Genomic DNA, 71,837 nt, shown 5'->3' with positions numbered 1-71,837 from the left:
TAAAACTACTGTTGTTGTTTTACATACAGTGAGAATTTGAAGGTGCAGTCCATGTGTTTGTGAAAATGCTGCACAGGCGAACTCGGCTCGATCTTGGCTCGAACTGGCCCAAGCCAAGTTCGAGCTGGGGTCAGCTAGTAGCCGAGCCGAGTCGAGCTGTGCCAAGCTTGACTAGTTTACACCTCTAAATACAATTATGATGTCCAGCTGGTAACCCCATCTGGTAACCAATTCAAAACAGTGGTTTGGATAGGCCTCTAAAGCTATTCCCGGGAACTTTCCAAACTAGACTTTAATTGGTATGTGGGAAATTAATATCTTTATGAATTTTATAATTGGAGTTTTAGTGCGTTGAAAATATAATGCCACAATTACCATATAAAACATTTATATTGAAACTTGTTGAGCTCAAATGAGGTCCACCTGTTTGTCACTGCAGGTGTAAGTCTGGCAATAGCACCTTGGGAATTGATTAGTGAAGGAAAAACACTTCCCATGGCACAAAAAGCAAACCGATATTCTAAAGGCGAACCATGAAAGGTAATCATTTATCCAATTGAATAAGATGTAAGAAAGATACCATAGAAAACCAGTTCTCAATGAAATAACAACGTGCATAAACAGCTGAGGCCAAGTCATGAAAATTTCCAAGCCGATAGATAATTGCACTGCTCTCCATCATCAACTAGATGAAAAAGAAGAAGCAAAAAACAAAAACAAAAGGCACCCTACGAGTGACCTACTCGAGAAATGTCTGAATTGGAGGGATGAAGATTACGAGCTCAAGACGGAGATCTGCAGATTATACGTGGCAACAAGCAGACCTAATAATGATCAAAAAGAGTTGCGCCGTGGCCTCTCCTCAGCTATATTAACTCTGATAGACCGTCCATCCAAGCTCTGATCAGCACAAGAAACAATGTTGGTAAAATTCACAATGATTAAGATCATGGGTCTATTGGTGAGAAACAAAAAGCGAAATAAGGGCGAGTTTAGACAATTTCCACGAAAGGCTTTTCCCCATCAAGACATTTTTTGTCAACTAATCAGATTGGTTTTGGGGAGCTGGCTTTTTAGAAACTATTTGGTCAGCCAAATTTGAAACCGACATTTCGGGTGGCAATCCAAACAGGCCGCAAAACCAGGTATTGGATTCCAACAAGGGTTTCGCTTCCAAACCCTGGTTTCGGCAGTGTGTCCAAATGGACCTTAATCGTTAGAATGAAAAAAAAAGAAGAAGCTGTTAATAGCCAACCACAAATAATTGGGGAAGGGTTTTGATGATGATGGATGCAAAAGTACAAGTATTTAATAGAATGTTCTATAAAGAAAGCATAGCATTCTGATCTCTGACGACATGCATTACATAAGGGTATGTTTGGACACTCAATTGAATTGACTAGCAATAACTCAATTCAGTAAAGAGAAAAACAGCAATGTGGGTATGGCACTGAAGTCATTGCATTGTTAGTTTTGAATTTAGATGTCCATTTCCACTTTATCGACTGAGATACTGAAATTCAATTGAGCATCCAAATGCTCCAATTTTATAGGTTGTTCTTTGTATCTTGGATTTCTCTTCCCTTTTCAAAATCATAGTTGAATAAATAATGCTGCATTAGCATGAGGATTATAAGAACTAAACCCACAATAAATCAAATTTCATGAGAAAATCTAACTGATGGATGCCTAAATTGATAACCCGCTATTGATTTCATAGTGCACGCACGCACACACACAGTACTGATTTCTTAGTGCGCACACACACACATTACTGATTTCTTAGTGCGCACGCACACACACACACGCACGCACACAAAAACATCCAAACAAAGACATCCAAGCCCTACCTGTGACTTTCACCAAGTATGTTCCACAAAACTCTGTATGTGACTATGAGTTCCAGTATTGAATTCACTTTCAATTGAGCATTGTTTGCATGTGTAAGGACCCCTTTGACAATGAAGGGCAAGGGCTGTTCATAGCAAGGATTGAGATTGGTTTAGGTGTACCGTATCATTCACCACCAAAAAAGGGCCAACACAGCCATATCGTTTCTTGCCGAAACTGGTTCATATTGGGTGGAATTTACCAATTTTGGATGATACTTTAGACCTTGGTTCGTATATCACCAGAAGGATTAGAAACCAATAGGCTAAAGATGGTTGGGAGATTGAGGAATTGCATGAATTCTGATTTCAGGAAGCGAATGCCTTGGTTTTAAATAAGCATGTGAACAGGACTCACCTGGCCATCTAAAGCTGCTACTGCGTCGTCCAGCTCGTTTTTCGTTGACATCCTCACGAAACCAAAGCCACGTGATCGTCCGGTCTCCCTATCGTAAACAACTCTGGCGTCAACCACCTTGCCATGCTCACTGAAAATCTGCTCCAGGCGGGCATTGTCTACTTGCCATGGCAAATTCCCCACATAGATTCGGTGATCTGGCCCGAGATCAGCTCTCACTTGAGTAAGCTGGGAACCTTGAGGGGAACCTCGAGGGGATGCTTTATTCACGGTCAGAAGCCGGCCATTGAGGTCCTGATTGGGATTGAAACTAAATATCAGTACACGTCTACAGATATTGGAAAGATATAACTCCAGACATTGATATTAGAATACCTAAAGAAAGCTAAGAAATGTGAGAATGGTGGATGACCAATGAAATAAGGATATTCTCACAAAATCCTTGCCAGAGAAGCTATCCCCACCACAGGAAGATCCAGACGGCTCTTTCATTCAGAAAGCCCCACTGGATATGGCCCACATGGAAAAATCTTACAGATCAGATGTAGTCAATACCTATAGGAAGGTGGATTATATAGCACTTCGGTTATCTAGTGAGAGATTTTTCCCATGTGGGCCATAAGTGGCGGGACCTTATAATTTAAAAATGAAAAGTCTGGATCATTATGTGGTTGGGCAGAAGGAGCGGCTTGGATGAGCCTCATTAGCATCTCTCTTCCTGCAAACAAAAGTCAATTTGAGAAAAGAAGTAGATGAAACAAAGCATGGGCATGTTTGGAAGTAACTCAAACCACGATTACAGTGGTATATGGCGATGAGGGCCAGATTAGGCAGGCTATCAGCCTTCTGCCTGAAATCGATTATCTGCTCATTTCAAGTAAAATCCAAGACAAGCATAACTTTAAATTTTGGGTGGAAGTCAGTTCCACCCAAGTGCAGCCAAACATACCCCAAGCCTGCGTTTGGATGCAGAATTGAATTGAATTGCGATAATTAGCTCAGTAAAGTGGAACTAACCAAGTTACAATCACTTAGTATACCAAACTGTAATTACACTATACTTTCAAGCTGAATTGGAAAAGAATCTAACTACAATTCGAGGGCTACTTCCCCATTATGTATAGTATGGAATGCAATTCTGATTTCATCTTTTTATCCTCATCGAACTAATCATTTCAATCCATTACGATAGGGCATCCAAACACACCTGAGCTTCGATTTTCAGTTCTGAGATAATAAACCCATCCAGTATCAAGCATTCGAGGCATCCAAACTACTAATTGTTTTGTCCTAATGCTTCTACCACTGTCATATGAAAAGTATCTCTACTAAAACAAATCAATAAATAAATAAAAAGGAAAAATGAATGCAACAACAACAACAACTGATGATTTAAAAGCTTACATAGCAGTTGAACATTTCAACAACTTTCTCTGCTTCTTGGACGGTACTCATTGTCACAAACCCAAATCCACGACTTTGGTCCGTCTCCCTGTTGTAAATTACCTGAACAAAAGAAATAATGGCAAAAATTATAATGAATTTCAGCGCGGATTGATGCTATTTAACAGATTATAGAGGAAAAATCTTAAGTGTTTATTGTAATTCTGTCACTCACGTGCAATCAAAAGGAAAAACTGCAGACATTACCATCAAACTGAAAAATGCCAGGAATAAGAACAAGCAATGCAACATCTGCATATTACTCTAACAATATCTGGAATGCAGCTCATTCGTGCATGATCGAAGTCGTTCATCTGGTGGGCCACTACCATGTATGCACGGTGGCCCAAAAATTAGCCTATTCTAATCACAGCTGAGAATGAATTGTTTAAAAAAAAAAAAATCAATGAATAGTCCATATGCATCCAAGATCCAGACCAGTTATCCAATGCGACCGGTTACAAAATCAAACCAATGGTCCACATTCAGTGTGCACGGGTGGCCCACATTATCAAAACCCGCCGACCGGATTTTGGGAACCAAACAACAAATGACAATTGGGGCTGATGAGCGGCTCGGATGTCACATACATGTGCTACATTGCCATGTGCGGCGAGAGTGGGATGCAGACAATGCCCAATTTCATCTCCTTGTTTGTTTACACACTCACCTCAGCAACTTCCACAACTCCAGCTTTTTCGAAGAGCTGCGCCAGCTTCTCGCTGTCGACGTCGAAAGGCAGATTACCCACGAAGATCTTCGCGTCTTCGGGCGGGTTGGGATAGTAATCTCCAACATCACTCTCTGCTCCTCGAACCCCGCCTGCTTCTTCTCCTTCAGAGACCACTTCTTCTTCTTCTTCTTCCTCTTGCTGTCCCCAATCAAACCCCTTATTTTCGACATCCTCAATTGAATCCCAATCTGAAGTGGGGGCCACAAGGACATCACCAGCCTGAGAAGTATAACAGCTTGCTCTTCTTGAGTTTTCTAAGGGAGGAGGGAGAATGCGGGTGGTGGTCAGGGAGAGGAGAGAGGTGGGATTTTTTGAAAAGGGAAGGGTAAGGAGAGGTTTTGGGAGATGGGTCTTTTGAGAGAACGTAGGGAGAAAAGAGAGAGATTGGAAATTGGGTTTGTAAGCTGAGATTGTAGACATGTTTGGATGGCCTCTTTTTTGGTTTTGAAAATGGTGGGAGTAATGGTTTCTCTGAGGAAGATAGAGAAGAAGATATGAAGATGGGAGCATATGGGTTGCTAGTAGTAGGGCTCTCTCCATGGAGGCTCGCCCCTTGCGCCCCACTATGTGATGATCCAGGCCGTTCATCTAAAATAGAAAACTGTTAATGGATCATTTAGAAAATACGTCACTCAAAAATCCGTACATTCATTAAAAGTGAAATTGAAGAAACGGTACATAAAAGGAGTTTCTGAATCGTCTTGAATCGAACGGTGATGATGATCTCAGATCAGCAGGATTTTTCTTGGGTTATCCTGATTCTCTAGGAAATTCCATATGAACGGTTGGGATCATCATTTACTGAGGCTGAAAGGGCGAGTCTCCATGGGAAGCCATTGCCACAACCTCGTTGCAGTACGTGTGGACCGTTGTATTTATCCTTTGAGGTTTGCTCGAATACATTATACATCCTCCGCACTGGAATGAGATAGTTTTTTTTTTTTTTTTTTTTCAACGATCCAACCCGTTTATTTGGTAAGGCTTTCAATGGATAGGATTTTTACAAAAAAGAAAAAAGCTCTCGGATTGAATATTTCAACCGTTTGATCATAGAAAGGCTACGGTTACCGTTCATCTTCGAAGCAAAGGAGGCAAACTATCAGATGGTTGAAATAATCAAATGGAGGGATTTTTTTCGGTTGTTGATTTTCAACCATACAAAGTGAGAATCGTCGTATAGACGGTTTGGATCATTGGAAGATTACTCAAATTCAAACGCGGCGTATCAATACGTCGGGACGGATTCGATAAGACCTCTTATCTTTTGGGAAACGGGAATGTTATCTCGAATCGCCCCATCTCCAAGCGCCAAAGACCAACGCACTAAACGTGCAAAATTCTCATACGTATGAAGTATATATGGCGTTCGTGGAATGGCCATCAGATCACGGTTCTATCCTAACATAAATCTGGGCCACTCATAAACTGAATGTTTAATTCTTGGTTATCAATTTTGTAACCGTCCATTTCCTCCTACATGAGTGGCCCACCTGATAGATGGACCATCCATATATATCTAACGAGCATTGACAGAGGGACTACTCTATGAACGTTAGGGATCACACGCATGTAACTCACTTCCACACGTATATGGAGTGTGTCTTTTGCGGTTGAAGTTGAGGCGTTATTCCTGTTTCCAAATCGAGAAAGGTGGCGGTCGAAGCTGATGATGGAGTGGGGAGCGGATTAGATGTTACCCGACTAACACCTTAGTGGGTGTTACTCTTACCATGTGTGGCTTTCATTGATGTATATATTGTATATCTACACCGTCCATTCGTCTTTAAATATCATTTTAGTACACTATACAAAATTTTAAGGAGATCCAATTCACAAGTAGACCACACCACTGGAAAAAGTGGTGAATGAACATTAAAAACTTTTTGTAGCCCACGAAAGTTTTGGGTCAAGCTGATATTTGTATTTTCCCTTCGTCACAAGTCTGATTGACTTTATCAACAGGTTGGATGGCAGATAAAAATTATAATGGGCCTTAGGAAGCTTTTTATTGGCGGGTGTTCAATCACCATTGTTTCCTGTAACGTGGTCCATCAGAGACTTGGATTTGCTTAATTTTTGTATCAACATTTCAAAATGGGCTGGAAAGTCCGATGGACGGCTTGGATAAACGGGAAATACACAATGTGGGCCCACAATAAATGTAATACCCCTATCAAATCTGGTGGGCCTTACATTTATTTGCCAGGTCCAAGGAGAATCAAGATGGTTTGTCATGAGTCGGTCCACATATACATGAAAAGTTGGACGGCTGAAAAAAAAAAAAAACCAATGATTCACAATGCATATACATGTGTGGGCCACCTTACGAAAAAATCAGCCGGTTAAAAACTTCACGGGGGCCACAGGAATCTTTATTATAAGAAAGCCTAGATGAATCGACCAGACAAATACCAGGTTGATGCAAACCTTTTAATTTACCCTGGAAAGTTTTAATGGCTAATTGCCACTATTTCCTACGTGTGTTCTACTTGAGATTTGGATATACTGCATTCTCGGGCTCATACTCTAAAAATGGACGGCCAAAACGGATGTACGACGTGGATATGGGAGGCAGACATCATGGTGGACTGGTGTAGAGCGGGTCACGGACAGTTTCATGGCCAAGATGGATCAGAAAAGGCCCAATCGACGACAGAAGTGATCCGGACCATCGGACCTTAGATCGAGCGTATCTCGCAATCCGGAATGAGTTATCTGATGTAAAATATATGATTTTGGGGTAGAACGAGCTACTTTAGCCAACCAACCCTGCTATGCCGGGTTGCGCAGCTCAAAATTGTGAAAAACTCCTTGATCAACGGTCGTTTTCCTGTTTTAATTTCATTTTTACTATAAATAGTAAGTTTTAGTTTGATTATAACTCTTCATCCGTTGGGCTTTAGGAGTTGCGCCCAACGTGAAAAGAGCTTAGAATAATTAAGAGAACGGTTTGGTGAAGCCAAATAGGACACTTACTATTTTTGGCCGAAAACCTCGCGCACTAGTAGACATCACGACCATCTATAAATAGTAAGTTTACTATTTATAGTAAGTCACGAAGGAGTTTTAGTTGTAGTTTGATTCTGATTTCTTTCTCATTGGTTGGTACCCTTATTTAAAGGGTTGTGAACTCATTTTTACTCATTCATTAATCAATTTCGAATTTATTAGAATTTATTTTTATTTTCTGCTTTCTTTCCTCGTGGATTCGAGAAGTCTCTGTGAGGAGTCCAAAGAAGTTCCATGGATTGGGAATCGTTATCCTCTTGAGGAAGACGGTGCTCTACCTCACGTCCTCCCCTGCGTCATGGACTCCACGGTTAAATTGTATTGTTCTGATCATTCAAAATGAGTAAAAATTGTCCAGCAAACTTTTACCTAAATTTTCTATCGACTGACTTCAATTGATTCGTTCAGCCTACTTGATTGACTTTAATGGATCGAACTATGCTGAAATTTTATTGATTTTTCTTTGGTCTTCTTTTGGTCCATTTATGATAGGAACGTACTTGCTCCACATCGTACATTAAATTCCCTCCACTTGAAAAAACTTATACTCTGGTCATCCTCTAGTTTATGATACTAGTACATGTCGGGCACATTGAACATGCATTAGATCTCCATATTTTCATAAAGATCAATAACATATGCATTGTCATTGATCTTATGGACTATAGCCATCAATCTGATCTTCTTATTCTTCAACTTGTTGTACGTATAGATTAGAAATCTCGTCTTGCATAGGTGAACCATAACATTATCGCCTACATTGAATACCTAGAGGTGCCGATGTATGTGTCAACCATTTCCTTATACTTGTTATCGGATGCTTGCAACTTGGCTTGAACAATAGCGTGTATATTTATGATTTGATTTGTCATATGTTTTGCAACAATGCTCACGCTTAGTATCTTGGGTAATGGAACCAAATCAAGAGTATGTTTAGGTACTCGTCAATATACAACTCCAAACATGGACTTGTCAGTCAAACAATTTTGTATATTATTAAACGTGACTTCCGCCTAAATTAAGGCAAAATCCCACTGTTTGGGCTATCACCCGAAATGCATTGTATAAAGGTTCCTGAGTGTATGATTCACCACCTTAGTTTACCCATTTGTTTACTGATGATATGCACTACTAAATCGTACATTGGTGTTAAATTACCTCCACAAGTTTCTCCAAAAGTAAGTATCACGATATGATATGACAGATTTTGGGATACCATGTAGTCAAATAACCTTTCGGAATAATAAATTTACGACATGTGTAGCATCAAGAGTCTTCTGATACGGTATGACATGAGTTATTTTGGAAATCAGTCGACCACAACAAACATTGAGTTCATTCCACACTGGGTCCATGGAAGACCTATGATAAAGTTCATGAATAAATCCTCTCAAGGGCCGTTAGGTACCACCAATGGAGTGTATAGGCCTGTGTTATGCGATCTCCCCTTTGAGGCATAACATGTATGACATCCCTGTATCGCTTTTCCAGTATCCCGTTTCAGCTGTGGCCAATAGTAATGCTCCTGCAAAAGAGTTATTGTCTTGTCTCACCTTAGGTAATCGTCGATGTCACCTCTATGTAGTTCTTGGATGACACGTTCTCGTAATGAACTTCGTAGAATGCACAACCGGTTTCCATTAAAAATAAAATCATCCTAAATATGGAGGTCATTCGACTAACCCTCATGGCATCTAATTCACGCATTCTTGAAGTTGTCGTCATTAGCATTAAGTCCTTAAGGTATTCGAACCTAAGAATCTCATTTCTCATGGTGACTAACAAGGCAGCATGCAGGCTAAGCGCATTAGTTACCTTATTTTACTGTTTGGCCTTATGCTTCAACACGAATGTGAATTCCTGCAAAAAAAAAAAATAAATAAATCCACCTTGTATACACACGGTTAACATTAGCCTTACTGTTAATAAACTTGAGAGCTTGGTGGTTCGTATAGAATACAAATTCTCGTTGAATTAAATAATGCCTCCTATACCTTAAAGCTTGAACCACTGCGTACAATTCTAGCTCATACATTGACCATTTTTTCTGAGCATGACTAAGTTTCTCGTTGTAGAAGGTTACCGGCCTGCCCTCTTGAGACAACGCTCCCCCAATGCTAACATACGAAGTATCACATTCAACTTAAAATAATTTATCAAAGCTGAAAAGTACGATGACCGAAATAGCTAGTGGACACCTTCCACTTATTTTCAGCAAAACTTCTGTCGACCTCGTCAGTCCACTGAAAATGTTCATTCTTTATATAGTCAGTGATCAGTGTCACGATAGTACTGAAGTTCCTCATGAACCGACGATAGAACATCGCCAACCCGTGAAAACTCCATACTTCATCAATATTGAACAGAACTGACCATTCTCTGATGGCTTTCACGTTTTCTTCGTTCACATGGATGCCCGTGGACGTCATGACAAAGTTCAAAAATAAGAGGTTCTTTGTTAAAAAGATATATTTCTTCAAATTGAGGTATAACTTATTTTTTATGAGCACTTGAAGCACTTGTCTGAGATGCCCCATATGGCCTGCCTCGTTCTAACTATATATTAAGATATTATTGAAATAAACTACCACGAATCATCTAATAAATAGGTTCAGAACATGTTTCATCAACCTCATAAACGTATTAGGCGCATTCGAGAGTCTGAAGGACATGACCAACCATTCATACATACCCTCCTTGGTCTTAAATGATGTCTTATACTCATCACCTGGTCGAACATGAATATAATGATAGTTGCTCCTCAAATCCAGTTTGAAAACAATTTCCCCCCTCTAATATGTCTAACATATCATCAAGCTGTGGTATAGAAAATATGTACTTTACGGTTATTTTATTTATTAGTTATTTATCAATATACATACACCAACTCAAATCTAGATATCAATAGAGTTAGTATGACACATTGGCTCATGCTCTCTCACACTAGACCTTTACGGATCAATTCCTCCACTTGTCAATGTAAAAGATTGCACTCTCGTACTTATCCGATAACGAGGGTGGTTAAGCAAGGCAGCCCCTGGAACAAGGTCGATATGATGTTGTATATCCCACATGGGAGGCAACCATCAGGAAGGTCATCGGGCCAGATTGCCTCAAGTTCTCACAAAACAGGTTCAATTTTTTGGGAATAATCATGGGCTCTACCTCTTTACCTTTCACAACCAATGCATAAACTTTTCTTATTTCCTTAAATTCTTTTACAAAGTCTTGTATGGGTAGGAGAGAACGCCCCTCAACTTTAGAAGCATTGGGTTGCTCATCCAATTCCATATAGGTAAGTGTGATTTTCTAACCATTCTTGACAAAAATGTATACATTATCTCGTCCTCTATAAGTGGCGTCACGATCTAATTTTTACGGACAACCGAGTAATATGTGACAAGCTTCCATGTCAACTACATCACATATTATTTAGTTCTTATAATATTTACCAATTGAGAAAGAGATAGTACATTATTCAGTTACATTCATCTCACTAACCTTCTTAATCCAACAAATTTTGTATGCGGAATGATGTCTTTTCATTTTCAGCGGTAACTTCTCCACAATGACTTTGAAGATGATATTCTCGCTGCTCTTATTATCTATGATCACATCACAGATTTTTTGATTCACTGCACACTTCGTTCAAAAGATGTTATCATGTCGTCATGGGTGTACCTCTTTCTTTGGTGTATATAATAGCTGCCTCACTATTAGAGAATAGGGGTGTACATAGAGTCGAACCGAGTCGAGCTGGCCTCAGCTCGACTCGGCTCAGCCACTGGCTGACCTTAGCTCGAACTCGGCTCGGTTCGGTCCTCGAGCCTGACTGGCCAGCTCGGCTCAGTTTGGTCAGCAGCTCGGGCCAGCTTGGGCCGAGTTCGAGCCAAGATTGAGCCAAGTTTGCCATTGAGGCATTTCCACAAACACCTGGACTGCACTTTCAAAATCCCTCTATATGTGAAACAGAAGCAATGGTTTTACAGGTATTTTATCAAACACCTTCTAAGCAACATAAAAACCTAGAAAAAAGGGTATTTATTTCATGTACATACCTTCCTTGCCACCATCCACACTTCGTTAAGTCATTTTATCAAACACTTGGTGAGCAACATCAATGGCAAAGTAACCTAGTCACTGAACTGGTTCAATCCGAGTTCGATTCGATCCGAGTCGAGTTGAGTTGGGGCCTGCTCGAACTCATTTTTGAGCTCAAAAAATCAGCTCGACTCGACTCGAACTCAGCTTTGAACCAAGTCGAATCGAGCTTTTTCGAGTCGAGTCGAGCGTGCTAACCGAGCTAACTCGGTTCGTGTACACCCCTATTAGAGAATCACCATGATCTTGTGGAACCCAATCTACTTCGTTCGCTTCATCATTCACGGTGTGTTTTGTTTCATGAATCTCCGAATCTTCCTTTATATTTTCAGTGTTTCCATCATTAATAGTGAGGTTAGCCAATTGTCGTTGAAGACACATGTTTGATAAGTAAGCCGGTTGGCCATATCGGCAATAATAATATGACTTTAGTCGATTATAAGGGTTCAGGATCCTGCTTGGACCAATAGTAGTGGTCATTGTTCTTTGGGGACTCGTTTGTCCGCTCCCCGACTCTCTGTTCGCTAGTGTAGGAAGTTGAGGACGCCCCTTACATGTTCTTTCCCCTTGGCCTGTGTTGCTCCTTGCGAAAGACCCGCAGTGGCTACCCTAGTAGCGGGATAAGCTCATGTGTTGGATTGCTTAAGCTGCGCTTTTACTCGGGTGGCCAACTTGATCACTTTGTTCATTGTTCAAACTTTTCGCATTTGAACCAAATCCTTTATCGCAACAGCCGACGGACAGCGTCCGTCCGTTTTTCGTTAGTGGGCCCCACACAGCAATTATTCGAAGGATCCAAACCGTTCATGAGACTCACACCGCCAAGCTCACTCAGGCCTAGGTGGATAAAAATTCAAAAGACTCCAAAGATCCGTTTTCTATCATTAAAACGGACGATAGACGGTGGAAGAGAAACATCGGTGGACCACACCAAAACTCGACAAAAACCAGCCCATTCTGACCGAAAAATTGAGATAAATCCGGTGGACGGCTTGGATTGATCATTTGAAGCTTACTGTGGACCCCACCATTAGACAGTGTACGTGCCTGTTTTAGCGCCGGACGCTGGCCGATTTTTGCGTGCCGTTACATGATCTCAACGGCGATCGGACGGCCGATCTGAACCGTTCATCAGGTAGTTCTGTCAAAACACCCCCAGAGGACGCTGTCCTTTTGGAAAGAAAGCAAAGAAGAAGAAGAGTGGAGACGTCGAACTCTTGATTGCGTGAGGTATCTCGCAGCAGAGGGCGTGCTTGGAGTCTCCAGCTTCCGCAGCCTAATTCTAGCAGGACTAAAAAGCAGTTCCGTGAGGAGGATCTACGGCTGGAAAGTGAGCAAGATGGTGGGGACGGAAGAAAGGAGGAAGAACCAGGAACGTGAACAAGAAGAGAGTATTGTTTTTTTTTTAGTTCTTTTTATTTTGTTTTATTATTATTATGAGATCTAGCCGCATCATGATGGGCTAACCTCTTAGCTGGGGCTAAGAGGGGAAACTTGTAGGATGATGGGAGTTTTTTTATGCCTTTTTGTTTAAACTGAACTAATATTGTTTTTTTAATTTAATTGAGGAATTGTTTTTAGTTTTTTATGGTCTGTTATGACTAAAATTACAACGGGTCTGCGATGGCTTTGAATATTTCCTTTTCTCTTTTGATGTATATGACGTCAGGAAGCCCTGTTGTTCACCATCGCCTCCTGGGCATGGTAGGATGATGGTATCCTTCCTAACCTTCATGCATTGTTGAGTGGTTGGTAATTAGTTTAATTCTTTGGTTGACTTTGTCTCCCGAGCATGGTTTAATGATGGAATCCATTCTAATTCATATACCTTCTTATCTCTTTAAAACTATATTAGAATGAATGTTCTTTTCAATTTTCATGGTAATGACATAAGATCTCCACAATACTCTACAAGATGATATCCTCGAATCCTTAGTTTCTCCTTGAATTACTAAGTTTTTAGATAATTATTCCGCACTCGTTCGAAAGATGTTATCATATCGTCGTGGGTGTACCTCTTTCTTTGGTGCTGCCTTACTATTAGAGAATAGGGGTGTACATAGAGTCGAACCCGTCTTCTCGAGTTTATTACTACATCACAACTCAGCTCGGCCACTAGTCGACCTCAGCTCGAACTCGGCTCGGTACGGTCCTCAAGCGTAACTGGCCAGCTCGGCTCGGTTCGGTCAGTAGCTCGGGCCAGCTTGGGCCGAGTTCGAGCCAAGGTCGCCATTGAGGCATTTCCACAAACACCTGGACTGCACTTTCAAAATCACTCTATATGTGAAACAGAAGCAATGGTTTTACAGGTATTTTATCAAACACCTTCTAAGCAACATAAAAACCAAGAAAAAAAGGGTATTTGTTTTATGTACATACCTTCCTTGCCACCAGCCACACTTCGTTAAGTCATTTTATCAAACACTTGGTGAGCAACATCAATGGCAAAGTAACTGAGTCACTAAACTGGTTCAATCTGAGTTCGATTTGAGCTGGATTCAATCCAAGTCGAGTCAAGTCGGGGCCTGCTCGAACTCATTTTCGAGCTCAAAAAATCAGCTCGACTCGGCTCGAACTCAGCTTTGAACCAAGTCGAATCGAGCTTTTTCGAGTCGAGTCGAGCGAGCTAACCGAGCTAGCTCGGTTCGTGTACACCCCTATTAGAGAATCACCATGATCTTATGGAACTCAATCTACTTCGTTCGCTTCATCATTCACGGTGTGTTTTGCTTCATGAATCTCCGAATCTTCCTTTATATTTTCAGTGTTTTCATCATTAATAGTGAGGTTAGCCAATTGTCGTTGAAGACATATGTTTGATAAGTAAGCCGGTTGGCCATATCGGCAATAATAATATGGCTTTAGTCGATCATAGGGGTTCAGGATCCTGCTTGGACCAATAGTAGTGGTCATTGTTCTTTGGGGACTCGTTTGTCCGCTCCCCGACTCTCTGTTCGCTAGTGTAGGAAGTTGAGGACGCCCCTTACAGGTTCTTTCCCCTTGGCCTGTGTTGCTCCTTGCGAAAGACCCGCAGTGGTTACCCTAGCAGCAAGATAAGCTCATGTGTTGGATTGCTTAAGCTGCGCTTTTACTCGGGTGGCCAACTTGATCACTTTGTTCATTGTCCAAACCTTTTGCATTTGAACCCAATCCTTTATCACAACACACAAACCATTATTGAATCAGGTGACTTGCTGCGATTCAGTCTCAACTAAATCATTTCACACTACCAAATGGTAGAATTCCTATGCATAATCTCTCACCAATTGAATACCTTGTCGACAATTTTAATATTGTTGAAACAATACTTGATCATAATTACTGGGGAGGAATCGTGCACGTATCAGTTGTTTCATCTGCTGCCACATGTATATTGGTGCCTTCACTTATCTCATCCGTTCGAGTTGAAGTTGTTCCCACTGAGCCAAAGCTCCGCCCTTCAACTTATAAGCATCAAGTTTAACTTTATTCTCTTCAAGGATGTGCATGAAGTTAAAGAAGCACTCAACTTTAAGCAACCAATTGAGGAAGTCCTTAATGTAGAGTTGGCCATTGAAGTTAGGAAAATCGACTTTCATTTTAAATTTTCAATCCATCTGATCTATCGGATTGTCACCTCGTTCGGGGTGTCAAATGATCATGTCATTGATCTCCTCATTGTTGAATCCTATATCCTCGGGTGTGATTTTACGATTCACTGTTGGCATTGCCCCACAAGCAACATAATTGATAATTTCACTACCTATCGGAGGCGGATCATCGAAATTGCCCTAAGGCCTACGTTTAGCGATCAAGAGTAGTCAGCAACTCTTGCATGACTTGCCAATTCTCTCACTGCACCACCTTGAAGGCCGCCGCTATTATAAGATAATTCCATAGAACACTGTCCATAGGATTTTTGTTTGATTCATCGTTAGAAGTCATTCATTCAAGGAAAAACCTCGCTCTGATACCAAACTAACATAGGGAAGGGCGTGATGAGGACGATCATTGTTCTTCCTCAAATGATAAACACGAGGCTCTTTTGAATCCACAAGAGAAGTTTCTCAAATCCACGAGAGAAATAAGTAAATTTTGAGAATTTTTATTAAATGTTATAAAAAATAAACGAGTTTACATGCTTAAATACTCTTAAACAAACCTTAAGATGCAATTAGAAAAAACCCAAACAAATAAGAAAACAAAAAATGAAAAACGCATAAATTTTCACATTCCATCGATCGATCAGAATGACGCAAAACGTCTAGAGACTAAAACCCATAAAATTGTATTTATTTTGATTGATCAACTCAATCGGTCGATTGATCAAATTGAGCAAAAACTATCCAACCATTAGGGCAATCCAGATTTTTGATCAATAAGGCCCACCTTACTTAATTTTTACCTACACTAGATGAAACAGTGGTGATTGAATGCTCACCATCAAAAACTTATTGAGGCACACCATAATATTTATTTGCCATCCCACCGGGAGCTTCAGAGACTCAAGTATTAGTTTGATCCAAAGCTTAAATGTTTAAAATTGCGCATTCAATCTCGACCATTTATGATGTTATGGTATACTTGAACTTTATATTAGACCCATTTTTTTTAGGAAAAAGGAAAAGAAGAAAGGCAAAAACTGAGTGTGTACAACCTTCAAATCTTGAAGAATTTTGTGTATTTTCCCTTTGCAGTGGGTACAATAAGATCAAGGGTCTGGATATATGGTATCAAGAGCCGGTTCGAGCAGCAAACCTCTTACGATTACGGAGCTTTTCAAATCCCATTGTACCATTGAGCTAATGTCCATGCCACTACATTAGCGTGGTTGACATGTGGAAAATCCAAGCCATCCATCAGGTGGGCCTTACCGTTTAAAAATTACTTCACAATGGGAGGTTGTCCATGGTATTGGAAATAATTCAGTCGGGTTAGAGAACTTTCTTTGATTTCTTTCTCAGCCACACGTTCCCTCAGTTAATTTTGGCCCACCTAGTACATAAGTTGATTCGATTCGACCTGGCTCGGCTTGGCCAGTAACTAACCCCAGCTCAAACTTGGCTCGGCTCAATCCTCGGGCCTGTTTGGCCAGCTCGGCTTGGTTTGGTCAGCAGCTCGGGCTAATTCGAACCTATGCGGCATTTTATCAAACACTTGCAATGCATCTTAAATTTCTCATAAAATGCAAAACAATTTCATCAAACACCCCGTGTGCAGCATCAAAATCAAATAAAATCAAACACCCGGTGCGTAGCATCAAAATCAAACACCCATCAAGTAGTATCAAAATCAAACACCTAGCATATCCATTCTTTCCTCACCAACACTTTCGTTTAGTCATTTCATCAAACACTCAGCAAGCAACATCCATGTCAAAATAATCGAGTCACAAATTTGACTCGATTTGAGTCGGTTCGAGTTGAGGTTTGATCCAAGTCAAGTCAAGCTCGGCTCGAAATTTTTCCGAGTTCTAAAAACCAGCTCGACTCGGTCCAAATCCAACTTTGAGCCGAGGCGAGTCGAGCTTTTTCGAGTCAAATCGAGCAAGCTGACCGAGCTAACTCGACTCGTGTACAACTCTATCTGCAGGTAGGGCCAGGCCCAGTTCTATCGAAGCCCAGCCTGTAATTCCGAACATAAGCCCAAATTCACCCCGGGCCATGACGGGCTGAAATAGTCCAGCCTGAGTCCACCCGGGATATTTACACAGAGCCCGACTCGAGCCCGAACCCTGAATATCTATGTAGATAAGTGATAATTCGGTGGGCCTCATGTGTAAGAGAGAGGGAGAGAATGAAAGATAAGGAGAAAAAAGAAAGTTTAAAAAAAAAAACCTTGTCGAGCCTGGCTGGGTTTATAGGCTTTTGGAGTGCTAAGCCCGAGTCCAGCCCGACTCCTGATTTAAGTCTGACTCCAGCCGTAGGGCCTGATACTCCAGCCCAAATCCAGCCGAAGGCCCGTTGGGACCACCCAGCCCATTGACTGCCAGGACCCGGATTAGGTGTTACCCGGCTAACAGCTCAGTGGGTGTTACCCTTACCGTAGGGCCCACCTTGATCATATGTTGTGTATCCACTGCGTCCATCCGTTTTTAAAGCCCATTTTAAGACAGGGTCCCAAAAATTAATTATATTAAAATCTCCAGTGGACCACACTATAAGAAACATTGATGAATGACTTCTCACCACTAAAAACTTCCCAAGGCCCACTTTAAGAAGATACATAATTTTTACTTTCCATCCAACCCCTTAATAAGGTCAATAAAATCTGGATGAATGGAAAACATAAAGATTAGTTCGGTACAAAACTTTTGTGGCCTACCAAAGCACCCTTTTTCCCGTGGTACGGTTCACCAGATATTTGAATCTACTTAAATGAACGTTCATAAATTAACTGAAAAAACCAATGGGTGGTGTGGATATGAAACAAATTTATCAGGGTGGGCCCACACGGTAATAGTAAGACGCATCGGAAGGGATTGCATACTACTCCCACTAGACCAAGCTAGAGACGGACGGTCCTCTCAGTGGCTCTGTGGGGCCCACCGTGATGTATGTGTTTTATCATCCGTCCATCCATTTTGACAAATCAAGCCAAAGATGGTCAGATGGGAAATAAAAATCACGGTGGATATATATATATATATATATATATATATATATATATATATATATATATATATATATATATATATATATATATATATATATATATATCATGGTGGGCCCCACAGACTCCCTGACAGGACCGTCCGTGTCTAGCCAGGTCCGGGTGGGGGTTGTACCCAATCAGCGTCGGTAACGGATTGGCTACTCCCCCTGCCACCAGCCAATGGCTGATGTTTGATGGTCTGTGGGATCCACCATGATGTATTTGTTTCATCCATGCCGTCCATCTATTTTATAGATCATTTTATGATATTACACAAAAAATGAGTTATATCCCAATCTCAAGTGGACCACATTAAAGGAAACAGTGTTGAATGAACGTCAATCATTAAAAACTTTTTGGGGGCCATAAAAGTATTAGATCAATCTGATCTTTGTTTTTTCCCTTCATCTGGGTCTTTATGACCTAATAAACATATTATATGTCATATAAACAGTACAGTGGGCCTTAGGAGGATTTAAATGATGGATATCCAATCACTATTTTTTTCCTGTGGTGTGGTCCGCTAAGATTTATATACCTCTTATTTTTAGAATTAAGCCCTAAAATGATCTTTAAAAATGGATGAACGGAATGGATGAAACACATACATCATGGTGGGGCCCAAAGACCACCGAACACCAGCCACGGGGCTGGTGTCAGGGGGAGTAGCCAATCCATTCCCATCCGCGTCAGTGACACATCGTATATAAGATACGCCGCGGATACAGCAATTGGATCTGGGGTCGTTTTTGCATGATCTAAACCGTCCATACAAGGGACTCATTGATCAACGGTTTAATCAGACCTTTTTGAATCTTGACCGTCAAACTAACTGTTATTTATATGACATTGATCAAAGGTTTATTTTAGAAATCTTAGAGGCGACTGACATCTGATTTTTATCACGTCATGTCAACGGCTTAGATCAGCGAGAGAATTCTTAGGAGAATGAATCACCACCAATAAAAATGGTGATGTACAACTGATGAATCCAACATCAAAAGGGCAGATTTTTGGCTCATGTGGTGTATTAACGCTATCCAATCCGTCAATCAGATAGGTCACCTCATATTACCTACAATTTCCAATAACCAGCCTGCTCCAACCTTCAACTGGGCCACTTAAATTTCACCGAGACAAGATGAAGGGTCTGATTTGCATGGATTTCATACAGGCAACACGATGGTTCCTCCACAAAAATCAAGGGTAGACATTTCCTCCCAACTCGTTCTCTGTGGGCCACCTGATTCAGGGATCATCCTGATTTTAGGTCACTAGACGTAACACGGGCTGAAACATATGATGGACGGTTTAGATTATAATTAATTCATCAGCTTGACTCCATATCTGACTTATACCACCGTAGCCAACGGTGGTCCGCGGTACGACTGGAGCGCTACTCAATGAAAAGGCCATAAAAGGAGTTTCCACGTATAAAAACGTAATATCTTTTAACTAAGAATCCCAAGAGTCACGCAACAGAATCTGATTTGTATTTTAATCTTTCTCCTAATATGGAACCTTTTGATTTTGATTTTTATCCCTTCCTTTAAAAAAAGATCCATGCAAACGTTTCTATTATAAGCTTAACATAGAAATCGAAGTGTGGCTGTGATGTTATAGTGACATCTAAACCGTCCATCATGTGGTCCTTGATGTTATTCTAGAAACCCAAAAGTCTGGCTGATCCAAAACTCAACTGGGCTACACTACATGGTAAATCTTCATGATTACATGTGGGGCCCACCGTATCTTTTTTACACCATCTAAGCCATTGAGAAGATGAATCCAAGTAGGATGAATGGACACTTAAAGATCAGACCATTTCAGAACTCATTTGGGTGACAAAATATGATTGTTGAGGATTTAGGCATGCTTTTATATGGTCTGACTGTTTTTTGAGATTCGAGAGGAATAAACGGTTGCACAGGTGATGGACGGATTGGATTTCATTAGAAACTCATAGAGCGTTGATTTTATTTTTATTTTTACTTAAAGCTTATTTTAGAAACGGATGTATTGGATCTCGACTTAAAATGGAAAGCTTTGAAATAAGAAAACTTTCAATTAAAGGTTGGAGAGCGAGCTTTAAAATCACAGCCATACAGCATTCTTTTGGTCTTCCATAGTAGAGAGAGAGAGAGAGAGAGAGAGAGAGAGAGAGAGAGGAGCAATGGGGATTATGAGTCCTGTTTTGCTTCTTTGTGTTTTGGTCTCTCTCTCTTTGTTACAGAAACCCACCCTTGCTGTAAAAAAGGTACACATCACACTGTTTTCTAGTATATGTTATAAAAGATCGATTTTTTTAAAGAGAAAAAGTGTTTGGAATTCTCTCTTTTTTTCTTTTTTTTTGTTAGCTTTGATGATTTGCAGTATAAATCTGATTTGGTTTTTTCTTCCTTTTGGATTCTAATGATGATTTATTGATTTTTAGAGAGAATTGCTTTAGCTTTACATTTCTCTTTAGATATGTATATATGGGTTTCTATTAGTAAACCTCATGAAAAGTGATTTTTGTTATGTGTTTTCTTGTGGTAATTCCCATTTTTGGTTATCCATGGATTAATTATAGTATGAATGTGATTTGGGTTTTTGTTCTTTTTTGTATTCTTTTGAAGTTCTAATGATTTTTAATAGTTATCTGATCTGGGGTTTTCTTATTTTTGTATTTTATATTATTATTGATGTTTTTCTTCTTCTTCTTCTTCCTCTCTCTCTCTCTCTCTCTCTCTCTCTCTCTCTCTCTTGCAGTCTTATGTGGTATACTTGGGTGGACATTCTCATGGTTCTGATCTTACATCAGACGATTATGAAAGAGTTACAAACTCTCATTATAATTTGCTGGGATCATTTTTGGGAAGGTTGAGAAATTCAGTGATCTATTCTATTAATTTTCTATTTCTTTTTATTTTAATTCCTTTTAAGAACATGTTTATCAATTCTAGTTTTTCATCTTTTGCTTTTATTTCAGTACTGAAAAGGCTCAAGAAGCTATTTTTTACTCCTACAAGAGATCTATTAATGGTTTTGCTGCCAATCTTGAAGAGGAAGAAGCAGCTGCAATCTCAAGTAAGATAAATAATCCATGCATTTTATTTTCTCTCTGCATTCAACATTTGCTTTTCAATTTACATCCTATAAATTTTTGTAGTTTTCTTTCATATTTGTCTATTTTATCTCTTCTTTTTTTTTTCTTTTTCTTTTTTCTTTGTAGAGCATCCGGAAGTCATATCAGTTTTTTTGAATAAGGGAAGGAAATTACATACCACTCGGTCGTGGAAATTTCTTGGACTTGAGAGAGATGGTAGAGTTCCTCTTGAATCTCTCTGGCATAGAGCTAGATTTGGTGAAGATACAATAATTGGCAATCTTGACACTGGTAATTCTTTTTCTACCACATGAAATTTAATGTTTTATCCTTTGCCAATTTATATGATTTTAAGTAGAAAAAAGACACTACCATTCTTGCATGTTTGAATAGATTATTTCATCAATATTAGTACATTAATTAAAGATAATTATGTATTAATTAATATAAAGTTTTTATCATGCCTGAATAGATTATTTCATCTTAGTTGTGCAACTCTGATTAAAATTTACGTCTTTTAAGCTTTTCTATGTATTTGAATGCATTATTTGTAATACATGACAATACTCCAATTTATTTTTTTATTTTTTATTTTTAAATTTTAAGTTTCTCCGTTATCTCTTGAAAGAAAATAAAAGAAGCCAGGTTCATGTTGTATCCATGTTGGTCAATATAAAATGCTTTGCCTAAAGTTGATAATTTATTTATTTTTTAATTATTATTATATACAGTTGGTTTGACCGATGCACATTCCACTTTTATCACAATCGGTAGGAAAAAGCTCCATGCTTGTTAAAAGCTGTTTTGTTTCATTTTAACATTCAGTGATTGGTTTTGGATTGTTGGGGATGTCTTCTTTATGTTAACTGTATTTCAGTTATTTTATTTTTTTAATCAAATATCTTATTCAATTAACGTTTTTATATGTTTTTGATTTGATTGAAATCTATATATATGTTTTGTTTAATTCCATGTATGCTATCCAACCTACAGATTTAGAGTGTCTGACTATGATGATGGGATGTGTCATATATCAGGTTTATAAAATCAATAAATGGGTGCCATAGAAAATTTTGGACATCCACTTAAAATTTCAAATTCATATTGTGGCCCACTTGATGGTTGGATTATCCTTATTTGGTTATGTCCCACTTTCTAAGTTTGGACAGTCATTTTTAAAGGGTTGGATTGCATACACCAACGATGATGGGTCAGTCAAGCAGGCTTTGCAATCTGAAGCCTTTCCTACAAAACTACTGTGCAAGATCCATCCACCTTTTTATGTGAAATTTCCGTGCATCTTGAAAAATATGACAGGATTAAAGTTTCACAGTAGAATGCATCCAAATCCTCACCGTCAAATCAATGACATTATTTTGGATGGTGAATAACATTAACCTCACACTGAAGAAAGATCTTAGCCGTATGTTTTCACTAGTGTTATTAGTCGAATGGTCAGAATCTTTCTATCGTACTCACTTGTTTCTACATGTTCTGGAATCACCCACATGCATTCCATGTGCACGTTTGGATGAGATGCCATGATGAAAAAAAAAAAGGATGTTGTCTAACAATAAACAAGTTTGATATTGTTGGGTGGTGGGCCAGGTGTCTGGCCAGAATCAGAAAGCTTCAACGACGAAGGACTGGGTCCCATACCTTCTAAGTGGAAAGGAATCTGTCAGAATAACAACAAAGATGGAGTGAAATGTAACAGGTCAGTTCTCTATCACTCCTTTATCCATTTTTTAAAAAACCCAAAAAAATTCCTCACGTGCCAACATTTAACGCGTGTGTATGATTGACCCAATAAATTAACGGTTTAGATTATTCCTTAGAGTTATTTTTTATAAACAATCTTTGCTATGTATTATTTAGGCTGTTGATCCACCGTTCGATATTGGTGTGATTTTTGTATGGCAATAAGAATCTGTATTCAACCATGTTTTTTTTTTCTTGGTGGGACCCACAGTTTCTTTCGGTGCTTGTGATACGTGATATGAGATCTTCTCATGCAACCAGTTGTACGTGTTCTTTTCGATGGTAGCAAAAACGTTAATATAAATCTGGTGTGTTCTTTCAACGTCTTCCAACTAAATTCCACCTACAGAGAATAAAGTTGGTGTCTCTTCAACCACTCTTAAGATTTGGGGGTTTGTTTCATGATCTGAACCGTTTATATGATGAGGCTCGTTGTGGATGATAAACCATCTAAAAATGGCCCACTTTAATATTTCAACCTTTAGATCATTGACCTTTTTTTTTTTTTTTTAATTTATTTACCCTTTGAATACGGATGGAGAGGATTTCATCTTCTACCCTTCAATTATTTTGAGTCTGCAACCGTCAGATCCGTGCCCCGACATTTATGGAATGATGCTTTTCAGAGATGCGTACGTTTCCTGACGAGGAACTCTGTAATTTCTGTTCCACTATAATCTCATTTTGGTGGGCCGTTTAATGAACTCCACTTCGTAAAGGTAGTAATTCTGGCCAGCTTCACACTGATGGTTGGATTGTACATGTGCGACCAGTTGGTTTTTTGTCATGCTCCATCACCGTCAGAATAATAATCAAACATGAAAATCCACTTAGGTGGGCCACAGCACCCTGAATAAGATCGAAATGTGCTGATTTTGGCCTGATGCAGTGCAAATGATTCGTCTGAATGGCCTGGATTATAGATACACGACACAGTGGTTCCCTATTCAAATCAGCATTAGGCTTTCAACTCTTAAATATTGTTCCCTCCTGTGTGGCTGTCTGAGTCTTGTTACATGAGCCAAGCAATCTTGAAAAGGTCGTTCCACTTAGCTTGATCTAGGTCAGTTTAACTCGATTTCAATGGCGATTTGTGGTGAGCCAAGCTTCATATTATCCCATTCGTTTAAAAGTGAGTTGATCTCGGATAGAATAAATCTTAACTTGGCTCAGTTTGAAGTTCCAAGCTCGAACTTGCTTACACACATAAAACTCTAAAGGCCAGAGCCTATCCATTTCTTTACCTTTTCTTTTACAAACCTAATCACCACTCTTGCCAAAGACTCTCTCTCTCTCTCTCTCTCTCTCTCTCTCTCTCTCTCCTTTTCCACTTGGCCACTCACCTGGGCTCTACTTAACGTTTCATCTGCACAGATCTCACCCATCAGATTCACTCTCTTTTTATCTCTCTCAACTATAAGGTATTTCTAAATTTAATATTTGATTTTTTATTTATATAATTGTTTAAAAATAAAAAATCTCAAAATCTCAAAATCAAAATTTATGATTTTAAATTCATGATTTGCAAATTAAAAGATTTGGCGGTCGGGTTGAGGTTAGGAGCTTAAATGGTAAGTTCAATGGAGGGCAAACTTGAGGTTAAGGAGAGCATGGAGGAGTCAAGCTAATTAAGCTCCATTGTTAAACTCAAGTTCAAGCTCGAGCTTAAGGTAACTACGGACGAGTCAAGCCAAGCTTAGCTCATCTCGATTTGACTTCGCTCAATGTATAGCTCTAGTTTTGCATTTGGGTGAAGTTTGAGTACAAGAGGTAGATTGAGACCATGAATACGATGGATGGGTTATATATATCTCCTGTATAGGCACACACACACACATGGGCTGCACTTTTTTTCTGGCACTATGAGCGCTCCCCTAGCTTATAAGGGTGTGTTTGGATGCACCAATTATAAAATAATTTCATGATTTTTTTTTTCCCATCAAAATGGACTGAGATTAATTTTGAAATATTATGAAATCTCATTATGTTTATTTCAACCTAACTCAATTAATTCATGATCTCTAATACATGCATATTTTCTTTTAACCATAATAAGATGAAATCTTTTGTAATTGGCATCTAAACAAGGACGTGAGGATATACCAGTTTTTTCTCTTTAATCTACCATGTTATAAACACTATACTAGTTTTATATCATTTTTATCAATGTTTTAAACCCATGTCGAATCTCCACCATTCATAAAATATTATTTCCTTATGAACGAACGTAAGGTTAAGTCTGGTGGACGACCATGGCATCAACAAAGACCATTGGATAGGTTCATCAATGACCGTTTTTATGGTGGCCCCAATATATTATCTTGGCCAAATCAAACACATGGCCTTTCTCTTTTATCCTTGGGCCCACCTTGATCATATGTGTGGCCATCCATTTGGGCCCCACACAAGATCCCATTTATGCACCTTCCTTATACTATAAAACATAACTTGAGATTTTCTCTTGCTTGTGCAATTCCTAGGAAGCTAATTGGAGCCAGGTACTTCAACAAAGGCTATGGAGCCTACATTGGTGGTGGCCCACTTAATGCCTCCTTATCCACCGTCCGTGACTCAGATGGCCATGGGACCCACACACTTTCCACCGCTGCTGGTCGCTTTGTCCCAGGAGCTAACATCTTCAGCTACGCCAATGGAACAGCTAAGGGTGGGTCCCCCAAAGCTCGTGTGGCCGCTTACAAGGTATGCTGGCCGCCTCTCAACGGCAACGAGTGCTTCGACGCTGATATAATGGCTGCTTTCGATGCTGCGATCCATGACGGTGTGGATGTCTTGTCTGTTTCACTGGGTGGCGATGCCGTTGATTATTTTGAAGATGGTTTGGCCATTGGATCTTTCCATGCTGTGAAGAATGGGATCACTGTCGTTTGTTCCGCAGGGAATTCGGGCCCCTCAGTCTCAACAGTTTCTAACGTTGCACCATGGGTTTTGACGGTTGCAGCAAGCACTCTCGACAGGGAATTTCCGTCGTATATTAAGCTTGGGAATAACAAGCAATACAAGGTTTGGTTTTCCTCTACTCATTTGAATACAAGGTTTGGTTTTCCTCTACTCTTTTGATTGGGACGTGGTTTGGCTAGTGGTCGGTGCTCTGTGGGCCCCACTATATGTTTTATCCATGCTGTCCATCCATTTTTACATATCATTTTAGGGCTTGATCCCAAAAATGAGGCGAAAATAAATCTACAGGTGGACGACAGAATAGGAAAACAGTAGTGATTGAATACACACTATTAAAATCCTCCTAAGGCTCACTGTCCTGTTTATTTTACATCCAATCTATTGATTAGGTCATGCAGACCTAGATGAATGGAAAAAAACAAAGATCAGCTTGATCCAAGACTCTTATGGCACCCAAGAAGTTTTTAATGGTGGATGTTCAATCAACACTGTTTCCTCTGATGTGGTCCAAATGAAAATGGGATATAACTCTTTTTTGGGATCATACAATAAAATGATCTATAAAAATAGATGAACAGCATGGATGAAACAAATACATCATGCTGGGGCCCACAGACACTGGATTCAAGTGGGCCCATATAAGATTCACCTTCACTTGGAGGTGTTTTTACACTCTTCCAACGTATTATCTTTGTTGGACATCCTAATCATATACATTACAAACCCGATATAAGTTTAAGGTGGGCCTCACGTTATGTGAGGATCAGATTGTTTGATATCCATTGATTTTTATGGTGTGGCCCACTTGATGAGTTTTTATTATATTCTTTATTATTATTATTATTTTTATTTTTAATATTTTGTTTACAATTCATGTTTCATAGGGACAAAGCCTTTCATCTGATTATCTACCGGAGAAGCTTTATCCACTCATCACTTCTTCAGATGCTAAGGCTGCCAATGCTTCTGATGAAACCTCGTATGGTCCCACCCTATCTCATCACTTCACATTAGAAGTAAACGGTGATCTAGTGAATTTGTTCAGTAGGCCCCACCATGTATTTGATAATCTCAACCATTGGATTTGAATAAATGAATGGCCCCTGAGGTTATCAATGGAACGACTATATATTCATGGTCCACCTTATCATGGGACCATAATCTTGGCTTGTGAAATTACAATTTTACCCTCGAGTATAGTATGTTATGATTTCAATTACATTTAAATGTCTTTTTTTTTTTTTTTTTTTTTTCTGCAGTGAGCTTTGTATGGTAGGAGATCTTGATCCCGAGAAGGTGAAAGGGAAGATTGTAGTTTGCCTACGTGGCAACAATGCACGTGCTGAGAAGGGTGAGGCAGTTCGCCAGGCTGGTGGGGTTGGGATGATCCTGGCCAATGACGTGGATAGTGGTGATGAGATCATTGCTGATGCCCATTTTCTCCCGGCCACACAGATCATTTATTCGGACGGTGTTGAAGTTTACTCCTACATCAACTCTACAAAGTAAGTTTCTAATTGAGGGTATATTCGTCATTTTATAAGAATGCTGGTTTTGTTTGATGGTTAGGATTGCAGGAAAGGTTCTAAAGGTTTGGATGGCTTGGATCTTCCAATATGGTAGAATTTTGCCTTTGTTCAGTCGATGACAGTGGTCATCAGAACATTGGTTTGGATTGGGCGCCACTTGTAATCGTTGTAGATAGATATTGGTCCCAAAATCTCCACAACTTGGAAGATTCGTGCTACCCTATTTTTGGTCCTTTTCTATTATTGCATGTGGATTGTTGGTGATTTTTCTCCATGAACGTAGTGCTAGCTGCAAGCAATTATTTATAAAAGCATGTCCCATGTACAAGATACACGTACTGGATGGAAATTCCTATATGTCAAATAGAGAGAAGTCCACCTGCAATTAGTTGTAATAGTAATAGTAATATCGTTACTACTTGATTATTTTAATTTTCCACTTTCCATTTATTTTTCCTTACAGCTACTAACTCTTTTCGTATTATAAAGCCGCTATTTCTACAACTAAATGACTATCTCTTTTCCTATCCTAAAGCTACTAGTCCTACTACTAAAGGAAGAAAATGATTTACTTTCCAATGGAATATAATTTTATTATCTTTCATATGAATTTGGATCTTCTGCTTATCACAAATAGAAAATTCTTATTTTCATGCATGGTGATTGGTCGACGTTAGTGATGACATTGTTAGTGCTGCTGCATTAAATGCAATGTATGATAATGTGGCACAATCAGATTGCCACACATAGGAATTTTCTTTATGTAGCAAGCAGAGGATCTGGATTCCTTTCATTTTCTAATGGTTGCTAATGGAAGTTATGAGCAACTATCGGTACATCGGTATTTGCAATTATAGCAAAATTATTAATACAGTAACTTGCAAACCATAACAATAGTGATAGTGAGTGAACATTATCTAAGCATTATACCAATTAATTGAGATTGGTAATTAATGGTAATGATGATTTTTTTATAGGTCTCCTATGGCTTATATCACCCGCCCGAAGACCGATTTGGACACCAAACCAGCTCCAGTCATGGCTGCATTCTCGTCCCAAGGACCTAATCCGGTCACCCGAGAAATCCTCAAGGTTTGGAAACAATTTCCAATTTTTCTCTAATCCTTTTTAAAAAATATATAGTTTATGGAGTCTTTGGTTCCACCAATTTTAAGAAATATCATGAAACTCTGCAACATGTTAGACTGATTAATCATGAAAAATCTAATGTTTGGTACAACCAAATGCACCCTACTCCATTTCTTAAATCTAGTTTAAGATTAATTAATATTTTTTGTGCAGCCTGATATAACAGCACCAGGAGTAAGTGTTCTTGCAGCCTATAGCCAAGGAACTAGCCCAACTGGCATCAGTTCGGATGAACGTCGGGTTCTCTTCAATGTCAAATCTGGGACATCCATGTCATGCCCACATGTTTCCGGCATCGTGGGCCTTCTCAAAACACTCCATCCTGACTGGAGCTCAGCTGCAATTCGATCTGCGATCATGACCACTGGTGAGATCTTTCAACTTGTTTGATCATTAGATATAATAGTGAATCATATGTTTACACCAATACCATGATATGTCAAGGTTAATAAGTCATTTTAATGAAAATGTGTGCAACTAAACACTTATTTCTTGATTAAATTTCACTAATTGTGCTTTTATTTTATTTTTATTTTTTTTTTTTAATTTTTGCGCAGCGAGAAGCCGAGACAATGCTATAGAACCAATTACTGATGCATACATGATAAAAGCCACACCTTTCAATTATGGTGCTGGTCATGTCCGCCCCAACCGTGCTATGGACCCTGGCCTAATCTATGACTTGACTATCAACGACTACCTAAATTTCCTGTGTACTCTTGGCTACAACTCGACGATGATATCGGCATTTGCCGATTACAAATGCCCATCTAAGAACATGAGCTTCTTGGACTTCAACTACCCATCGATCACCCACCCATCATTAACAAGCCCAACGACCATCGCTCGAACAGTCAGGAACGTTGGTCCCCCTAGCACATACACAGTACATGTTGATCCACCTGCTGGAGTATCTGTGACGGTCCAGCCGAAGAGCCTGAAGTTTGAGAAGACAGGTGAGGAGAAGATGTTTAAGGTGTCGTTAGCGCTTAAGTATGGAAAGATTGCCGATTATTCATTTGGGAGGTTGATATGGTCTGATGGGGTGCATTATGTTAGGAGTCCGATTTCTGTATCATCTTCTTTCTAAGAACTTGTTGGGTCATTTGGGGTTATGGCTCAAGTCATTTTGGTTCAGATCAATGTTGAATTTATTTAGGGTTGTGTGGGTGGGATTATATATTTTGGTTTTTTGGGGTGAATAGATAATTGAAAATTAGAGGGGGTATAGTTCATAGTAATTTCAGTTCGTTGAAGAAAAATGTTATTTGCCATGATGTCCAATGTTCAATATGACTTATTAATAACTGATTTGCCCAGCATAAGTTCTTCTTCTTCTTATTTTTTGCCTTAAGGTGGCCCATGCAGACAGGTGAAATATTCTAGCCATCCATCAGGTGGACGTTATCGTTTATAGAGCTTCGGTTGATTTTTTTTTACCAACCATACATTATCAGTTAATCTTGGCCGATCTGACTAATGGACCAACCTGATTGTTGGGATAAGAAATATACATAGGGGTACCCCTCTAATGGACGGCTTGGATATTGCACATATCCACCATGTTAGCACAGTACATAGGGGCACCCCTCTAATATACATAAGGGTACCCCTCATTTTTTAGATCATGCCTTAAAATAATTATCCAAAATGTATAGACGGCGTGGATAAGACACATGCATCATTGTGGGGCCCACAGAGCTCCATCCATTCGCGACGTCCCTACTGACAGTGTCAGTACGCAATCCACGTCCCCTTCCAGAAGTCTTCGCTACAGAATCTGTTATGTCTCCTAATACAGAACCCTTTTCACTTTGATTTTTATCCTTTCCTAACATTTCTCCAAAAAGGAGGATATAGGAACGAAAATAAACGATTTCTAGCCTAAGCATAACGTACAAATCGACCTGTGGGGCCCACTGTGATTTCCTAATGAATCTAAACCATCCATCATGCTTGCACTTGCATGTTCTTCTTGGTGCCCAAAAATCTGGCTGATAGAAAACCCAATGAGGCAACACCAAACGGTACAGTTGGGATGGGATGCCCACCATTGAAAGACTTGCTGATTATATGTGGGGCCCAACATATATTTTACATATGCCGATCCATCCAAGCAGGATGAATGGACACCTAAAGACGGGGCCATTCCAAAACTCATTTGTCCGACAGAAGAACATGATTGTAGAGAATTTAGGTATATGGTGTGGCCCACCTGAATTTATATTCGGCCTGATTTTTAGGAATTGGATGCCATTAACATCACAAGAGACGTCCATTTTATTTTATTTTAGTTTATGCCCATCTAGAAACGTATGTATTAGATCCGGAAAGACTTTCAATTACCTCACGTAATTAAATAGGTTTGAAAGTGTGTTATAAAAACACAGCAAAACACCCATCTCTTGATATCCCATAGTAGAGAGAGAGAGAGAGAGAGTAGCAATGGGGATTGCCAGAAATTCTATTTGGTTTTTTTGGGTTTTGCTTTCATTCTCTTTGTTGCAAACACCCACCCTTGCTATCAAAAAGGCAAGCATCACTTTGTTTTCTTTCTTTATTAAGTATATGATATCAAAGATTGATTTTTAAAGAGAGAAAGTGTTTGGAACTCTCATTTCTACTTAACTTTTGATGATTTGTAGTATAAATCTGATCTGGGTTTTTTTCTTTTTGGATTCTATTGAAGCTTTATTGATTTTTAGAGAGAATTTTTTAAGCATTACATCGTTTTCTGTAAGTGTATATATGGAGTGCAATTAGCAAACCTCATGAAAATTGATTTTTCTATATCTCTGTATGTGGGAATTCTGGCTTTTGATTACTTCTGTATTACTTGTTTTTCGATTCTATTGAAGCTTTATTGATTCTTAGATGTAATTGCTTAATCATTACATTGCTCTCTCTATATATGGAGGTATATTAGAAAACCTCATGAAAAGTGATTTTTTTAGCTCGTCTTGTGTGAATTCTCTCTTTTGGTTATCTTTGGATGATTTCCAGTATGAATGAGATTTGGGTTTTTGTAATTTTCCTATGCTATTGGAAGTTCGTTTTTAAAAAAAAAAAAAAAAAAAATTTATTATTATTATTTTTTTGTCATTGATGTTTTTATTCCATCTCCTTTGCAGTCTTATATAGTATACTTGGGTGGACATTCTCATGGTCTAGATCTTACAACAGACGATTATGAAAAAGTTACCGTCTCTCATTATAATTTGCTGGGATCATTTTTGGGAAGGTTGAGAAATTCAATGATCTATTTTAATGATTTTATACTGTCTTTTTTTTTTTTTTTTTGAAATTCTTTTTAATAACAAGTTTTCTCATTCTATTGTTTCTTCTTTTCTATATCTTTTCACAGTAGGGAAAAGGCTCAAGAAGCAATTTTTTATTCCTATAAGGTATCTATTAATGGTTTTGCTGCCAATCTTGAAGAGGAGGAAGCAATTGCAATTTCTAGTAAGATAGTCTCTACAATTTATTTTCTCTGATTTCCATATTTTATTTATTATTTACATGTATATATTCTATAGTTTTCTTTCATTTGTTTATTTTATCAGTTAAATTTTTTTTTATCTTGTATGTTTTAGAGCATCCGGATGTCGTATCAGTTTTCTTGAACAAGGAAAGGAAATTACACACCACTCGGTCATGGCATTTTCTTGGACTTGAGAGAGATGGTAGAGTTCCTCCTGAATCTCTCTGGCAAAGAGCGAGATTCGGTGAAGATACAATAATCGGCAATATCGACACTGGTAATTCTTTTTCTACTAAATGAAATTTAATGTTTTATCTTTAGCCAATTTATATGATTTTATGTAGAAAAAAGGTGGTCCATTTGTTTTTTGCTTTTGGTATGTTAAAGGTCAAAATGTATACTATTTTAGTTAAGATTGTGGTCTTAATTTTCAAATTGCATACAAAAAAATCTAATTATAAATATTAGAACATACCTTAAAAGTTAATTGCATATTATTTTTTAAAAAGAAAACTTATCAGTATTATTATTATTATTATTTTACTATGAAGTTATCATTGTGATTTAATATATTATTTCATCTTAGTTGTGCCACTCTAATTAAAATTTAGATATTTCAAACATTTCTGTGTACATCTGAAAGCATGGTGTTGAATACTCCTAGAAAGGGTAAGAGCTGACAATATACAACTTTTATAATGTTGGGTGGTGGGCCAGGTGTGTGGCCTGAATCAGAGAGCTTCAACGATGAAGGAATGGGGCCCATCCCCTCCAAGTGGAAAGGAATCTGTCAGAATGATACCAACGATGGATTTAAATGTAACAGGTTTGTACTCTTATCATTCCTTTATCAATGTTTTTAATAAACAAAAAAAAAAAAAAAAAAAAAAATCCTCACGTACAACGTGGAACACGTGTGCCTCAAAAGTCAGGCAGCAGTCTTCAATCAGCACCAGAAACCATCCATGACTGGCCCAAACAAACAAACGGTTCAGATTATTCACTAGAGCTATTTTTCATAAACAATCATGGCCATCTATTCTTTATGCTATCATCCACGTGTTCAACCTGTGTTTTTTTTTTTGCAAGGCAATAGGAATCTGTATTCAACTATCGTTTGTTTTCATATCTTTTATTTTCGTTGTGGGACCCGCATTTTTCTTCGGTGCATGTGCTATCTAAATTGAGAACTTCTCATGCAATCAGCTGTATGTGATCTTTACTGAAGTAGCAAAAAATATGGTGTGTTCTTTCAACATCTTCCAACTAAATTCCACCTAAGGAGCTTAAAGTTGGTTTGTCCCTTCAACAGCTCTAACATTTTGTAGCGTGTTTTCATGATCCAAACCGTCCATACGACGGGACTTGTTCTAGATGATCCCTCATCTAAAAATGGCCCATTTTGAATATTTCAACCGTTGGATCATTGACCATCTTTTTCCTTTGAATTTGGATTATATTCTCAACCTTATTTTTGTGGGCCATTAATAGAGAGGATTGCATCTTCTACTCTTGAATGATTTTGAGGCTGCATTCGTAGATCCGTGCCCCAACATGTATGGAATGATGCTTCTCAGAGAAGTGTACGTGAACGTTCCCTGACGCTTGTTCCACTATATTCTCATTTTGGTGGGCCATTTGACAAGCTCCACTTCATAAAAGTAGTAACTGTTAGCTCTTCAGTTTTACACTGATGGATGGATTATTCGTGTGGTCCATTTTCTAAAGGACAAAGGCCATTACTTATTGGGCACTTTATCAGAACATTCAGTTCTCACCCAGTTGTCCATGTACCAATGGAAGAATATTGGGTACCTACCACAGCCTCTCTTTCTCAGGCCAAGATATCAGTATTTTTGGGTTTCATATTCAAGAGTATAATAAGTTAATTTATACTCTATATATCAGCTTTGATCCAACACTTGCTTTAATCTCTATTTTTTGTGACATAAGCCCATCCCCATAACTCATGAATTAATCATAAATGATTCATTTACAGAAATCTTTCACAAAATTATCGGCTAATATTTATGAAAACATCACTCTTTTTAGGATTCAATATTTGCATGTTGAAATATATGTGAACTCTTGTCAATTTTTAGTTTTAGCTGCTGGCCGACTATCCTAGTGGGACCCACTAATTGTGGGTCCCATAGTATCATACATATTAACATCTTCCCACACTCAGGTGGGCCTCAGAACATGAAACAAAATCGGAGGAAACGCCACTCTTGTTTGAATGGCCTGGATTGCGGATGACCAATCAACATTAAGCTTCTACTCTTAACTTGTTCCATCTTTAGTGGCCCACCTTACTTTTACATCGGTCTGATGTTTTAATATCAGGGGTCATGAATCTGATGGAAGGTTTGGATCTCCTGATCACCTTGGCCATATAAGGATGTTTTTGGTTTCACCAATTACCATGAAATTTCACGATGTTTTACATCGAAATAGACTGATTAATCTCAAAATTTCATTATGTTTATTTCAACCTAACTCACTTATGATATCTAATACATAATTACACTTAACTAAAATTACATGAAATCATTTTTAAGTGGCAACCAAACAAAGGACTTGGGATATCAAAGTTTTTTTTTTCTTTCCCTCAGATCACGACCGTTTATAAACATTAATTCTAAAACCCATGTCAGATCATGACCGTTCATAAACATTAGTTCTAAAACCCATGCCAGATCATGTCCGTTCATAAACATTAGTTCTAAAACCCATGTCAGATCACGACCGTTCATAAACATTAGTTCCCCATGAATGAATGTGGGATCAGTAATGAATATGATCTTGTCCAAATCCATTACAAGGTGTTCCCCTTCTATCTTAGTGCCCACCTTGATCTTATGTGTGCCCACCCACGTGGGCCACACACAAGATGCAAACTACACACCCTGCTTAGATTATAAAACATCACTTGATTTTCTTTTGATGGTGCAATTCCTAGGAAGCTGATTGGAGCCAGGTACTTCAACCAAGGCCTTGAAGCCATCAAAGGTGGCCCACTCAACTCCTCAATATTCTACACTGTCCGTGATTCAGAAGGCCATGGGACCCACACACTCTCCACTGCAGGTGGTGGCTTTGTCGCCGGGGCGAACATCTTCGGCTACGCCAATGGAACAGCCAAGGGTGGATCACCCAAAGCTCGGGTGGCCGCTTACAAGGTATGCTGGCCCGGCGTCGGAGGCTGCTATGAGGCTGATATAATGGCAGCATTCGATGCAGCAATCCACGACGGTGTGGATGTACTATCCGTCTCGCTGGGCGGCGATGCCCTTCCTTATTTTGAAGATGGTACTGCAATTGCAGCATTCCATGCAGTGATGAATGGGATCACCGTTGTTTGCTCAGCCGGGAACTCGGGGCCCCAACAATGGACGGCTTCAAACATAGCGCCATGGATTTTAACGGTTGGGGCGAGCACCATTGATAGGGAGTTTCCATCATATGCTAAGCTTGGAAATAACAAGCAATACAAGGTTTGGTTTTACTCTATTCCTTTGATTGACCCTCTACATTCAAGTGGGCCACACTCATAAGAAAGCTGAACGAATGGATCCAGTTTAATAAGGGAGGTGGGTGGGTTCCACTTGCCTCTTGAAAGACACTGGATTTAAGTTGGCCTAGATGAGGTTCACCTTCACTAGAGAGTGTTTTTACACTCTCCCAATTATATTACATTGGTTGGACAACCTAACTATATAGATATACACATAAGGTGGGTCACATGTATATGTGATGATCAGATCGATTGGTGTCCATTGATTTCAATGGTGTGGCCCACATGATGAGTTTTTATTATTTTCTGTTTATTTTTATTTTTATAATTCGTGCTTGACAGGGACAAAGCCTTTCATCAGATTATCTACAAGAGAAGTTCTATCCTCTCATCACTTCTTCAGATGCTAAGGCTGCCAATGCTTCTGATGAAACCTCGTATGGGCCCACCCTATCTCAACACTGTCATATTACAAGATAACACTCCAAACATGGTCCTGTGGTATTATTAAGTGGGCCCCACCTTGGATTAGATGACCTCAACCATTGGATCTGATGGTACCAAAATGTCGCACTAGTTGGCTGGGCTGGGCTGGGATGGTCATTCTATTCATGGCATTCTTAAGTGGGCCCCACCTTATATTTGATGATCTCAACAATTGGATCTGATGGTATTGTTAAGTGGGCCCCACCCTATATTTGATGATCTCAACCATTGGATCTGATGATATTGTTAAGTGGGCCCCACCTTGGAATTGATGATCTCAACCATTGGATCTGATGGAACCAAAATGTCACACTAGTTGGCTGGGCTGGGCTGGGCCGGGCTGGCCATTCTATTCATGGCCCACCACCTTTACATTGGGCCATAAGCTTGTCATGTGAAATTACATTTTTATCCTCCACTATACTATGTTATGATCTTAATTACATTTATACACATCCTTTTAATCTCGTTTTGGTTTTGCAGTCAGCTTTGTATGGTAGGAGATCTTGATCCTGAGAAGGTGAAAGGGAAGATCGTGATTTGCCTCCGTGGAGGGAATGCACGTGTGGAGAAGGGCCAGGCGGTCCACCAGGCTGGTGGGGTCGGGATGATCCTGGCCAATGATGAGGAGAGCGGCAACGAGATCATCTCCGACGCCCATTTTCTCCCAGCCACACACATCACTTATACCGACGGTGTTCAAGTTTACTCCTACATCAACTCTACTAAGTAAGTTTCTCATTGAAAGTATATTACTTTTGTCATTTCATCACCATAAGCGTTTTGTTTGACGGTTAGGATTGCCCTGCAGTTGAATGATTAAGAACAAAATCCCAAAATATTCATTTAAAAATATTTGGATAGCTAGGATTTTTCAATACCATTTTAACTAATTCGGATCACTTCTACATACAATTCATAGTAGTCATAATTCCTCACGCAACTAGTAGTAGTAATAATAACAAAGTGTGTTTTAAAATATCCACATGAAAATGATTCATTTGTAAATAATCATATCCACATAAAAATAATAGCGAATAATCATATATATATATATATATATATAATTCACACCCCCACACTCACACACTGATGTAGAACGTGTCATAGATACGTTCCCAGCATGGTTGAGTCAAAAGAAGACGAACCGTGAATTGACCATAAATTTTGATCCGGGTATCGTTATGGGGCGTATAACCTATCAATCTTTACTGAAATGGGCCATCCGAGGTGAACTGACCCACAAAGTGGGTCGCATCTGTCCGTTTCGTCAGAAAACGTGCGCTTTCAGTTCAAAAATGAATTTTTAGAAAAATTTTACTATTTTAGTAATTCTGATTTTTTAATATTTTTAGAATTTTAGATTTTCTTTCCTTTTAGAAATAATTTTTAGTTATACTAGGACTCTTCTAGAGAAAGTTTATTTTTAATTTTTATTTTTAGAAATTAGTCCTTAGAAGAGTTTTATTAGAATTAGGATTTTTAGTTAAAGTTAGAATTTTGCTATTTTTGGTAATTACGAATTTTAGTTTTTTTTTTTTTTCTATATTAATGGTGTAAGGAGACACATTAGAGAATTTATCAATGATTAATTAATCAATTTCGAATTTATTAGAATTTATTTCTATTTTCTGCTTTCTTTCCTCGTGGATTCGAGAAGTCTCTGTGAGGAGTCCAGAGAAGCTCCATGGATTCGGAGTAGTTATCCTTAAGGAAGACGGTGATCATCCTCATCACGTTCATCCCCGCATCACACACTCACCCAACACACTTTTGTGGAGCCCCAGTACTACAAGGGATGCTCGAACCCGTGACCTTATGTTGAAACTCCATGGAGTCTAATACTGAGTCAAAGGAACAAGTGCGACTTATCTTTTCTGGTATCTTAAAACCTTTTACTTAATACAAATTATTAAATAAATAAATAAATAAATTTTTTTAAAAATAAGATGAAGCTATAAATTGTTTTGTGACATGTTCCATATAAAGGAGTTAAAGAATTTAAGCTCCAATGTTTTGCCAATGGAAGTTATGAAGAAAATTAAGGGATTTGGATATTTGCAATAATAGTAAATTAATAATGTGGTAATTTGTAAATTATCTCTTTTTATCTAGATATTTGCAAATACTCTATTATTGATGTGGGAGCAGGCAAAAAATCCCATCATCTTCTAGTCCTTATCTTGATTAATTGGGGTTGGCAGTTAATAATAATAATAATAAATATATATTTTTTTTGTTAGGTCTCCTGTGGCATATATCACCCCTCCGAAGACTGATTTGGGCACAAAACCAGCTCCATTCATGGCTGCATTCTCATCGCAAGGACCTAACGCGGTCACGACAGAAATCCTTAAGGTTTGGCAGCTATTTCCAATTTCCAATTTTCTGCAATACTTTTTTAGAAAAAAAAAATTGTGAGAAATATCATGAAACTTTGCACCATGTTAGACTGATTAATCATCAAATATATAATATTTGGTGCAACCAGATGCACCCTAGTCCATTTCTTAAATCTATTTTAGGATGCGTTTGGTTGCACCAACTAATATGAAATCTTATTAAAGATTAGTCTAATTTAGTTTTTTTTAAGAATCACCAAAATTCATGATACAAATGGAACCTTATGTATTTTTAAAATTAATTTATCTTAATCTTTTTTGTGCAGCCTGATATTACTGCACCGGGAGTAAGCGTTCTTGCAGCCTATAGCCAAGCAACTAGCCCTACCGGCATCGATTTGGATCACCGGCGGGTTCCCTTCAACGTTGAATCTGGGACGTCGATGTCGTGCCCCCATATTGCTGGTGTTGTGGGCCTTCTCAAAACACTCCACCCAGATTGGAGCCCATCAGCCATTCGATCCGCAATCATGACCACAGGCGAGCACTTTCGACTTGTTCCATCGTTGGATATGAATATTAAATCTTAATACTTTGCTTTATTTTTTTTAAAAAATTATTTGGAAATATGATCTTATTTGCCTCATGCCTAAAATGAGTTGATCTCAGTTTACTTAATAATAATTATGTATAAAAATATATAGCTAAATCTCTAATACATAATTACTGTTAACATGAACTCGTTGTCTTAAATCAACTTAATCAAATATTAATTGCTTTAATTTAGTTTTATGGCGTGTTTGGTTTCACCAAATTTCATTAAAAGACTGATTAATCATGAAATATCATGAAACTTTATAGTATTTGGTGCAACCAAACACACCTTATTAAAGAGGGGCATCAATGAATTATGGCCTAAAACCTATTTGAAAGAGCATGTAATCCAATATCCGACTCTTGGGTATTCCGTAGCCATTTATCTTTAATGGCATTAACATGAGTTTACCTTAGTTTAGTTAATGGAAATTATATATTGGAGATCTTGGCACTAATTATAATCATTTGTTTATTTATTAAACTTGCAGCGAGAAGCCGAGACAACACGATAGAGCCGATAAAGGACTCATTCTTGGTAAAGGCCACACCTCTCAGCTACGGCGCCGGTCATGTTCGTCCCAACCGTGCTATGGACCCAGGCCTAATCTACGACTTGACCGTCGACGACTACCTGAATTTCCTTTGCACCCTCAGTTACGACTCGACCTTGATATCGTCTTTTGCCAATTACAGCTGCCCGTCTAAGAACATAAGCCTCTTGAACTTGAACTACCCATCAATCACGCACCCATTGTTAACAAGCCCGACCACGATCACTCGAACTGTCAGGAATGTTGGTCCCCCTAGCACATATACAGTCCGTGTTGATCCACCAGCTGGAGTATTTGTGACGGTCGAGCCCAAGATCCTAAAGTTTGAGAAGACGGGCGAGGAGAAGACATTTAAGGTCACATTAACGCTTAAGCATGGCAAGATTTCTGATTATTCATTTGGGAGGTTGATATGGTCTGATGGGGTGCACTATGTTAGAAGTCCGATTAGTGTGTCGTCCACAAGCTCAAGTTATTGGTGAAGTCCTTTTGAAAATGACAATATTACCTCTCTTTAGGATCTCCAAAACCTAACCTCTCTTTCTCTCTCTTCTCCCAAACAAGCCTAACCATACTCCTATCACAACTTGAGGGTATATAGGTGATTATAGAAGTTTATTTTTTTCTTTTTACAAGTAAAAAATAATTTTATTTTAAACTATTTTATGGTTGTTTAGATTCAGTAATTATTTGATCATTCACTTGCATATAAATTTTTTTATCTAACTTTAGTTGAAATTATGGAGTTTTTTTTACCTATTCGAAGAAAGTCAGGAGTAACACCAAATGATTCCTATAATGTGGCCACAATTTCATTGCACCAGCCAGATTTCTAGGCTAGGGGATTTGCATCTGGGGCCCATGTGATGTATGGCTTAGATGTCATGCTTGAGAGCCATAATTGCACACTTATAGACCTTAGATTATCAAACCTGTATTTTGATCCTACTTCTACAATGGGGTGTCCATGGGATGGGCTCAGGCCTGAAAAATTAGAATTTGAATAGGGCTGGCCTTATGGCCCAGCCTAAAACACTTCAAAATCCAGGCGGAAACCTACCCACGCATGGCTCATTGACCGCTCTACATATACACACAGTATATACTCCATGCCTTAGTGATAGACTTCTAAGAGTTTCAACAGAGGCCATGGGTTCAAGGACCCACTGTGGTGTGGTGTGAGTGTGTGTGGGGAATATGTGTGCGAAAATAATTACTTAATTTTCATTACTATGTGGGTACCATATTTACCTATATCAGGCTACCAACAGCCCTAAAGTAAAACCTAGGCCTCAGCCTTGCCGGGACCCAAGATTGGCTAAAAAGTTTCCAAGCCTGGCTCTTGATTATTATGCATAGCCAAGCCAATCCCAGCCACCCACTTTCGTTCAAGATCTTGGCTATTCATTATGTGTGCCCCATCAATCATCATGCATAATATATGAAGAAAACACCTTTGAAACCCTAATGGGTCCAGCTGCGTGCTCTTAAACAAAGCCCGAGACCAGTCAATTTATTAATAGGGCTTTGAATCTAGGCTCGGGCCAAGACTTGGGCATAGAAATCCAGCCCAACTATGCCCAAAGTGAATAGGCCTTGAACCCCAATGGCCCATCTTAGCCCATTGGCAGCTCTAGGTGAAAAGGAGGCTTCTGTAGTGGTGACTTCTCAACTGTACACGTGGCATAGTTGTAAAGGAAGAGGTGTGCCACAAACCACCTCCCTTAGTACTCTCCATCCATTTGAGAGATCATTTTAGAGCATGACAGACACGAATGAAAGGTATCAGCTTGATCCATTGCCTTCTGTAGTGTGGTACACGTGAGCTTTTTGGGGTGTGGCCCACTCACAATAGAACATGACTGCAAAAATCACACATATTTAAAACTCATAATAGGAAAACCTTTCTAGCACTTTTTTCGAAGTTCTCTGTGGCTTCGTAGGTAGTTGCAAGGTTCATTCCTTGTCTTGACTTGTTTCCCTTTACACCCTTTCAAATTTTAATAGTTGATTGTCGCGGGATCACAGTTGGTGTAAGTTTACTTTTATACCCTACTGGATGGTTGATGAACAAGAAGTGCAATCAAGTTATTTATAGATATAAAGGGTGACCGAGGACAATCAAAACAGGACCTTGGACAACAAAAAGTAAAGTACTCATGGGCAAGAAGTGCAGTCAAGTTATTTAAGAATATATAGGGTGACTAAGGACAACCAAAACAGAACCATGAACAACAAAGGTGAAGTAAACACCCAAGGAACATTTGGAAGACGAAATGTTGCAAAATAGAAACGTAATAAGAGAATGATTTAGAGAGAATAATCTAAAGAGAGGTCTTTCGATTGTTGTAATCAAAAGAAGAATATGGAGGAATAAACTATGGCAGAAAGAACTCTATACATAGTAGAGGAATGTGACGGAAACAATATATCAAATCCCAACAAATTAACAATCAAACTTATCTATCAATTTACTTTATATCAGCTTATTCTACAAGTAAAATAATCTACTGTAATTTTTAGCTATAATCTTTAATTATAATCCAAGTCTATGTTCATATATTGGATTTGCTATTTATCCACTATCCACCTTGTGAGGTTTTTTTTTTTTTTTTTTTTTTTTTTTGAATCTGATTGCATTGGTATTTTAAAAGTTCTTTCTTATAAAAAGTAAAAAGTAACCCCTCTTGTGAAGAAGAACTTCACCCTCCAATTATCGCTTAATCATTATTAAATTATGTAAGTAATTGAATAAGTGACTGTTCTTCTCACAATCTGATCATATTAGATGTTTTTGTTTATTTTGGTACTTATGGTCAAAGTTGATCAGTTTCGATCAAGTTGGTGTATCGATTCTGGCTAGGGGTGTATACGAACTGAATTAGCTTGGTTAGTGTAACGTCTCGAAAAAATTCGTACAAAAACTCGAGTACCACCTCAGGCAGAAATCACCCAGGACCTAAACCTTTAGAAATTAGTCGAGGATTAACTAAGTACTAAACTATATTACCTGTGAAATTAGCACTAATCGCTTTAAATGTGATCTGTAAGACCCAAAACTTGTAAAATCATTGACGCTACTTTACCCTGAAATCTAGAATCAATCTCTAAACCCGGTTGCTCTCGTGACACAACGAAACTCCGTATCGGATCTGTACCGCATGTCGAAAGTTCAATTACCCCGAACCTATATGGTTGTGACTGCCTTATTGGACTTGACAACCATCTCGAAAATCAAGTCCTAATAGTACCCAGAAACGAACAACTCGAGCTCGGAGCGAAATGTGTGAGAAACGCGAATACTTTTAAGAAATAAACACAAACTTAAGTAAACTGAGTTGTTCACTTGCAGGTCCAAATATAAGAATTTAGACCGTCAGAATCTGACCCAATTACACCCTCGGATTAGGAAAAATTTTCAACACATGTCAGTACACTTGTGGCCCTTATCGAGTACCAGTGGTCGTTGAACTGAAACTGGTCTGCCACGGTCGATCTGTAAATCTGATCGGACCGAAAACTCAGCTTGACCTAAATCCAATGTCAGAGAGCTTAAGTCCGATCGCACACAGAAAAGGAGTCTCTAGAAGTGCTCCGATAGATCAAAACGGACGCTCCTTAGACACAACCTAAGTATACCTTGGCCCTAGGGCCATTCCTATTAGTCCTAGGCTTATATAAAGGCCTTAAACCCTCTCCCTCTCATCTCATACAAATTTGAAAAACCCTAGGAGAGATAAGAGAGAAAAGAGAAGGAGAAAGGGGGGAGAAATGAGTGAGAGTGGGAGTTAGTTGTCGGGATCTTTCCCTGAAGCTCCACGTGCTTAACCACAATCTCTGTATTGTTATACGGGCGATTCCGATTCTGTTCTTAGGTAGGAAAACCTAACCCTAATCTGTTTTAGGGTATCATATAGTGTTAGTAGTGAAATAGCTAACCTATTTCGTACTGTAGGTTGTCATTATGCCGTAGACAAAGACTCGGTATACAAACTGAGTTCGATACTTGTTTACCGGCGTAAAGTGCAGACTATAAATGTTTAGGTTATGGTTTTCAAGACTTTCAATGTCAATAATGATTTATGACTGCCTTGATTTCTATCACATGTGTTTAGATACGAGGGTTTCCGTATATTACATATATATGTGAACTATATTGATTTTAAATGCATTTCATGTGTTTGTTGAAATGTCTGAATGAGTATGGAATTATGATTTGTGCTTGCCATGATTTCTGATTGGGAATACTTGATTGTTGTACATATGGCAACTCCTATATGAAAGGATTTGCTATAATATGTGTTATAACTAATATATTACATGTATGTAATATGTGTAGTCTAAGTGTTTGATAAAATGCCTGAATGAGAAAATGCTTGATGTAATGTATCTAATGAGGGTGTTGAGATAGGATTTTCGATCCCCTCATACGTAGTTATAGTTTCCTGTGTAAAACTTATCTTACTACTATGTGATTATAGACAAAATGTTTATGTGTGATAACATGTGTATGATGTAGTTGTTTAAATGCTTAAGTAAGATTTATATTTACATTGGTTGTCACATACTGTTTTGGATTACTATATGTGAGTGCGATTATTTGGAATGTGAGTGGGGCTACGATGTAGTCCAGGCAATCGGTAATGGCTTACGATGGGTAGCTGAAGTTGTTTCACCATACCAGACGGCTTGGATGAATCCGAGTCGTACTTGGATTGACAACAGTGGTTAGGCCACGTGGAATATTTACGTACTCCATATCGATTAAGTCAACGTGCGCTCGTTCCAGTCGAGCTCGTCAAGTAACCCGATTAACCCGATGTATGTTCACCATGTATGGACGCTACTGCTTGAACCTAAGGTACCAAACTCACCAGTGAAAATTCCATTAACCTTAGTACCTCAATCCGCTAAGACTCATGAGCCGGGCATGGTGGTATGGGATACCGTGGTCGTGTTGTCGGCCTATGCTGGGGTGACGAGCCTCCCCATAGTGACCAGTGAGAACCCAGACTCGTGAACTGAATACAGTGGTATGGGACACTGTATTTGAGCTGTCGGCCTATGATTAGGTGACCAGCCATTCGTAGTGACCTCGAGCATACTCTCGGACTACGCTGAGGTGACGAGTTTTGCCATAGTAAACAAGAGTATAAACCAGGCATGCATCGAGGTGACGAGCCCTTTGTAGCGACCTGTAACCGCAACATCGTATGAGATTTACTAGGACTGACGACCCTAGAATGAATTACTGTTTGGAAAATGATATAAGGGAGGTACCTTAGTTTCCCAATCCTCCTGTATGAAAAGGACTAATAAGAACTTGGTAAGTACACTTATGCACCGCATTGCATGTGCCGTTTGATGTTGGGTAGAGCACTGAGGAAGTGACTGACATGCTCGATTATGAGATGAAGATCGCAAAGGGAGTGCAGGCGAGGGCATGCATCATTTATACATACCATTCTTGCATTAATCAAAGTACTTAGGGATATGTGATTGTATTGCTTTATCATTACTACTTGATTGAATTGATAACATTTAACCTTTGCTTTATGGTTCCACTGAGTTGTACACTCACTCCCACATTACGGGACGGTGTTTTAAACACCAACCAAACTCTGTTGTAGTTTCAGATGATGGCGCAGCCTGCGAGGCGAAGCCGGACCTTAACGATGATGAAGAGACATTCTCATATATGCAGTATTCAGGCGGGTTTCTATAGACCGTTTTGATCAACAGGGCTTCGGGGCTTATACTTGTAGTGGACCATCATTTTTGACATTTTGTATTTTAAAACAATACTTGTAACTATTTGACCTGGCAATGCGTTCATACTTTGGGGACCTACAATGGTTTATACATTTTATACACTTATCACAGTCTTCCACTTGCGTAAATTCAACTGTCCCTAGAGTATGATTTACTGATTTAGCTTAATCCCATTTATGTTTTATGCACTAACATGAACAATATTAAATCATCATTATCTATGTTGTATAAATGATGCGTTGGAACTTGGGAGTTGGGTACCTGCTCAACCCCCAATTTTCAGGGCGTTACAGTTAGCTCACTTGACTCAACTCGAAAAAGCTCGATTCGACTCAATTCGAAGCTAAGTTTGAGCCAAGTCGAGCTGATTTTTTTAGCTTGAAAAAATTTCGAATTGATTTCGAACTTGCCCGAGCTCGACTCAACTCGGATCATACTCCAACTCGAATCAAACTCAGATCGAACTAGTTCAATGACCTAGTAACTTTTATATTGATGTTGCTCACCAAGTGTTTGATGAAATGACTCAACGAAGTGTCGGCTAGTGGCAAGGAAGGTATTTATATGAAACAAATACCATTTTTCCTTGATTTTAATGTTGCTTATAAGGTGTTTGATGAAATACTTGTAAATAGTTGTTGTTGTTTTATAAATATATTGAGAAATTTAAAGTGAATTGCGTGTGTTTGTGAAAATGCTGTAGAGGCTCAATTTTGGCTCGAACTTGGCTTGAACTATCCTGTGCTGCTGACTGAACCAAACCGAGCTGAGCTGGCCAGTCAGGATCGAGGACCGAGCTGAGCCGAGTTCGAGCTGGGTCAGCTAGTGGCCGAGCCAAGTCAAGCTGAGGCCAGCTCGACTCGATGTACACCCCTAATTCTTGCATGCCCTGCATAATTAAAAATAAACTAATTGGCCAACAGTCAGTTCATCTATTTTAAGAACTTAATTTAGTACAAGATTCCAAAAATGATGTTATAATTTAGGACAAGATTCTAAAAATGATGCAATACAAATATCAAGTGGATCGCATTATAGAAAAGAATTCCCACCGTTAAAAACTTCTAGGGTCCATAATGTTCATTCACCATCCAACTTATTAATAATCACCTAGATATCGGTGAAGGGAAAAAACAAATATGATCTTCATCTGATCATTTGCCACTAATTCTCGTGGTGTGGTCCACCTAAGATTTAGATCTGCTTCATTTTTAGTCCGTACTATAAAATGATTTGGAAAACAGATGGAAGGCGTGGATATAAAATATATACATCGAGGTGGGCCCACCGTCAGGGTCCCACCTACCTTGGTGGTTAAGGGGTCTGGGCCAGGTCGCGTCCAGGAGTCTTCGCAACAGAATCTGATCTGTCTTCGTATCTTTCCCCTGATAAGACGCGGATTGTACCGTGGGTAACTTGCCACCCTATATCATGGTGAGTAAACTCTGTGGGTCCACCATGATGTATGTGTTTCATCCACACCATTCATCCGTTTTTTCTATCTCATTTTAGATCATAAGCCCAAAATCGAAAATATGCAAAGATCAAATGGACCACACCATATGAAACTGTAGGAATTGAACACTTACCGTTGAAAACTTCTTGGTTTCCACAAAAGTTTTGGATCAAGCAGATATTTCTGCTTCCCTTTATCCATGTATTTTTGACCTTATGAACAGTTTGGATGACAAATAAACATCACTGTGGGCCCTAAGAAGGCTTCAACGGTGGACGTCACTATCCCCACTATTTTCTATGGTGTGGTTCACTTGAGATTTTGATATACTTCAACTTTGGGCTCATGACCTAAACTGAGCTTGAAAAACGTATGGACGGCGCTGATGACGACAAATTCATCACAGTGGGCCCCATAAAGTTTACTCACCACGCAACACAATCTGCACCCTCGCTAATACGAACCCTCATTATTTCCGTTTTCTTAATCTTTCCTAACATTTCTCTTCTCTACAAAGGAAGACGCGGGATCAAGTACAAACGATTGTAGACAAAGCTTTAACATACGAATCGACGTGCGGGGCCCACTGTAATGTTATAATAAAATCTAATCCGTCCATCATGTGCTTCCCTTAATGATTTTTTTAGAAACCAAGAATCTGGCTGATTAAATACTAAATTGGGACACGCCATAGGGTAGAATTGAGATTGGATTCCCACCATTAAAATCCTTCATGGTTATATGTGGGGCCTATCATATCTTTTAGATGCAATCTAAGTCATTGATAAGGTCCATCTAACCAAGATGAATGGACAGATAAAGATCAGTCCATTCCAAAACTCATTTGAACGAGAGAATATGATTGTAGAGCTTTTTGTTATGATTTTACATGTATTGGCTACCTAAGTTTAAGATCGGCCTGATTTTTGGGATCCAAGGAGAATACAAGGGCGGACACATAATGGACGGTTTGGATTTCATTAGAACAGCATTAGGTGCATCCATTTGTACCTTAAGTTTATCCTAGAAATGCATGCATTAGATACAACCTTAAAAACGACTTCCAATTATATAGCGTAATTAAAAAGATTTGAATGTGAACTTCAAAAACAAAGCAAAACCCCCATCTTTCTCTCTTCCATTGGAGAGAGAGAGAGAGAGAGAGAGAGAGAGAGAAGCAATGGGGATTATGAGTCCTGTTTTGCTTCTTTGTATTTTGGTGTCTTTTTCTTTGTTGCAAAGACCAACACTTGCTGTCAAAAAGGCAAGCATCACATTGTTTTATTTTCTATTTAAAAGTGTTTGGAATTGTCCTTTCTAACTAATTTTTTATGATTTCTAGTATAAATCTGATCTGGATTTTTCTTCTTTTTGGATTCTATGGAAGCTTTATTGATTTTTAGAAAGAATTTTTTTAAGCATTACATCATTTTCTATAAGTGTATATATGGAGTGCAATTAGCAAACCTCATGAAAATTGATTGTTGAAGATATCTATTTGTGTGAATTCTTGTCATCTTTTGATGACTTCTGATATAAATCTCATCTGGGTTTTACTTGTTTTTGGATTCTATTGAAGCTTCATTGACTCTTAAAGAACATTATTTAAGCATTACATTGCTCTCTATGAATGTATATATGGACTTCTATTTAGCAAACCTCATGAGAATTTTTTTTAATTAACTCTTCTGGTCAGAATTCTCTCTTTTGGTTATCTTTGGATGAGTTTTACTATGAATGTGATTTGGGTTTTTTTCTTTTCTTTTCGTTTTTATGCTGTTGGAAGCTCTAATTAATGAGTTTCAATAGGAATCTGATCTGGGGTTTTCTTATTTTTGGATTTTGCTTGATCATTGATGTTTTTCTTTTCTTTTCCTTTCTCTCCTTTTTTTTTTTTTTCTTTTTTTCTTTTTTGCAGTCTTATGTGGTATACTTGGGTGCCCATGCTCATGCTTCCGATCCTACTTCAGCCGATTACGAAAGAGTTACAGACTCTCATTATAATTTGTTGGGATCAGTTTTAGGAAGGTTGAGAAATTCCATCATCCATTAATTCCAATGATTTTCTACACCTTTAAAAAAAAAAAAAAAAATTCATTTTAAGAACAAGTTTTCTAATTATATTTTTCTTCTCTTCTATCTTTTATCACAGTAAGGAAAAGGCTCAAGACGCAATTTTTTACTCATATAAGAGATCCATTAATGGTTTTGCTGCCAATCTCGAAGAGGAAGAAGCAAATGCGATCTCAAGTGAGATAGTCTCTACATTTTATTTTCTCTGCTTTCCACATTTTCCTTTCTATTAATATGTATACATTTTACTATTTTTCTTTCTTTTTATTTATTTTGTGTATTTCAGAACATCCCGATGTCGTATCAGTTTTCTTGAATAAGGGAAGGAAATTACACACTACTCGATCGTGGCAATTTCTGGGACTTGAGAGAGATGGTAGAGTTCCTCACGAATCGCTCTGGCAAAGAGCGAGATTTGGTGAAGATACGATAATCGGCAATCTCGACACCGGTAATTCTTTTCCTACTGTTTGGTCCTTAATGTTTTTTCTTTTCTCAATGTATATGATATGATCGTATAAATAGAAAAAGATAGTTTGTTCTTTTTTGCTTCTGGTATGATAAATCTCAAAATGTGTACTATTTTCGTTTAGATTGTAGTCTTAAATTTCAAATTGCATACAAGAGATCTAATCATCAATATTATTAAATTAATTAAAGATTATTACCCATTAATTAATATAATGATGTTGTCATGCTTGAATAGATCATTTCATCTTACTTGAATATTTTATTTTTTCCAAATTCTCCTTGATTTCTTGAAAGAAAGAAAAAGAAGCTATGCATTTTTGGGTGGAATCCATGTTGGTAAATATAAAATGGTTTGATTTCTAAGTCAATGAATTTTTTTTCATTATATGCAATTGGTCTATTGATTGCTTTGGATTTGTTTTGTCTATTTTAATTGAATTTATGGTTTTTATTTTTTAAAATATATTCACCTACTTGTTATTGTTAGAAGAATGCATCTGAATACTGACCGTCCAACTCACAGATCTCATTGTCAACGGTGCATAACATAGAACTTCACACCAAAGAATGATCCTAGCCATGTTTTGTTTTTTTTTTTTCACACACGCACACACACCCCAACGCACTCACGCAGGTGGAATTTCACCACTTATGGGTACTCGAACCCTTGACAGGAGTTGAAACTCGTGAGAGTCTAGCCATTTAATTACACTTAATGTATATGAATGTTTGATCATTTTATTCACTCTATACATTATCTTACCATGAGTCGGATGGCAAGAATCATTCCATCGATGGGTCCCACTACATGTACATTCTGGATTGACCTGCATGCATGAAGTTTGACAAGGACGCCGTTTGGCTAGGGTCTGTGCTCTGTGGGCCCCACCATGATCTGTGTATTTTATCCGCACCGTGCATCCATTTTTACACATCATTTTAATGCTTCTATCAATAAATGAGGCATATCAAAATCTAAGTGAACCACACGATGGGAAAACAATAGTAATTGAATGTCTATCATTTAAAACCTCCCAGGCCGGCCCCCTGTAATGTTTATTTGACATCCAAGGTCATACAGACCTGGATGAAGGGGTGTGTGTGTGTGTGTATATATATATATATGTCAAAGGTCATACAGACCTGGATGAAGGGGTGTGTGTGTGTGTGTATATCAGCTTGATCCAAAACTTTTGTATACCTAAGAAGTTTTTAACAGTGATAGTTCAATCAAACTGTGTGGCCCACTTGAGATTTTGATCTACCTCAGTTTTGGATATTCATAATATAAAATTGTCTGGAAAATTGGAAGGACGGCGTGGATGAGACACAGACATCATGTTAGGGCCCACAGAGCACCGACCACTAGCCATTGGCTAGTGGGAGGGTGAGTAGCCAATCCATTTCCGTTTGACAATGTTGGGTGGTGGGCCAGGTGTGTGGCCAGAGTCAGAAAGCTTCAACGATGAAGGACTGGGGCCCATCCCCTCCAAGTGGAAAGGAGTCTGTCAGAATAACACCCAAGATAGAGTGCAATGCAACAGGTCTGTTCTTTATCTCACCTTTATACAAGCTTTCCATCTGATTGCATACAACTTTCAGGCTACATTGGCCTATTAGAATCAAAACCATCTATCACTAGCCCCAACAAAATGAACGGTTCAGATTATTCGTTAGATCTATTTTTTCAAAAACATCTTGATTTAGTGTGATTTTTTGCATACGGTAATAGGAATGTGTATTTAACAATCATTTGATTTCATACCGTTCATCTTCGTGGTGGGACCCACATTGTGCTATCCAACGTGAGACATGCAACCAGTTGTATTTGGTATTTATGAAAGTAAGTAAAAATCTGGTGTTCTTTCAACATCTTCCAGCTAAATTCATTCCACCGAGCATATATAAAGTTGGTGTGTCCCTTTGGACGCGGATTGCCTACTGACACTGTCATTACTGAGCAGTGCTCTGTAGGCCCCACTATGATGTACGTAGGTCGTCCACCCAATTTTATTTATTTCTTTATTTTTTTGGGTCATTTTATCTCATGAGATAAGAAATGAAGAGGCAGATGATGTATGTAAGTCGTCCGCCCTTTTTTTTTTTCCCTGGTCATTTTATGTCATGGTATAAGAAATGAGGCGGATTTAAATTTCAAGTGGACCACATCACAGAAAACGGTAATGACTGAGTGCCAACCGTTAAAAACTTCCTGGGGCCACAAAAGTTTTCAATTAAAATGATATTTGTGTTTTCCCTTTATCCAATGACTTAATTACAGTTGGATAATGGATGGAAAATAAACATTACAATGGGCCTTGCGAAATTTTTAATGTTGTTGTTCAATTACCGTATTTTCCAGTAGTATGGTTTACTTGAGTTTTTGATATGCTTGGGTTCATGCACTAAAATAATTATCCAGATGGTTTACCTGAGCTTTGGATCTGTCTCATTTTTGGACTCATACATTGAAATAATTATCCAAGATGGACGGCATGAATAAAATGCATATATCACTGTGGGGCCACATCAATTAGCACAAAGTCCCAAGGTGATGTAGAGCAGGTCACGGACATTTTCAAGGCCAAGATGGACCAGAAAAGGCCCGCCCGATCAAAGGCGGAGGTGATCTGGAAAACTTAAAATAGGCATATCTTGCAAATCAGCTGAACGATTTATGAGATTTTGGGGTAGGATGAGCTACTTTAGCCACCCAACCCTGCTATGGCAGGCTGGTGCACGCCAAATATGCAAAATACCATCTAATCGAGAATAGCATGGTTGAGCCAAATAGGACACTATTTTTAGCCGAAAACCATGAGGTCTCGTAGATATCAAGACCGTTTATAAATAGTATGTTTACTGGTAAGTCACAGATTTAGTTGTAGTTTAATTCCGAAACTTTGTCCATGGCTTAGTACCTTTATTGAAAGGGTTGTAAACTCGTCTTTTCAGATATCAATCAAATTATAAATTTTATAGAATTTACTTTTTATTTTCCTTGCTTTTTCCCTGTGGATCCAAGAAGTCCATTTGAGAAGTGGATTCGGAGTGGCCCTGAGATTTGTATAGCTTGAAGTTGGTGAGGTTGTTGTTGTGTGTCACACCACCAAGTCAAGTCCCTGGGACGCTGCTACTGGCGGTGTCAGTACGCAATCTCCCTCCTACCCCTTCAACCACTCTTTCTTGGACATGTTTTAATGATCCAAACCGTCTACATATATTTCTTAGCCACATTTTAATGATCCAAACCGTCTATATGATGGGGCTCGTTAGGGATGATTGCCCACCTAAAAATTCCCACTTTATGAAATTCCAACCCTTCTATCTTTGACTTTTTCTTTTTCTTTTTTCTTTTATACGGATGATATTCTCAACCTTATTTTTGTGGGCTTTTAATAGAGTGGATTGCATCTTCTAATCTTTTTCAATTTGGCCCAACATATGTTAGAATGATCCGTGACCGTTCTTATGAAGGCCTCGATGTATTATTATCTTGGAGCCCACCACAAAATTAATATGTGTGATCACCCACTTGGGGCCCACCACAAAATATCTGTGACCACCCACTTTGGGCCCACCACAAAATGCTAACTACGCACCCTCATATTATTATAAAACATCACTGGATTTTCTTTTGATGGTGCAATTCTTAGGAAGTTGATTGGAGCTAGATACTTCAAAAATGGGTATAAAGCCTCTGTGGGCCCACTCAATGCCTCATTCTCCACCGCACGTGATATGGACGGCCATGGGACCCACACGCTTTCAACCGCCGGCGGCCGCTTTGTTCCCGGAGCGAACATCTTCAGCTACGCCAATGGAACAGCTAAGGGTGGGTCACCCAAAGCTCGGGTGGCCGCTTACAAGGTATGCTGGCCGCCCGTCAACGGCAGCGAGTGCTTGGACGCTGATATAATGGCAGCATTCGATGCGGCAATCCACGACGGCGTCGATGTGCTGTCCCTCTCGCTGGGTGGCGATCCCGCCGACTATTTTGAAGATGGTATAGCGATCGGGTCATTCCATGCTGTGATGAACGGGATCACCGTCGTTTGCTCGGCGGGGAACTCTGGGCCCACACCATTTTCAGTGTCGAATGTAGCGCCGTGGATTTTGACGGTTGCAGCAAGCACTCTCGACAGGGAATTTCCGTCGTATGTTAAGCTTGGGAATAACAAGCAATACAAGGTTTGGTTTTCCTCTACTAGATCCTTTGATTGATCCATTATGCGAAGTGGGCCCCACTTGATGGAATTCTTCTTGTTTGGAGAAGTGGGCCCAGTTTGCTTAAAGAATTGATACAGGATGTGGGCCCCACTTGCTTCGGGGAAGTGGGCCATGATCATAAGTCAAGTGGGCCCATATAAGATTCACCTTGACTGGATATTGTTTTTATGTGTTGGACAAGATAAGGTGGGCCACATGTCTATGTGAGGATTTGATCGTTGATTTCAATGGCATGGCCCACATATTATATTATTATTATTATTATTATTTAATTTTTTAAATATTTGGTTTACAATTCATGTTTCACAGGGGCAAAGCCTTTCATCAGATTATCTACCAGAGAAGCTCTATCCTCTCATCACTTCTTCGGATGCTAAGGCTGCCAATGCTTCTGATGAAACCTCGTATGGGCCCACCTTATCTCAACACTCTCACATTACAAGATAACATCTTGGATTTGATTATCTCAACCATTGGATCTGATGGTATAGTTAAGTGGGCCCCACCTTGGATTTGATGATCTCAACCATTGCATCTGATGGTATTGTTAAGTGGGCCCCACCTTGGATTTGATGATCTCAACCATTGGATCTGATGGTTTTGTTAAGTGGGCCCCACCTTGGATTTGATGATCTCAACCATTGCATCTGATGGTATTGCTAAGTGGGCACACCTTGGATTTGATGATCTCAACCATTGCATCTGATGGTATTGTTAAGTGGGCCCTACTTTGGATTTGATGATCTCAACCATTGGATCTGATGGATTGTTAAGTGGGCCCCACCTTGGAATTGATGATCTCAATCATTGGATCTGATGGAACCAAAATGTCACACTAGTTGGCTGGGCTGGGTTGGGATGGTCATTCTATTCATGGCCCACCTCCTTTACATTGGGCCATAAGCTTGCCATGTGAAATTACATTTTTATCTTCCACTATACTATGTTATGATCTTAATTACATTTAGACACATCCTTTTAATCTCGTTTTGGTTTTGCAGTCAGCTTTGTATGGTAGGAGATCTTGATCCTGAGAAGGTGAAAGGGAAGATCGTGATTTGCCTCCGTGGCATCAATGCACGTGTGGAGAAGGGTGAGGCCGTCCGCGAGGCTGGTGGAGTCGGGATGATCCTGGCCAATGATGAGGAGAGCGGCAATGAGATCCTCTCCGACGCCCATTTTCTCCCAGCCACACACATCACTTATACGGACGGTTATCAAGTTTACTCCTACATCAACTCTACAAAGTGAGTTCCTAATTGAGGGTATATTGGTCATTTTATAATAATGAGGGCATTTTTGTCATTTCATCATGGGTACTACGTTGACCATTGACTTTCATACACTAGTTGTGACCCTTCGATAATCCTGTCCATTTAGGGCCTACGTGGACCATTTTAGATGTTCCATAGCTGAAATTTTAAGGCATATTTGAATAATTGATTAAAAATTATAAAATTGTAATGATTATAAATTACAGTAATTCTTTTGGTTGCTTAGTAAATGCCATCACTACTAGTCGGTGCTTAGTGGTTGAGCCCCACCTTGATGTATGTGTTTTATTCACGTTGTTCATCCATTTTTCCTTAACATTTTAGGGCTTGATATAAAAACTGAGGCGGATCTAAATCTCAAGTGGACCACACCAAAGGAAAATGGTAGTAATTGAATGTCTAACATTAAAAACATCATAAGGCCCACTGTAATGTTTATTTGAAATCCAGCCTATTGATTAGGTCATACAAACATGGATGAAAGGCAAAAAAACATATTATCTTCATCCAAAACTTTTGCAGCCCTCAGGAAGTTTCTAATGGTGGGTGTTCAATCAACACTGTTTTCTTTGATGTAGTCCACTTGAGATTTGGATCTACTTTATTTTTAAGTTAATACTATAAAATGATATGAAAAAAAAATGGATAGACGGCATCAATGAAACACATATACCACGGTGGGTCCGACAAAGCATCAACCACTAGCCAACCATTGGGCCCTTGTAAATTTATAATGGTTTGGAGTATAAAGCATTTATGCTTCCATAGAGTAGAATCTTTTGGTAAGTTCCATATGATCATTCTTATCATTTTGTTAATGTTAATAACGAAAATTATGAAAAACTAATAAATATAGGTATTTGCAATAACAGAAAATTAATTAACAATGTGATTATTTGCAAACTATATCTTATTACATTTATATTTGAAAAACTTAAAAAACCTTAATACTTGTTGAGACCATCATTATCATCTAAGCATTATTGAAATTAATTGGGGTCTGGAGCTAATGATAATGATAATTAAAAAAACATTGTTAGGTCTCCCGTGGCATACATCACACAACCGAAGACTGATTTGGGCACGAAACCAGCACCGTTCATGGCGGCATTCTCATCCCAAGGACCGAATCCGGTCACGCCAGAAATCCTTAAGGTTTGACAACTATTTCCAATTTCTAATTTTCTTTAATCAATTGCCCGCGCACACAATGCGTGTGTGTATGTATATGTATATGTGTGTGTGTGTGGCGCCGACCTACTCACCTGATGCTGAACCCCATGAAACCTCTAGAACCCAACTTTCACCATTATACAAAACTTTGGTGGACAGTAGCAAAGGTAGGAGAAATCAAGGGAGGAAACTATTTCTTTTGTTCATATCCCACCAAAGTTTTGAATCAGAGTGAAAGTTGGACTTGTTTCATGGGACTGCCACATCCCATGAATGGTTCAGATTTTGTGCTCATATCACACGAGAGGAATTCTCAAAAATTTCTCTCGAGTTTTTATGAGAAATGATGGAAAACTATTCTTTGCAGATACACACGCAATTACCCACAAATCATGTGCAGCGGGTGATACCATAGAGGGGAATCGAATTCACGACACTTGCCATTCCCCCAGTTTCATGATATTAGTTGCAACGAAATGCACCCCGATCCATTTCTTAAATCTATTTTAGTATGTGTTTGGTTGCACCAAGCAATATTATGAAATTTTATTAAAGATCAGTCTAATTTGATGGAAAATATATATCATGATACAAACAGATATTCTTGATATATTTTTAAAATTAATTATCTATCTTTTTTGTGCAGCCTGATATTACTGCTCCAGGAGTGAGTATTCTTGCAGCCTATAGCCAAGCAATTAGCCCTACCGGCATCGATTCGGATCACCGTCGTGTTCTCTTCAACGTTGATTCTGGGACGTCCATGTCATGCCCCCACATTTCTGGCGTTGTGGGCCTTCTCAAAACACTCCACCCTGACTGGACCCCATCAGCCATCCGATCTGCCATCATGACCTCAGGTGACCACTCAACTCCAACATTGGATATAAATAGTAAATCTTAATTATTTGCTTCATCAAAAAAAAAAAAAACATATTTATCTGAAAATATGATTTATTTTTGTAATTTTCTGGCATTGTTCTCCTCAATCAGGATCTTATAAACCTCATAGGGAATGGTCCCAACCCCCAAAATCTACTCTCTCTGATTTTATCTAATCCTTAAAACCCTAAAATGAGTTTATCTCAGTTGGGATAACAGTAACTATGTATCAAAGATCTTGATCTCTTAACTAAACTGAGATCAACTATTGTTTAATAAGGTCCATTTGGTTGCACCAAAAATGATAAAGTTTCATAATATTTCATGGTAAATCAATCTTTTAATTAAAATTTGGTTCAACCAAACACACCCTACGACTAAAACAATTAATATTTGATTAAGTTGTGCTAACTATACTAATTTGTTTATTTATTACTCTTGCAGCGAGAAGCCGAGACAATGATATAGAGCCGATAACCGATGCATCCTTTGTAAAGGCCACACCTTTCAACTACGGCTCCGGCCATGTCCGCCCCAACCGGGCTATGGACCCCGGCCTAATATACGACTTGACCATCAACGACTACCTAAATTTCTTGTGTGCCCTTGGCTACAACTCGACCATGATATGGGCATTTGCCGATTACAAGTGCCCATCTAAGAACGCGAGCCTCTTGGACTTCAACTACCCATCGATCACCCACCCATCATTAACAAGCCCAACCACCATCACTCGAACGGTCAGGAACGTTGGTCCCCCAAGCACATACACAGTCCGTGTTGATCCACCCGCCGGAGTATTTGTGACAGTCGAGCCCAAGAGCTTGAAGTTTGAGAAGACGGGCGAGGAGAAGACGTTTAAGGTGACGTTAGCGCTTAAGTACCTCAAGATTTCTAATTATTCATTTGGGAGGCTGATATGGTCTGATGGGGTGCACTATGTTCGGAGTCCCATTAGCGTGTCTTCGGCGTCTGGCCAAACCTCAGGTTATTAGGAATTTAGGATATTAGAGAAGTATTTTTGAAAATGATTATATTGCCTTTCTTTATGATCTCAAAGCCCTAAACTCTCTTCTCCTCCCAAACAAGTCCACCCATACTCTCTCACAACATTAAGGTAAAGAGATCATTTTAGAAGTTTTTTTTTTTTCTTTCTTTTTCTTTTTATCAAGTAAAACTCATCTTGTTGAAAAGTAATTGATGATGATTTACATTAAGGAACTCTTTGATCATAGTTTCGCTGGGCCCTTAGTATGAAAAGCAAGGTTTTAAGCTTCTTTTTCTTTTTCTTTTTTTTGCAAAATTTAATTGGATTGATTTTTGTTGAGTTAACTTAGGAATAAATGCATTCGACAAAAGTTAGGAATAATAGCACTAAATGTAATTTGGGCCTCGTATATACAAATGATAAGGTACAGATCCTATGTGGGATCCATATTCACCTGTATCAAGCCTCCAACTCCTAGGGAAGAAGGGTCTAGGCCTGAGCCTGGCCTGGACCTGTGATGGGCTAAAATAAATACTTCTTAGACCGGCTCTTGATGATCATGCATGGCAGAGACAATCCCAGCCACCCAATTTCACTCATCAAGATCTTGGCTATTCATTAGGTGTGACCCACCAATCATCATATATAATATATGACAAAAATACCTTCGAAACCCAATTAAGGCCAGCTGACGGTCTCGTAAACAAAGTCCGAGCCCAGTCTTTTTTAATTGGGCTTAAATTCACGTGGGCCAAGATCATGGGCTAAGTATTTAAGCCCATCGAGGCCCAAAGTAACAGACCTTGAAGCCCAAAAGCCCATCTCGGCCCATTGGCAGCCCTAGGTGAAAAGGGAAGAATTCTGTAGTTACACGTGTTATGATTCCTCACTCGTGTGGTTTTAGAGATATGTTCCATCCACCTCTTTAAAACAGTTGATAAAAGGCTTACTCGGACAGGTTGACCATGAGAATCACCATGAGATTTAACTTGAGCCTAACCCAATTTCAAGAGGACCCAACTTCATCTGACCTGAATTCCAATGCAAGGGCCATCGCGAATTCCTCTGTATTTAACCTGCCCTAACATGAATACATGTGATTATTTTTAACTCTACATGAATTTACTCAAACCCTAACCCTAACTGATTTCAAATTGGGTTGGCTTGGGTTGGCGATTAACAACCTTACCCAAGGATCTCAACAACCCCAACCTGCAGTCAGGTTCAGTCATTTGGGTTGGTTAACCACGATCTAAGTAGCAGCCCTAGTCCTAGTTTGCAGTGAGTGAACTCAATTTATTGACTCTTCCATTGATTTTTCAAGTTCTTGAAGTGATGGAGAACTAAGAACAGGAGTTTGGTGAGGACATGACCTAGTGAGATTTGATTGGACTAGCAGACGGAACCACTTTCAAATATTTCTCATTACTACCAGCAGCACGTGGTTCAATCAAATCTTACTTCGACGTTGCTCAATAAAAAATCGTAATATATTACCCACAATTTCTATAAAAAAAAATGAACAATATTATAATTTTACACAATATTTAACAGTTTCACCCGCATACTTTGCTTGATGTGTGGACACCCAAATCACGTACTTGCTATCCAATCCATTAATAAAGTCACATAGACCTAGATGAATGATAAAGAGAAATATCAGCATGATCCAAAGCTCTCAAATGATAGATGGACAGCGTGGATGCACAACATTTACATCACAGTGGGCCCACCATCACAGCCTCACGGAGCCGTTGTTTGTTGGATTGGTCTAAACGTCAGTGGGTTCAGACTTAGGATATTCACAGTATCCTCCGCCTTGTGGTTTTACAAGTCGTGCCCATATATCAGTAATCAAGACCGTTGATCTGATGGGTCTTATCATGAACAGGTAGCTCCTTTAACTTATCCTAAATTGGAACATTTAAACCTATCCAATCTTTGGCATTATTCCTTTTGAATTGGACCATCGATTTTTTATTTTTTATTTTTTTATTTTAAACCGTCTATCTGCTAGCCCCTTAAGCAAGGATAAATATCTTCCACTGGAAAATCTTAAAATTCCTCATCTCTTAGGTCTAGTGACTCACAGAAAAGGAAAACACCAGAGACGATGGATGGTGTGGTTTTATCAGATCCGTCCATCAAGTGGGCACTGCCATGAATGGGCTACAATTGAGAATTAATAATACTGGAGGGATGATCGTGACCGTTGGACTTCGACCAGATCATAAGGATCATCTGGTCGGCAAGTTACTTTTTTTAGTGGTAATAGCATGTGGGCCCCACCCAGCGATTAACATATGGAGCCTTCGATACTAGTCAGTGCCATGGCAATGCAAGTCAACCGCTTCCATGTCAACACATTATCTTTAAACATACTATTTTATCGCGAGATAACGACGAGAAGGCGAGAAATTGATGAGAAAGAAGATGGGGTGTTTTACTCCAGAATTCCTGGGGATTCTATTTTTACCAAAAAGTGCCTGAACGACGGACGTTTGCGAGCACCGGACTGTAATTTTTAGTCGATGAAATGACCGAATTAACCTTTAGGCGATTCTTCTAAAATCCATTGAAAAAAGTTTATTGTGGGCCCCACATGGTTTTCATGTGACATCCAAACCGTTCAACAAGTACATCTGATCATGATTATCAGACAAGCTAAAAATCATGCAGATCCAATATCAGACGGCCGCACATGAATTTAGAACTTTCTGGTGATGTAATCTTTTTTATAGTTGTGGCCCACCAATGATCGGATCAATTCCATATTTCATTTATACGATCATCAAATTGCCGTATACTCATTGGAAGGGTGTGTGGACCCCACAATCTTCAACTCCACCACTCTATAGGAGGAACGTGGGCAAGGAAATTTTGGTCATTTCAACTTCAAGAAATCATGTTATGTAATTTCGAACCGTTGAGGCACTGTTTTGTAAAATCACAAATTTTGAGGAATTCCCCGGCAAAAATCTAGAGAAGAATGATAATTAACGACGAAAGAAAGGATTTCTATTAGAACAACTTAACCCTCATATCTAACGAAAATTACAATTCAACCACAGACTTCAACAAAAGAAGTGCTGGGGTGGAAGTACAGCTACAGCTGACAACCATTATAGTAGCCTTCTGTCAACCCAACCGGTCAACCTTTAGCGGCATTCCTCTATGAAATTCAACGTACGGATAGGCCATGGGCTGGTCAACGCCTTCAGTGGTCCACCTGCAACAACGAATGAAGATGAATGAGGTGTTGTAAACACCCATAACGAGATTCCAGTATGGGTGGAGATTTACCCATAGCAAATGTTTGCTGTGGGTGTTTATTAAAATTCCAGTATAGAGACCCACCATCAGGAAATAACCTTATTTGATTAAATGGCATTCTCCCCATCTTACATATGACACGTGGGTGAATGGGGCATGCTTGTACAAGATCCAGGCCGTTCATCAGAAGTGGACTTCATTAGACCTTGTCCAAAATCAGGACCATCCTATAATCCAAGAAGCTAGATTTGAGAAAGATGGATTTATGCTCAAATCCAACGGTTAGAATTGTTCTAGTGGCCTTGTACTTATATCCCTTGTTTGCACATACAGTCAGATGCATGCTAACTTATTCTCCAGCCATGAAAATGGTAGAACCCCACCATTAGATAGCCTGAAGAGAATCAGGCAGGTCCTACCATTAAGATGATCACACATATATTTTGATTCAGACCATCGGTTGTCCACTTATTCCAGTTGTGTGGCCCACCTAATGAGAAGACCAACTTAATTTTTATGCAAGTCATGTCCATGCAATGAGTAAGGTTAAAATCTAGTCAGGATTTGGCTTGGGTGTAATCAGGTATGGATAGGCTTTTAGGGTACCATTATATACAGGCATGCACGTGTGCATAAGCACACACTAAGCCCGCACGTGTAAGAGAGCCCATTTACAAATTATATACATGTGTCAGAGTGGGACCCATGCCTAATGCTTGAAAATACTCAACCGAATTACTCGGCTCAACCCGATAGAAGCTCGCATCTGATTTGAATAGGTGGAGATTCCATTGAAAGTTTAAACAATGTAGTGCATGTATCAATAAAATGGGGTTCAATAGTAAAGAAGGAAGAGATGATTACCTGAAATTGAGTACAAGATGGTGAAGGAAGAATGCAGTTTCTACTTTGGCAAGTTCAGAGCCTGGGCAGAATCTAGGTCCTCCTCCAAATGGAGTAAAAATCTTGCATGTGCTCTGGCTCTGATTCTATTATCATTCACAAAAATGTACAATATGTTATTTGAACATGTGCAATGCACCCATCAGTAGTACATATTCCTAAAAGAATTTCATAAAAATAAAAAAGATTAGGGTTTGATATTTGATATGTGGGCCAGACCATGGTGTTGGTCACTTCCTTTTGCTTTACTCATGAGTGACTTGCTTTCTGTACACATCAAGGTTTAAAGTATCATCCAAAACCAGTACATATAAGCCCATGTCCTGATAATGGGTGATGAACGGTGATCTGACCCATATCGATATGATACTCTAAAATCAATTTTTAAACGATGGTACACATGGCAAAGGATCCAAACAATCTGAACCAATCATTCAGTTTGGCTAAATGGATGGGCCACACCCAAAATTTGCACCTATGTAATGATCTTAACGATTCATTGGAGGACTTTTGGAGAAAGAAAATATATGGCTGTGAAAAAGAGATGCTCGCATCAAATTATTTGAACGAAATATGTCATGTGACGCAACATCCAATCCCTCCAATGGGTAGGCCCCACCATGAGGATTACCTTACATAAAAATCAGCCCCATACAGTCACCAGGTGGGCCACACTTGTATTTTTCATTTATCCATTGCTATACATTATTCTGTGGTGGGGCCCAATTGATGAGTGGATGACCTAGAATTTTGGTAAGGTGATCCTCGCAGCAGTGACAAACTATTGGATAGGGTGGATGTCATGCACACGTGTAGGTTAGAAATTATCCACTGGGTGACTGGTTACTTTTGGTCCAACGAACTGGATGTGAGCATCTCTCATTAAATAAATCAACCAAAGTTCCTTGGAGTAAATCTACCCATCCCTCCTACTTTTAGTTATAGACTTATACATTTGTGTATACAATACTAGATGCTTGTGGGACTCACAAATCAAGATAATCATCATCAATCAAGAGAGTGATATACTAGACCCCACAAACTAAAATAACCATCATCATCATTAAAGTAATAGTAATTACCTCCCATCTCCAAGGATGGAAGTCAAGGACACTTCCATGGAGAGATGTGTCTAGATGTACAGCACTGAAAACTGGGAGGACCTTCCATCCACATGGAATTGAATAATCTGGACCACAGAAATTGAGTTTCTTAATACAGATTGTGAGAGCATTATAATAAATGTGCTCTTGCGTACATGATTCTATGAGCATGTATATAAAAAAGGTCCACCATAAGTGGATGGTGTACCTTTAAATCTGACATCCTTGAGGGCCTTTCGGTGCACAAACTTGACTATGTTCCCACATCTGAGAGCTTCATTAATGACCTTCAATTAAAAAAACATTAAAAATCATACACATCATTGGAAACAGGCTAGAAAGTGAGAAAAATAATAATAAAAAGAACAAGGAGGACAGATAGAAAGAGCAATAAACAAAAGTGCTAATCTAGCATGTGTGTTTTGCATCATTCATTAAAAGTAGGCTGATCCACTACAAAGCTTTTTAGCTTGAGTTTGACCTACAATACTAGGTGTGGGCCCATTTTGATTTGTGCATGACATCCAATCTAATTAACTACCTTTGGACCTCTTCATGTTCTCCTTGGCACTCAAAAGAAACTCAGGTGGCTGTGGTGTGGCCCACCTGAGTTTTAGAATGGCCTAATTTTTGGGGTGTCCGTTTATATAGTGAGGTGCAAGTCTGAATGGATGCATTGGATGGCATATAGAAAACACGCTGGGCCCCACATCCAAGTTAGAAGATTTTAGTGGTGGGCACCCACACCCAACAATTTCCTGTGGAATGGCCTTAGGTTTGGACAGCCTGGTTTTTGGGCTCGAGGAGATGCTGTTGGGGCATATGATGGACGGATTTGATTTTGGTGGGCCCCACATATTGCATTGTAGATTAAGCATAACCTACAAAGCTTCTAATGGATCCGGCCCCAAAAGTAGATGGTGATGTCTCCACAGTCCAAACAACCTATAGGCCTCCACTGTGACAATCTTAAACATCTGATATCAGCCATTGAACTTGGACCCATTGATGAATTAATTTTCTTCTGTGAATTTGATGGCCATGATCTCCCAGTTAGATGGTCACGATTGTCCATTAAGTTCAATCTCCACACCATGGTCCACTCACATTGGAGCCCCTCAGGCCTCTGTTGTAGATGGAGCATAAGCCAAAAATCACACTGATTGGATGATCTTGACCATCTGACCTCAGCCAATTAGATGGTTATGATCATTCAATAAGTTAAAATCATCAGGATATGATCCATCGACATTGGGGCCACGTGTACCATCTATCCAATCACTACCATTTAAGAAACCAATATAAAGTCATATATTAATCTATAGCCGTTAATTTAAAAGATTAGAAAGGTACACTTACATGTTGAGTAAACTCCATTTTCTTATAGTCATCCCAGTTCAAGTACTCTTCTTTTCCTTTCACATTTCTTATACTTTCATGCTCTGACTGTTTCAAAAAAAAAAAAAAGGTTTCCTTCATTTTCTCTCTTTTCTTTTTATATAAAAAAATTCAAAGAAGGCCATTGAATTTCAGCTTTTTTACATGGAGCTTGAAATGGCTAAAAGGGGAGGAGAGAGAAAGATGGTGTCTACCCTCAGTTGTTGTAGAGCAGCTGGTGATTGACCCAAGAAGAGAACTGCCAATGCCATGAGGAGGGAGGTGGTTTCATACCCACCCAACAAAGAGTCCAGTACAAAGCTCACCCTTTCATCCTCGGACAGGCTATTTGCTGATAGTAGTATTTCAAGGAAATCACTTTTCTTATTACCAGCAGAGTTCTCTCCCTTTGATCTTCTCTCTTCAACTATAGCTTTCACTGTGGAAGATATTCTTGCTCTAGCCTGCATACACACACACAGAGTCAGTCAAAAGTTCTGGTTAGAAAGTAATAGGAACAAATATCTAATTTGAAATGACACCAATGGTGGTAGTTCACTAACAGTCTCAAAATGGTGGTGATCCATGCACCCTACACATGTGATGCATGTATCAGAATCAGGATCTTTCAAATTAAGTGGCACCTTTTGGGATGGACAATAACCTCAATATCAGACTAATCAGATGGTTAGGATCACTTGGGCAGCATGATTTTGGGCTCTCAATCAACCATAATATGCCCATGGATTTCCCTACATATATGCCTAGTGTGGATAATTCACCACCCTTCAAAAATGGTGGTAAACTATAACCTTAGTCTTGTCAAATAGTAAAGGAAAATGGAAGAGAAGTGTACCAAAACTAGATATTTATTTATTGATAGTAGTGCACTACTCAACTCTAGCCATTCATTCAAACACCCCATCTTTCTATTTATTGATAGTAGAGTAGTGCACTATAGGTACTGTAATAGTACCAAAACTAGAAGAAAATGGTGTGTGCATCAAAAAGATGTGTGTAAATGACACTTACCTAAGAAAATGGTATCTATGCATGAAAAGGGTCTGAAATATGATTGGAAGTACCTGAACAGCTCTTGCATATGGAGTGCCTGGAATATATAGTGGAAAGGAGATGAGTCCTTTCATGAAAGTGAGGAAATCTTCCAGTATTTTTGAAGTTTGAGGCTCTTCTGGTGTCAACCCAAGAACTTGTTTTACTATCACATTGAACGTGAACTGAAGAAAGGAACCAAAAATAATAATAATAGAATCAGTGACTTGAATTTTATTATAATCACATAAGAGTAGAGGAATTGTACATCCACCCCCAAAAGTTGATAGCTCACCCCAATATGAATCATTTGACCACATAAGGTTTTGGAAAATGGGATGTACACACCATGCTTCTGATATATATACAAATATCCTTTTTCTATTTTTGGCATATGAGTAGTACAACTAAATACCATTCTTATACCATAAGCATGGGAATAGTAATTTGGCCATTATAAGTTTTGGAACATGACATGCACACCCTATGTTTCTGATATATATATACAACCTAGTTTCTACTTTCGGTATATGAATAGTACAGATTTGTACTACTCTTATACCCAAAGTACAAAAATGGTGTTTTCATTTAAAAGGAGTGTGGACATCAGTTCCCTATTTTATTTTGTTTGAGTGGCTTTAAGAGTCTGTGGTATCAAAATTAATATTCGTGGTTGGGACACTCAATTTTAGGGGGTGGAAATATCAATGTCATATTAGTAGTTCTGGTTCCTTGGGGTCATGAAATTTTTATTGAAAGAATAAAAACTCTTATTTATAATCATGTTTTTAATGATATTCTACTCTCTCTCTCTCTCTCTCTCTCTCTCTCTCTCTCTCTCTCTCTCTCATACCTTTCTAGCTTCTTCACAGAAGATAACTTCTTTTTTGTCTTTCCATGCATCCATGATCTGGATTGCTATTCTTTCTATATCATTGAGGTACTCAGGCTTTGATTTTGTGGTGCTGACTAGTGTCAGTGCCAAGCTCCTCAGCCTCTTGTGTGTGTCTCCAACGACTACAAGCATGGAGGATGTTCCTAATATCCCATGGATGGGCTTTGGATAGCTGCATTGGAATAGCTTCTCTTCATTTTGGAGTATGAAATTGTTCAGCTCCTGGTCACATGAGACAACAGTGGGGGAACAGAACAGATGAGATTTGAACACTTTACCATACCTGCAAAACCAAAAATCCTTCTATCTATCAGCTTTTTCCCCATACCTGTTTTGTTCTTTATGTTAGCACTCAAAACCACGGCAAAGATATTAAAAAATACACGCACACACATGGACAGATATATAGATTAATACAACAGACCCATATCTAGTATTGGAATTTTTAAAAATTTTCATACAACATGCTTAAAATCAAAACCCCATATTGAGAAAATTCATGAAAATAAAGCCCATATAAAAGAACAAAAAAAGGTATCTAATTCGTTCCAAGTGTCATTGTTCCAGTAGAAAGACATGGACCATTCTCTTTCTTTCAATTAAAAAAGAAAAACACAAAAACACACATGCACATGATGATGGAAGAAACTCATATCTATTGTAGCTTCTCTTTCTTCTCTTTAAGCTTTGCACACTACATGCATAGAAATAAGAGCCCAAAATAAGAAAATATTAATAAGAAGAAAACCCATATAAAAAATTGAATCAAACTTTAGAAAAATAGCTTTTGTAAAGACAGACTTATGAAATTCTTAGTACTTATATGTTGAAAACTAAAAATTCCATAACAAGAAAAACTATCAAAAAAGATAAATCATGTAAGAAAAGGAGCTCAATTCATTTGAAAAGGGTAAGATTTCTAGAGATAAGAATCCAAGATAGAGAGAGAAGCTGGTAGAAGTCATGCAAATAGCATGATGATAGTAGCATTACAACCAAAATGCCAAATTCAAAAACAAAAAATAAATGCATGTGTGTGTGTGTGTGTGTGTGTGTGTGTGTGTGTGTGGATGTAGGAATGTATGAATGTATCACCTATTGCAATGGTCCTGGAGAAAACTTCCAAGAGTGTTTGAAGCATGTGGGCTTAGAAAACTCAAGGTTTCACCAACCAAAGGCCACCCAAAGCTTCCCTTTGGAGCAACCCCAAGCTTCAAATACAAAGGCATGAAGTGGGATATAATCAAATACAAAAGCAAACCTATCAACCCCACAAAGGCCACTATGGCACTAGACCAAAACCATCCATCCATGGTAAATACTAGTTTCCAATTCATGGGTCTCCAAAGCTATCACTCAAATTCCCATATATAGAGGTTATAGTGAGAGAGAGAGAGAGAGAGAGAGAGAGAGAGAGAGAGAGAGAAAGGAAGCAGGCTTTCTGCAGATTATTACAGTGCGGTGAATTGCTTTATCAGAAGCCTAGGAAATGAAATCAACCTAGTCTAGGATCTAGGCCTCTAGCAGGGAAGGAAGAGAGAGAGAGAGAGAGAGAGAGAGAGAATAAAAATCATGACAGCTGAAATACTAGGTTGGAACAGTATCTTACTATCTTCCTCTACAACCGTTTGTAGGAAGAGAATGCTTTCTCTACAACTCTTCTCGTTCATCTGCTTGTAAAGGTTATGAGTGCAACTCATTCACCTACGTGTAAATATTATTCAATTGTCTGGGTGAGGCCCACCTTGTTGTGGGTATGCCATCTAATCTGAGAACCAAGTGAGTCCCACCCTATCGATGGAAGTCCTAAAATGGTCCAAGTAATCATTAAGTAGGACAGATCGCAGAAAACAATGGCCATCCACTCAAAAATATTCAAATTCACTTCGTGGCCAACCTGATGGTTGGATTGATCTTAGGTTTTAGATGTCCCAATTCCGTGATGGTAGGACCCTTATGAACGGGTTGGATTGTATGTAAAAACCCCCGGTGGGCCCCACAAGGACGAGTTGTAGAAAAGGCTTTTTCTACAATGGGTGTTAAAGCCACTCAAACAAAAGAAAATAGGGATATTATCAACTCATCCACCCCACACGTGGCATGTATGTACAATCCAGACCGTTCACTTCTTGGTCCTCATTGTGGGTGGAGGATATTATCCAAAAAAAATGCTGACCTGATGATTCTGAGAATCCAAGGGGACGGGATTGCCTGCCACCCCGACCACTGGAAGTTGCTGTGTCGTAAGCTAGATGGAGCCTACTGTGAATTTTGTGAAATCCACCCCGTCCATCCGTTTTAGAACATAGTTTTACACCATGAGACCAAACATGAGGCAGATGAAATTCGTAAGTGGGCCACACGAGAGGAAAAAGTCAGGATCGAACGATCACCCTTGAAACATTCAAGGGGCCACAGAAGTTTTGGATCATGCTAATATTTTTGTGATTTCAGTTTATACAAGTGGTAATTATCTTATCAACGGTTTGGATGTCATATAAACATCATGGTGGACCCCAGAAATATTTTCAACGGTAGGGATTTCTCTCCTCACTGTTTCCTATCATGTGGCCCATTTAAGTTTTGGATTTTTATGTTTTTTTACATGCTAAAATAAGGTGAAAAAAATGGATGGACGGTGTGGATTCTCACAAACATCACGGTGTGTCCCACCTAGCTTCCGACCGCGGGAAGGCTGGCAATCAGCATCCGAATCTAAGCGAGTGGAAAATAACTATGGTGTATGTTTGCTACCACTTGGCAAATAGTGGTGACTTATTCTCCATGCACGTAGTGTACACGTGCGGCGATCCAGACCATTCATATCGTAGGAGACACTATGTTTGGAGCATATCCCTGAATATAGGCTGATTTCTTATCTCAAACCTTGGATATTGACAGGTGACCGTTTAGTTTCTTAATTGTTTCATGGGCCATTCATTCAATGAATCAGATCTTCCTATTAGTTCAGATTTTCAGAGTTGCCTCAACCGCAACTGGATCCACTATTTGGACGGTCTGGATTGACCTACACCAGTGCAACTCGAGTGACGGATGAATTGTGACACGCACGCATTCCTTTTTAGTAAACTTGCGTCCGTGAGAAAAACAGGATAGAAGAGCACACATGTTCATGGTACACGTGTACGTCCATCTAGACCGTTCAAGTCATTGCAGTAATATGGATGGATGCAATCGTGATTGGACAACCCAGACCAATTTGGTTATCCCGACTGCTTATGATCTGGGGAAGTTATTTGATACTCTGGCTGCGCATGACGCTTGATACACAGGCACTTAGAAATGGTACACACGGCATATATCAACTCAAATTAAACAAACGAATTTGAGGAGCCCACTATCGTTAACTTGGTGAACGGTGTGGATTTCTCACAAACATCACGGTGGGCCCCACCTAGTTTCCCGGCGCAGGAACTTCCAGCCAAAGGCTTTCCAGTAAATCCGCGTTTACTTATCAAAGCGCACGTGGCGGCAAGCATCTACCACGTGTACAATTAAAAGTAAATCGAACACCGTTAAAATTCAACGGTGAAATCAGATGGTTATGATCATCCGACCATTCCATGCAATGTCCACAATCTGACCTATGGTTTGAATGGCCCATATTGCCTTACGTGTATGTCACACTTATACTGTGGATCGGTTACCAGCCTACCGCTAGATTATCCTTAGGTGGTCAATCATTTTAAACCGTCCATTTTTTCCAACTTGTTTGGCCAGATGCCGGACCCAAAAGAGCTGGATTTTTTAGCCCAAGTCATATAAAGGTGTGGCCCACCAGATGAACGACCCATGACATTTGGATTGATACCCTTGCGTCTAAACCATTGCGAAAAAGAAGTATTTTTTACGGCCTATGTCCCACCGTGACAGAGAGTGCCGCAAAAAACTCGGGCTCCCAACCATCCTGACGCGGTTTGGCTAGTGACCCTAACACCAGCCAGCTAGCAAGTGTCAAGCTCCGTGGGCCCTACCATGATATATGTATTTTATCCACGCCGTCCATCCATTTTTTCATCTTCTTTTAGGTCATGAACCCAAAAATAAGGTAGATCCAAAGCACAGGTGGACCACACCACAGAAAACAGTATCTATTGATAGTCTCCATTTAAAACTTTCCAGGGCCCACTGTAATGCTTATTTGCCATCCATGTTGATAACGTGGCCCCTAGAAAGTTTTCAACGGTTAGCGTTCAATCCCCACTATTTCTTGTTGTGTGGTCGACCTAAGACATGGTCCTGCCTCATTTTTTGGCTCATGCCCTAACATGAAGTAGACAGATAAATGGACGGCGTGGATTAAACACATGTATCATGATGAGAGCTATGAAGCTTCCACTAGCTAGTTCACTGGTGCTGGGTCATTAGCCAGACCGCCTCCCAACCATCCACGTTAAGAGCTGATGTGGACCGATCCCTGTTGTTGTATTTATTTTCATTACTGTTCATTTATGGTAGCTAGAAAAATGAAGGACGACCTGAATATACAACACGGAAACGGATTGGCTACTCCCCCTGCAACCAGCCAATGGCTAGTGGTCGGTGCTCTGTGGGGCGCACCATGATGTATGTGTTTCATCCAAGCCATCCATCTATTTTTCTAGATCATTTTAGTGTATGAGACCAAAAATGAGGTATATCCAAATCTCAAGTATACCACATTACAGGAAACGGTGTTGAATGAATGTCAACCATTAAAACTTTTTGGGGCTCATAAAAGTTTTGGATCAAGATGATCTTTGGTTTTTTCCCTTCATCTAGGTATGTATGAGCTAATCAACAGATTGGATGTCAAATAAACAGTACAGTGGGCCTTAGGAGGATTTTAATGGTGGATATCCAATCACTATTGTTTTCCTGTGGTGTGGTCCACCTGTGATTTGGGATTTATATTCCTCTCATTTTTGGGATAAAGCCGTGAAATGATATGTAAAAATAGATGAACGGCATGGATGAACGGCATGTATGAAACACATACATCATTGTGGGCCCACAGAGTACTCATCATTGGCCACCGGGCTAGTGACAGGGGGAGTAGCCAATCCGTCTCCATACAACAAGTCACTGGAATGCGGATTGGGTGTGCCCCACCCTCACCTAAGATGGTGCGGCCTTTACTGGTTCCATCATGATGCATTTATTCAATGTCCATTTTATGGGATCATTTTAGAGAATAAGTCCAAAAAAAATAAGCATATCCAAATATCAGGTGGACCATACTATTAGAAAAAGTATGATTAACCATTAATAACTTATAATGAGCTACAAATGTTTTAAGTTGATATTTATTTCTTCCTTCTTTTTTTT

The 71,837-nt window shown here is 39.0% G+C and overlaps 5 protein-coding genes across 9 annotated transcripts; 3 read left to right on the top strand and 2 right to left on the bottom strand.

The window, feature by feature from the left end:
* Positions 1 to 577: 577 nt before the first annotated feature.
* On the bottom strand, positions 578 to 4,926 carry LOC131257873 (28 kDa ribonucleoprotein, chloroplastic-like). Its single transcript, XM_058258799.1, has 4 exons — positions 4,361 to 4,926; positions 3,652 to 3,753; positions 2,248 to 2,541; positions 578 to 900 (listed from the first exon to the last, which is right to left on the bottom strand). Exons 1-4 carry the CDS (start codon positions 4,841 to 4,843, stop codon positions 835 to 837), a joined length of 945 nt encoding a protein of 314 aa, XP_058114782.1. The 5' UTR covers positions 4,844 to 4,926; the 3' UTR covers positions 578 to 834.
* Positions 4,927 to 25,400: 20,474 nt separating this feature from the next.
* LOC131257334 (subtilisin-like protease SBT5.4) lies at positions 25,401 to 29,877 on the top strand. The gene is made up of 6 exons (XM_058258232.1): positions 25,401 to 26,036; positions 26,819 to 26,913; positions 27,194 to 27,439; positions 28,441 to 28,555; positions 28,766 to 28,979; positions 29,170 to 29,877. The coding sequence occupies exons 1-6, from the start codon at positions 25,434 to 25,436 to the stop codon at positions 29,700 to 29,702; spliced, it is 1,806 nt and encodes a 601-aa protein (XP_058114215.1). The 5' UTR covers positions 25,401 to 25,433; the 3' UTR covers positions 29,703 to 29,877.
* A 1,180-nt stretch (positions 29,878 to 31,057) lies between these two features.
* On the top strand, positions 31,058 to 40,151 carry LOC131257871 (subtilisin-like protease SBT5.3). The gene is made up of 11 exons (XM_058258793.1): positions 31,058 to 31,144; positions 31,744 to 31,853; positions 31,977 to 32,074; positions 32,206 to 32,370; positions 32,811 to 32,919; positions 35,056 to 35,590; positions 35,953 to 36,047; positions 36,580 to 36,825; positions 38,340 to 38,454; positions 38,765 to 38,978; positions 39,524 to 40,151. The coding sequence occupies exons 1-11, from the start codon at positions 31,058 to 31,060 to the stop codon at positions 40,066 to 40,068; spliced, it is 2,319 nt and encodes a 772-aa protein (XP_058114776.1). The 3' UTR covers positions 40,069 to 40,151.
* An 8,091-nt stretch (positions 40,152 to 48,242) lies between these two features.
* Positions 48,243 to 58,138, top strand: LOC131257870 (subtilisin-like protease SBT5.3). Its single transcript, XM_058258791.1, has 10 exons — positions 48,243 to 48,842; positions 48,967 to 49,064; positions 49,174 to 49,338; positions 50,794 to 50,902; positions 53,015 to 53,549; positions 53,898 to 53,992; positions 54,590 to 54,835; positions 55,903 to 56,017; positions 56,682 to 56,895; positions 57,362 to 58,138. The coding sequence occupies exons 1-10, from the start codon at positions 48,610 to 48,612 to the stop codon at positions 57,910 to 57,912; spliced, it is 2,361 nt and encodes a 786-aa protein (XP_058114774.1). The 5' UTR covers positions 48,243 to 48,609; the 3' UTR covers positions 57,913 to 58,138.
* Positions 58,139 to 60,901: 2,763 nt separating this feature from the next.
* Positions 60,902 to 67,848, bottom strand: LOC131257872 (cytochrome P450 724B1-like). Of its 5 annotated transcripts, none has more exons than XM_058258795.1 (9): positions 67,605 to 67,838; positions 66,468 to 66,792; positions 65,647 to 65,799; positions 64,777 to 65,025; positions 64,544 to 64,630; positions 63,393 to 63,471; positions 63,224 to 63,270; positions 62,043 to 62,167; positions 60,902 to 61,134 (listed from the first exon to the last, which is right to left on the bottom strand). In XM_058258795.1, the coding sequence occupies exons 1-9, from the start codon at positions 67,820 to 67,822 to the stop codon at positions 61,044 to 61,046; spliced, it is 1,374 nt and encodes a 457-aa protein (XP_058114778.1). In that variant the 5' UTR covers positions 67,823 to 67,838; the 3' UTR covers positions 60,902 to 61,043. The 5 variants fall into 5 exon arrangements, with proteins under 5 accessions (XP_058114778.1, XP_058114777.1, XP_058114780.1 ...); XM_058258794.1 differs by having other exon boundaries at positions 63,164 to 63,270; positions 67,605 to 67,837; XM_058258797.1 differs by lacking the exon at positions 64,544 to 64,630 and having other exon boundaries at positions 67,605 to 67,848.
* Positions 67,849 to 71,837: the final 3,989 nt, after the last annotated feature.

Source organism: Magnolia sinica, chromosome 10 (genome assembly GCF_029962835.1).
Source record: "Magnolia sinica isolate HGM2019 chromosome 10, MsV1, whole genome shotgun sequence".
NCBI lineage: Eukaryota > Viridiplantae > Streptophyta > Magnoliopsida > Magnoliales > Magnoliaceae > Magnolia > Magnolia sinica.
This window is presented reverse-complemented; position numbering and strand designations above follow the sequence as displayed.

Bases quoted from the DNA above. Each gene is read 5' to 3' on its own strand.
- LOC131257334 (XM_058258232.1), top strand. From the start codon at position 25,434: ATGCACCTTCCTTATACTATAAAACATAACTTGAGATTTTCTCTTGCT. The intron at 26,037-26,818 runs GTTTGGTTTTCC...CATGTTTCATAG, and splicing joins GGAATAACAAGCAATACAAG to GGACAAAGCCTTTCATCTGA. The intron at 27,440-28,440 runs GTAAGTTTCTAA...ATTTTTTTATAG, and splicing joins TCCTACATCAACTCTACAAA to GTCTCCTATGGCTTATATCA.
- LOC131257873 (XM_058258799.1), bottom strand. From the start codon at position 4,843: ATGTCTACAATCTCAGCTTACAAACCCAATTTCCAATCTCTCTCTTTT. The intron at 3,754-4,360 runs GTGAGTGTGTAA...TCTTTTGTTCAG, and splicing joins GAGTTGTGGAAGTTGCTGAG to GTAATTTACAACAGGGAGAC. The intron at 901-2,247 runs GTGAGTCCTGTT...TGTGCTGATCAG, and splicing joins TAGCAGCTTTAGATGGCCAG to AGCTTGGATGGACGGTCTAT.
- LOC131257872 (XM_058258794.1), bottom strand. From the start codon at position 67,822: ATGGATGGATGGTTTTGGTCTAGTGCCATAGTGGCCTTTGTGGGGTTG. The intron at 65,800-66,467 runs GTATGAGAGAGA...TCCTTTCTTCAG, and splicing joins TCTGTGAAGAAGCTAGAAAG to TTCACGTTCAATGTGATAGT. The intron at 63,472-64,543 runs GTAAGTGTACCT...TTTTAATTGAAG, and splicing joins AAATGGAGTTTACTCAACAT to GTCATTAATGAAGCTCTCAG.
- LOC131257870 (XM_058258791.1), top strand. From the start codon at position 48,610: ATGAGTTTCAATAGGAATCTGATCTGGGGTTTTCTTATTTTTGGATTT. The intron at 49,065-49,173 runs GTGAGATAGTCT...TGTGTATTTCAG, and splicing joins AGAAGCAAATGCGATCTCAA to AACATCCCGATGTCGTATCA. The intron at 53,993-54,589 runs GTATGGGCCCAC...TTGGTTTTGCAG, and splicing joins AATGCTTCTGATGAAACCTC to TCAGCTTTGTATGGTAGGAG.
- LOC131257871 (XM_058258793.1), top strand. From the start codon at position 31,058: ATGGGGATTGCCAGAAATTCTATTTGGTTTTTTTGGGTTTTGCTTTCA. The intron at 31,145-31,743 runs GCAAGCATCACT...TCTCCTTTGCAG, and splicing joins CCACCCTTGCTATCAAAAAG to TCTTATATAGTATACTTGGG. The intron at 38,455-38,764 runs GTTTGGCAGCTA...TTTTTTGTGCAG, and splicing joins TCACGACAGAAATCCTTAAG to CCTGATATTACTGCACCGGG.